The following is a 72,089-nucleotide window of genomic DNA, read 5'->3' as shown; positions in this document are numbered from 1 at the left end:
AACCGCAGTCAAGTGCGTCAGCCAGGTCGCTCCTGAATCAACATCTCAGTAGTTCAGTGACTGATCTCTAACAAGTACTGCAGAATTCAGAAGGCTGCTCTGACATACAGGTTTTCTAGTCATTAGAACATGCTCCACCATTCAAATTATTTTATTAAAATATATTACAGAAGTTATGTGTGATCGGGGTCATTGCTGGGTTACCATCTGCCAACCCTAGATATGAGGACTGGTACATAGCCTTAGAATAAAATCCGCCTGGAAGCCCAGACTCAAAATTATCATTTTTTAATACACAACATTTACAACTACATCAGCCTAAATGGGTGAAATTGGCTCAATGTAATTTAGTGGTGAAAATTCTTTTTATGTATGCTGTGAGCTCTTTGATACATAAATACATTTTTTCTTGACTTCTCAATGTAAGAGAATACCTGAGTTTTGTTTCTAATTTGTAGCTGTTGGCTAGAATGTTTTAGAAAGATTACATCCTGTTTTAGTTCTTTGTGGGATAAAAAAAATGTGACTAGAGCATACACTACATGTTAATGTTGCAAAATATGATATAATATATGAGTAATATGTATGTATTTACCTGAGGAGATTATCAAAGTTATTAAGGTAAGGGAAGAATGCCGGTTCACAGATCAGCCCTGCTTTCTGACAGGCCTGTTTACAGGAAGTGCCCACCTCTGCCGCTATGACCTGGAGCGCGCTCAGTGGGGGCCAGATCGCAGTTACGTCACAGAAATCCTGATGAGAAAATTAAAACAAGATTAAAAGAGGGAACAAGCCAAAATTCCTTTTTCTTTTAACAGATCTAATCCCTTTCCAAATCAACATTTTTCCAACCTGTTTTTCAATCAGGACGTTGACCCTCTGGAGCATCCCCTCACAGGTAAACTCATAGGGTAGGTACGGCTCAATCTGAAATGTATAGCAAAAACTACAACCGTTGATATAATAACAGAAAAAAATGCAGCTCTGTTTGCAGCTCGTTGGAATAGATTTGACACCATACTTAGAAGGTACTTACAGTCTGATTGAGGATGGCAGTGAGAGCTCTTTCTACATCTGTGGAGTTGTGCATATCTACCAACCAAACATAAGGCTCTCCAATGGCCTCTGCATAGGGATGCTGGGATGTCACCTGCAACACCAATACACATACAATGAAATAAAAAGAGACAGTATAACTCTTATATCATGGTAATGACAGGGGTCTTGATTTTGCCAATTGATCAACAGGCCCATTATTCCATTACTTGTTTATTTGATTGAGGTTTAAAAACAAGTGTGTGAGGTTCTACACATTTCATATTGTTTCAATTGATTATCAGATCCAGGCAAGTGCTTCTCTTTTGAATATGACCCCTGACCTCTCTGATGTTGGGTTTTCCACTGAAGAACTGCGAGTTCAGGCTGCTCAGCGGAGGATGTAACCTTGGATTCAAGAAAGCACAGCCATTGGCTAAGGCCTCCAACGGCGCGGGGCCTTCATACGGAAAAGACAGTCCCACGAAAACCTACAACACACACGAAACAGCACACATGAAGATATACTGAATAACCACATGCACCTCTTCCCTGTCACCACATGGTGTCAGCCAACAACAATAAACGATAAATTCAGATCTGCTCCAACAGTCTGTTATTATATCATACATGAGGAAGGATGTCATTTGAAACTTGTGTGGATGCTCACTTAAAAAAATACATCTCAAAATGACCAAACATCAACTTGAATAAAAGGGAAAAGACAAAAAAAGATCTATAATTTTCACAAACACATGTCATTTAGTGTGATGAGCATTGCACAATGTATACAGCATATACAGAATAGCTGCTATTGTTGAGGACCTTTGTTTTGTTCAGCCCTTTATGTCAGCTATAAAAAGAGCACTTAACATTATTTCATCACGTACATCAGCATCTTTACTTTGGTAAGAGGTTTTTATGAACATAACTTTGAACTGAGAATATGTTTCATAGGTTTTCCACAGAAAACAATTCTGTACTAGTACAGTACTAGTTTGAGGTGACAGAGGCCTCAGCAATCACAGCAGTTTATATGACCTAAGGTACTGCTACCCTGCAAATTTCCAGTAAGTCTATTTAGATTATTGTTCATTTATTAAGAGTCCCATCATTTGTCCCCAGTGCAAGGGCTGCTCTTCAGGCCTACAGGAGAAAGTGCTTCAGCTATACTTCATGTGATTATGTAAATCAGACAAAATTATAGAACACAAACACATTTAACTGATTGAATACATTGCAGGATCATTAAGATCATAATGAAATTGTAATTCGTAATGAATTTACATTGTAATCAAAGGTCCTCTACAAACCATTATGCATCTCCATTTCATTCACGTCATATATTCGTCACAAAATGCCTTGAATCTCTCTAAGACTAAAAAAAATCTAAATAAAACTAATCCTATTCAGGGATTTTCTCATAAAAGATACATTATAATGGATGAATGGATGCCCTGTATTGAACAGTTTCTTTAAAGCGTTTTGAAAGAGCTACATTTCCAATTGTCATTTTTATAGTTCGGTAATAGTGCTTAACCCTCGTGAAGGTTCTGCTAAATAAAAGATTATTCGGACCAGCATGCATTGCTTCAAACTCATGTCTACATGAAAGTTTAGGAACAGATATACTTTCTGAAACAGAACGTTCTGAAGTTTCTTGGGATCCTTTATTTTTACTATGCAATAAAACCAAAAAATTTACAACCTGTCTGTAACACCCTTTAACGATGGGCATCACATAACTAGTCCAGGAGAAAGTGTCAAAGACAAAGCTTACCGCTGTAATAGTTCTCTACACATTTGGTATTGATAAGGTCATGAGAAAATAAAAATAGTAGTAATAAAAAAAGAAGGAATTCAGTTTTTTTCCCCATTATAATGGGACTCTAAATCAGGATGAAAAACCAGCGTCAATTAAAGGGCGATGTGTCACCAATGTATTAGTTCTCTACACGTAAAAGAAAGATAGATACTTTATCGACCCCGACGGAATGTTAGCTATTCAGTGGCTTACACAGCATATGACATGACACATCTGTCACAACATCCGCAACAAAAGAGACTCATTTTTCTTTGTTAAATACAGCCGTGGCTGTATGGAGGTAGTGCAGATTTAACAAGATGAGCAGAGTTAGTGCAAACAGTAAGGTGCAAATATGCATATCCATCCAGCCATCCATTATCTATTCTGCTGATCCTGTTCAGGACCGCGGGGGGCTGCAGCCAATCACAGCTGCAATTCGGCGAGAGGCACAGTATACCCTGGACTGATCGCTAGTCAATCACAGGGCTATGATTGTGTTTTGTAATATGTGTAAATGTGTCAACTGTGAATTGACTGACTTTGATCCGTCACACACTCACCTTGCTCTGCCTCAGCAGGGTCTGCACCTCAGTGCCTTTGATAATGCCGTGGTTCTTCACATAGCTTGGAATCAGAGTGCTGTTATCAACCGTACCGTGGATCTCTAAATATCTGTGGATTACATCCAGATAAGCCTCTTTACCCTGCAGAGTAACAGCAGAGCAAACAATACATGACTCGCTGGAAAATCAATGAACATGACATAAATCACACATCTGTTTTGTTCTGTTCTGTTAAAGTGTGTATCTGATGGGGATGTCGACATGAAGGGGGACCAAACCACTACTAAACACTACTACAGACAATAAAAACAGTTTTCAAAAAGTTCAAAAGGAAAAAGAGGGAGCATTCACAAATGTTTTCTTTAATTTAGAGTGTCGTCCACGTTTTATACTCTTAAAGGAACCTTTTTTTCTCTATAGCTACCTTAAAAAACAAACCTGTGTACTTCTTCAATACTTTCACGAATCAATGTGCCATCAGGAAATATTTTTTTCTAACCACACTTCCAATTATTAAGGCAAACTGTTTTCTCTGGCAATTAAACTGCTTTTCCATTGTTACCTCCCAGAACGTGGCACTCTTGCCGTACACGAGCGCCTGGTTTCGTCTTGTGGTGGACTTGAGCTGCTCTGTTTCTTTAGTGCTCAGCTGGTGCTGCACCACAAAGCCCAGGAATGTGTTGTCTGGTGTGTGAGCTGTACACAAGATTAAAAAAAGCACATTCATTTAGATAAATACAAAAAAGAAGCTTGACAGTAAAGTGTATTGAAAATCTTCCAGTTATTATTTTATTTAACGAGTTTTAACGATCAACACACAGTGTTTTTTATTCAACTTTAAAAGTAGCCATTTCTGTTCTTTTAGATCAAACGTGTGCATCGCAATATTAGCTGTTACATAAGACAGAGAAAAAGAAACATACGGAACATGGTGTAGAACTGCTTTGGGATCAGGTTGAGGCTTCCAAAAGGACTCTTAAGGTTCTGCTTTTTGGCCCAGGCCGCATGATTGAAGTCTGGCTCAGTGCCAAAAGAGTCCAACACACGAATAATACACCTGATTGACAGACAGAGGTTCAAAGTTACACTCACAAACACATTCATACACATATCATACATGTATTTTTTGTGGTAAAATTTACAAATACGCATGTTTTTATAACCAAACAGGGATTTTACCCATAATAAGCTCTACCTAAGTCGGTAAAACCGCTCTGGCGTAGAGTAAGACATACACAAGAAGCCAATACCCATGTGGTCGCCTGAACATTACACCGTCTGATTGTTGGGCATATAATCGTAAATATTCAGGCTTCCCACAAGATTTTCGATGGCTTTTAGGCCACTCAAGTACTCCCACACCATAGCTGAAAACCATTTCTCTATGGATCTTCTTTGTGCCTCGAGGTGTTGTAATGTTACATCTCAAAGAGTCTTCTGCAAAAGTGTGGCCCAAAGTCAGAACTAAGAAGCCTCAAATAATGAGATGGTGCTTTTTGGTTTTATAGTGCATAATGTATCAATATGTACAACTGTCGTGATAGCATTTTCCCACACAATGTAGCTAAGGCTGACAGTTGTCATTTTAATACTGTATGTAGGGTTTCTTAAAGATTTCAGTATGTGAAACATGAGAAAGTACCATGGCAGCTATCTGTCGCTTTGACTGGGATAAAAAGTGGAGCTAAAAAACGAACGAATAAGTTCAAGTTAATGTCTTATAATATAAGATGCTGGAATGTGCCCTGAAGCAAAATCCTACACTTCATCTGCTCACATTCTCAGGGGACAAAAGGGCATTTACATTCACAAGCCCAAAAGACTTAATGTCAGCATATAGGGTGCAGCAGCATGCTGTTCCTAATCCATACATTATTCCTCTTACATGAATAAATCCAATTAAAGATTACATCTTTGTGACACATTACAAACCACACTTGATTGAAATCTGAGTTACAGCCTAACAACCAAAAGAAAATGTATCTATAATGTACTTTGTCATCTACCCTCCCTCGTGTTTTCTGCCCTCCTGTATTCGTTTGCTTAAACGTGACACAAAGAACATGATCGATGACCTTTTCCTCCTTTCAGTCTTCTCTTACCCTGTATCCTCTGATCTTTCATCACCCTCCTTTATGTCACGACCATCTTCCACCCACTCTTTCTTCTAAGGTTTCAAACATTCCTGTCTACTTGGTGAAATCACATGATTTCTTTATACGAGCAGAAGTTTTCTTTGTCAATGTAATTGCACCCAACATGTTTTGATTTAGATACACCCAATCCCCTCTTTTAGTGAATATCGTATCCAAATTGCTACACTTTCTTTTTTGTCTGTGGCAGCATAATAACCCACAGACTTTAGTTCTTTATTTCCTGGCTGTCTCTTCTGATATCTTTTCAGATCATTTTACACTGTAACTTTAAACTGTAATTTATTTTATCTTGGCTCCAAGTCTTTTTAAAACTTTTTAAACTCCCGCACACTGTCCAACTTGCAGAAAATAGATTTATTTGCTTGCAACATTTCGGTGCTCGACCTTCATCAGGCATTTTCCCGACGAAGGTCCAGCACCTTCATCAGGAGCAAGTTGGACAGTGTGCGGGAGTTCCACAAACATGTGCCATTTGCAACATATGTATTGCAGCATTTGCTTGGTATTCAAATAACGACGTAATTGCAAACGAAGGATCCAAGATTATTCAAATCACTTATCCATTTTGGCCTATGAACAGCCAGCCATACGCAGATTCTGATTTTGACAAGGTAATTAAATGTATTTTGCTGCATTTGCAACATTTCATATATATTATATATATTATTATTTCAAACACAACATTTTATATGTCTTAAAACATGACTGGAGCTGGTCTTTATACTTGCAATAAGTCATCACTGAGTCATCATTATCACTACCTTGTGCTGCATGTGTCAGCTTTTGAATGTTGAAATAACACACCATACACACATTACATGCATACAGTGCAGTATGTCCATACTCTTACAGGTCAAAAACATGCTTAAAAATAATGTTGGGGCCATGATCCTCACACTCACTTATATTTGGTCCAAGATGCCTTTAGTACTGCCTGAATCTGTATCAGGCCAATGATGTCTGTATAGATCAAACTTGGTTCCACCTTTGAATGACGAGGTGGGCAGCTGCTTTTAACCCCTAAAAAACTAGAGACAGAGAGAGAGAGGACACACAAAAATACAGATATTATAACATAAAATTTGAATGAGGGGAATTATATGGTATATTACTTAAAATTGTCTCTAGAGCATGTGGTATGATTTATATGATGCTATTCTTTAAACATAATTAATCGTATTAAAGTGTTGGATTTGTCTATTACTATTCTATTCACCTCTAGGCAACAACACCAGTCATCCTTACAGTAAGCGGTCTGCAACAAAAGATTTGTTGATTGCATACTCACTCCTTGAGGTCAAGTAGTGAAGCAGAAAGGTGAACTTGGTGACCCAGCATATAAAGGGTGGAGATGAGGTCACTCCACTGGACTAGTTCTCCAAGGGGGCCCCCACTGAACGCAGTCTCTGCTATTTTAAGATTAGATTCATCCGTCACCGCACCGGGATGCACCAGGACCTGTGAGGGAAGGGTGCGAGTCCGATGAAAAGGGGCAACCTCAAGTGTCCTCTTTCTTGTATTTCAAACTGTTTTTTTCAACCAGTACACAATAAGGTGACAGAGGACATTCTTAATGAGTTCCTTTTAGAAGAAAACAGAGCTGACAGCACATTATTTGCTAATATTTCAGCCCTTGGATCACAGATTAATTAAAAAAACGTTTTAATTTCTTAAAAAAGCAAATCTTTTTATTTCAGATGGCCATTTGGTCCTAAAGATTTTTGTACATTCAATAAAAGAGTGGTCAATGATAACTCATTTCCTACACAGACAAACCTAAGTACCATTCTAATGAAATGGAAGGCCAATGTACCCTCTTTAGTTCTTTCCGATCCCTGAGACATACTTTTAGCAGTTCTTTTCTGGGTTTAAGAAATAATTCCTTTCAGTTTTTTTTCCTGTGTTATGTATTACTGAAATCAGAACCAACTTTAAGGTGAGTGGGAGGCAGCCAGCTCTAAAAGCACTTTCTTATGAAATATTAAAATGTGTCCGTCCCATGTGCCTTTTATAAAACTGCTCATGTCACATTGAAATAGCAGTATGATACATATCAAGCTAGACTGGTAGAGTATGTATAATGATCTTTATACTCTCTCTGCTATAATCAATGTTAAATCAGTCATGGCCATGACCATCTCTGGAGTTAATTGATGTCAGAGTGGTATTTCAGAATTGAATAATCACAAAACATTCTCTATACTTCAATTTATTTGAAAACATTTTGAAAAAGCTGATTTAATTTATATAAATAAATAATAAATCTCTGACATTATATTTGTCTGAATACGGGGCAAGGTAAAACATCCGTTTTTAGTGCCGTTTGATTTTAATTTAGCCTTTTATACTGTGGCCTATGAAGTACTAACTACTACCTGGAACAATGGCTGAGATTATCTGGCACAGTGCATATCCAAGGCTATGTTGTTGCCACTTGTGACCATAAATCTGAGGGGACCTCCATAACATGTGGAGACACTCTGATTTACTTTTTTAAAAAACTTTTTAAACAAGTGACTAGGGTATGCTAGAATCACAAACAACCAAATGGAATTTAATCCCTTCAATGAAACAAAGACATAGAAATCATTTGCATTTGACAGCAAGGATCTGAGCTCCAGGGGCCACGTCAAAGAAACTACATCATTATTTTGTTTTTATCAGCACAAATCAGAGACAAGAGTCTGACAAACTCATTCATGCCTTTATTTCCAGCAGTGTTGACTACACTCCTGTCAGTGTTTTGTCTGGATTTCCCAAAGTGATTAGACATACTTCAGCTCATTCAGCACACTGCTGCCAAAGATCTAACAAGGATTACTTACAGATTAGGTTTTATAATGCTGTTACTAGTTTATAACCCACTCAGCAACCTTGTAGGAAAATATTTTTTTAATCGCCTTGAAAATATAAACCCAGTACGAACTTGGGAAATGAGTTTGCTATTGGTTATTTAAGTCAGGACCCTTTTTTATGTTAATTTAAGCTACTATGCCGCACACAAATGGAACCAATTACCTGATGATTTTAAAATGCACCAACACTTTTGCCACTTTCATTTGTCTTTGATCTATCTTAAATTATTTGTTTCTGGTTTGTATTGCTTATTAGGGTTTATACTTTGCATTGTTTTGAACACCTTTGCCTTAAATAAAGGTGCCTTGCCTTGCCTAAGCATGAATGGTACATCTTTTGAATGTACTGCTTTTGCACTGACCTTGAAAATAAAAGTGTTACAGTAACATATGGCTAAAAAGAAGTGTCTCTCTGGATATGAACACTGCGTTGAACTTCAGCTGTGGTTTAATTCAGTTAGCATCCTTTTTGTGTATGGTATGTATGAGGTTGGATGCTCTCAGCCATCTTATGCCACAGTAGTCTGCATCTAATTGCAACATTTACGTTCAATATTGTTTTTGAACTGTCGATTCTTTCAATAAAAAACATGGGAAGGGACACTACCTGCTTTACTTTCCGCTCTATGAGGTTGTATTTGGATGAAAGAGATCGTCCTGCCTCAACCCAAATCTCTTCCATACTGCGAATTCTTTGGTAAATCCAACGGTACTGGGCTCTGTTTTCCAGAGCTGGATATAAACCTGTTAGACTGTCTCGTACCACTGCAGGGTCTGACCCCATCTGGAAAAATAAAGACAACATAGAGTTTATTTGAGAACATTTATCATTTTGTGGATGTCAATATCTCTTCTTAAGTAAGTCTTAAATAAGTCTTAGCCTTTTAGCCCTGCTAAATTAAAGATTTGCTCTTTCCAACTGGGCTTATAAGGGTCATGTAAAACAACCAATGTCACTACAGACATTTATGTCACTTATGACAGTCTCCACTCCCTATCCTGACTAGCTTACACTTTAAAAATTAAACAGAGAAATTTTCCATTCAAAATATTCTGGTGTTTCTGACCTTAAAAGCCAACTCCAATATAGACATTCAAGTGATAGCATAATAAAGATCAGGTTATGTAGGAAACAAATGTAAAACTGTACTGCTATAAAGAAAAAAAAAACAGTATATTAGTGAAGCAGGATTGTGAAGGTTATACACCTCACAATACACATTATAACAACAAATAACATGCTTTCCTACATTATCTGGGATCCGTTTCAGAAAGCGGGTTTAGTGAAAACCCCAAGTTTGTTAACCCTGAAATGAGGGAAACCTCGGGTTTGCCATTTCGGAAAGAGAGGTAACTTTAACTCTGAGTTGGTTACTATGGTAACTGAGTCTGTGAACCTAACCTTGTTAGTTTCACTCTGTCTCCTCCCTCTAGAATATAAAACCCTCATTCGACTTCCTCATTCATTTAGCCCGTCTCACACGCGTGTTTGAGCGGTTACCGAATTAAAAAAAAGTTACATCTCTGTGGTGCTCTGAGCCCTTTGTAAAAGTCTTTTATGATTATAATAAAATAAAATAATCAAAAGAGAAATCTGTGTCAAAGTCATCATTTTTAGATTTTCCACCACCACTGCCGAGAGCACTTAAACAAGACGCCGTAAGTTATTGGATTTCTTTTTTTTTAAACTAACACAATTCAGTTTAATCAACACAAATTATAATGTATGTGAAGTCAGCATCATGTTAGGGATAAAGCTAATGCACATTAGCCACTGAATTATATTTAATTAGTTTAATATTTAAATTATGACTGAAGTGAGGTTCAGCCATGGGCCTGTTCTGCCTGAGCCGTACCTTTGAATGATGTTCTGGTATTTTATTTTTAACTGCTTCCATGTAAGTTTTTCCCTCTGGATTGCTCCTAAATGAATATACATTTTAGCTTCCGGTCGTGATTAAGTATTAAATAAATAGACCAGTTCAAACTTGAAAATTTACTCGAGCAGCAGTTTCTTCCCACGCCGCTTCTCTCTCTTTTGCAGCTGCAGCCGTGTTACTTTCTTTTTCTAAAAACATGCTCTTATTCGCTGAACGTCTGCGTAAGGATTTCGAGCTCCACTGGTGTGACGTAGGAGGACCTCTTTTTGTGTACCGTTGCCATGGTGAATCGTGGTATCGGGGCTCCATTAAGGCTGGCTTTTTATAGTCAGCGTGCACGCACTTAACTCTGGCCGAACCTACTCAGAGTTGATTGAACTAACTCTGATCAGCTGTTCTGGAACCGAAAACTCAGAATTTCCTATCTCAGAGTAGATCAACTCAGAGTTCAGGGTTAGACTCAGAGTTTGTTGAGCCTGCTTTGTGAAACGGACCCCAGGCCTTTACCTTTACCTCAGAGTGTTCCACTGGAGCTGTACGTTTCACTCGACCTGGAAGTAGAGGACACCAGGTCTCTATCTTAACATAACACAGAAAGGAAAAAAGGCCAGTTACAACAGTGCATTTCTTTGTGCATTTCTAAAATTGAGCAATTTTCTGTATGTTATGACATGCACTGGGCAATAACAGAGTAATATAAGAGATAGAAACCACCAACGTACCTCACTGAGGTAGGTATAGACAGAGCACAGAGACTCATTCACCCCATAGATGCTGTAACAAGAGTCAGTCTTCCACATTCCCTTCATCCACTAGATGAACGACAAAATATACATGTGCATAGTCAAAAAATCAAATCAAAAAATGCTTTACATGGTTCAAGTGACACACAAAACCTGACAATGAAGGGCTTAAAAAGTATTCACAGCAAACTTTACCTGACATGTTAATAATATTATGATATTTTATGATTTAGAAATGTCTTACCTTCAATTTCCCCTTACACTCTGGGTATCCATCCATGGGTGGGAATGGGCAATTTTGATCCTCTGTGATTTGATCATCTAAGGAACACACAAACAACAGCACTTGTACTGGAGATGCTCAGAGATGCTCTATTCCTTAAAATGTATTAACACTGATAAAATCAGAAGAAAATCATCAAGTAAATGGTAAATGGACTGTACTTATATAGCGCTTTCCTAGTCTTTGCGACCACTCAAAGCTGCTTTTTACACTATATATCACATTCACCCATTCACACACTGATGGCAGAGGCTGCTACGTAAAGTGCCCAACTGTCAATCAGATAACACATTCATACCCTTTGGCTATGCCACCGGGAGCAATTTGGGGTTCAGTGTCTTGCCCAAGGACACTTCGACATGTAGCCTGAGGGAGCTGGGGATCGAACCTCCGACCTTCCGATTGAAAGACGACCGCACACAAAGTGTAGAGATTCTTTAACTTCCAGCTGAATGGAATATAAATGAAGAAGAAGAAAACTGCCAAGATTGTAAATAGCTAATTTTAATGTGAGTAACAGCTTGGTTAGCTCATTTTAATGTGTGTAATAACAGCTAGGTTAACCGGCTCATTTTAATGTGAGTAATAACAGCTGGTTTAGCTCATTTTAATGTGAGTAATAACAGCTCGGTTAGCTCATTTTATGAAGGCTAGAGTTAACCATTGCTATGGGCGCAGCTCTCACTGTGAGTGTAAATGGCTATTTTTGAAATAGAAAAGCAGAAAGATAATATTTTTTAAATTAATAAAATAATTTCCAAATCATCATTTGTGTCAAATTGAATTAGTTATTAAATAGCTGTGTAATAAACGGGATAATGTATAGTGAGCAGGTTGTTATCGCGAAGGGTTTGACAAGTCCTGCTCACCCTATTGGGGTTCCATTCCGCAATAACAAGCTGCTCACTGTACTTTATCCCTTACATAACTCTTGATAAGCACTCAGACAACCTTCATATATTTACCAGCTGCTTAGTAAAGACGTTTCATCTTTTCCTTTTGTATAATTGATCCAGCCATCTTGACACGTATGAATAATGTCCTTTTAACGGGCTGTTAAAGCCCTTGAAAAGACGTTTGTTGAATAGTGAGCAGGTTTGTCAAGGAGCTCCTTTGTAGGATCTAGTTTCAAGAAAATGCAAGGCAGGAGCATTAAAGCTTATTCCTGCACAAAAAAAATGTAAAACCTTTGTCTAAGCAATCCCTAGTTTCACCTAGCATTAACATGTGCACTATACCTTACTTTGAGCTTTCCGCTTGTGATCAGATAACCCAGCATGCATTAGCAATGCCAGGTGTACATAAGACTTACGGTAAGTAGTGCAGTCTGTTTCTCTGAGTCTACAAAGGTTTAAAGACATAGAGATGGCTGTGCTTCAAATAACCCTGCAGAGCAAGCCTGACTGTTTTTTTGTTTTGTTTTTATTTTATTAAATATTAAAGCACCTGTTCAGTTCTCACTTTAATGCCTCGGTTGACTTTTACCTTGTCTAACAGGCTAGCGTGATACCATTGAAGAGACTGCTACAATGACCATCTATCAATGTGCTTGGTGGATGCAGTTCAGTTGTTTTATGCCACTGTCCACCCTGACAGAAAAAGAGCAGAACATATTGACATGAAATCCTCTACAAGTCTTCTTTCATCGCATAGAATGTGATATATTTTTCTTGTTGGGAATCCAATTTGTGAGAGAAGATATTTTACAGAATAATTGTGGGATTCTATACTTTTCTTATTTCTAACAAATCCCAAAAGGATGATGAATCATCCTGCTCACTCATTTTAAATAACTAGCAGGTAATACCATTGAAGTTATATACAGTACTTTAATATGACTTAATATAACCTTTCTGGGACTGGTTGGCCCAGCTGAATGAATCATTAATTGCTTTATGACTGTCACTGCTTTTTACTACAACTGTTTCTCCATGTCAAATCAGTAAAACTCTGCATACTGTAATGTTCTGCTCTGAATTAGATGAAGAGTAATTTTACCAGATTTGACCTGTTGGACTTTTTTCTCCTCCTCCTTCTGTGCCTGTAGCTTTAAGAGTTCCTCCAGATGAACCACCTGCTGCTGCAGTTGGACTTTGTCAGAACGCAGCTCCTTGATCATCTCATCCTTCATTTGTCCTTTCTCTTTCTCTGCATCCATTTTAATCTGGAGAGCAGCAAATTCTTGTTTGTAGTCCTTCAAAGGAGGAGGAGGAGAGACTGAGGGAGGACGTTTCAAATGTTAATTTGACAAATTATTCCTCTGCTTTGAACAAATTTCAAGAGGCTTGTATTTGAAAAGAGCTGTTAAGGCAATCGGCCATATTACACAATTTTTATTCATTTCACTTTTAATTAGATCTAGTGTTACTTCAATGAAAATACATGTTTGGATACAGTAATTATATGATATTTGCAGTAAGGAAAAGATCTGGAGAGTTTGCTTACAGTCAGATGGTTTTATAATATTCAGGAGATCATCCACAAACTTTGTGACTTTCTTCATTATGTCTAGGACAGAAAAGAGCAGATGAAAATGGAGTTCAGGGAGAGAAGGAAAGCAGAATAATGTTACCATTACTGCACTCCGGCAAATTCACAGAACCTTACCCACGATTACCTTAATTGCCCTCCACTTTGCACTTTAAAAGGAAGACGGTTTATTGTTTCCGTTTGAAGTAGCTCTACTGAATGGAGCCAAAAGGTTTGAGGCTCGCTGACATTATTTTTTACATTAAGCGTCAAGACTTTTACCCCCCACTTAATCCTTATCTTCTCCACCATGATCAGTGCCCTCAACTCACCTTTACCCCTGCTTGTTTCCCTCCACACTTTGCCGTCCTGCCTCGGTCTGTTCAGATCGCTATCACTGATGCCCTTGTCAAGTAAAACACAGCATTACATGACAATAAGCAGGGAACAAAAGGCTTTTTTGATCTTAAATCGCTGATGTTTTACAGTATGTGAGTAATTTGCTGTACCTGGACTAAAAAAATGTATGGATTATTTCCCAATTTATGAGAAGCTCAGGATCAGCGACGTTTTTGATCACACTGTATTTTATTAATGAAACTACATTTGATTGTACCTTAAAATTAATTAAATTAATTTCATGTCTTTTCATGTCACGATTTGCTGCCTCTGGAAAATAACTTTGCAAGAACTGCTCTATAAGTAATTAATTCAATGAGCTAAATGAATGAGCAAAGATACAGACCAGGATGAAATATGGGACAGTCAGACACCAGATGAAGCCGATTCCCAGTAACACACACAAGGTCTTCCGCAGGGTGGGTGTCAGTTTCCTCATGATTCAAACGTGATCAGCCTGATGCAATAGAGTTGGATTTTTGTGAGCATGGCTGTCACTCTTTAACTGATTAATTCAAATTTAAATGTAATGTTTCCTTAACACAAATTTAAAGTTCAGTAGTGAGACGTGTGAAGGAATGTTTCAGATGTGTCTGACAGAGAGAGATAAGGAACACTTAGGAAGGTATTGATTGATGTTGTTGATGGCTCGTTCTTGTTTAAATCCCTAAATCAGCTTAACACACAACATACGGGAAGCATAAATAACTAGGATGATGTGATAATGCACAACGCTAGAAAACTTCTTCTTGCTAACTCCCCACTTTATTTACCATAACACACAACAATAAATCCAGTTATTGTCTGCTTTTCTAATTCATTATAACACACTGACAGCTCTACCACGCAAAAATGAGGAACTCAAACACTTACCCTTAAATGAGGCAATCCTTCAACCAAATGGACACACTGGATTATTTTGTGATTTCTATGTAAATCCCATTTCCTTCAGAATAAAGCAGCTGCCTATAGACTGTTTCCAGGCATGTGCAAAGAGACCGCACAAAGTAAAACTCCTTAGATGCACTGCCATTCTCCACTTCACTGATACAACCAGTTTGCCAACCAGTTTGCCTGCATAGCTGCAGTCTCAATCACCACAGTAAGCATGTTTCTACGGCTTTCAAGACCAGCTTGTTTCCTCTGAGTCACCTCACTTCCTTTTTTCTTGTCCATGTAAATAATAATGTTTGTCCTTTCTATTCAATCTCGCCTCAGTCAGTGTATTTATGGTTCTGTCTGTGTTTTACTTTGTGTTGTTATGCTGTGTTGTCTTGACCAGGTCTCTCTTACGTTTCTAAATGACATTACCTTTCAAAATAAAGGTAAATTAAAAAAACAAAAAAGTGATGCCAGTTGATTAGAGCTGTAATCGCATGTTGCCTTGATCAGCTTGTAACATGGCTGCTTTCTCCCTCTTTTTAAAAACTAAGCAAGGGACTCTCTTTGTCGATATTTACACACAAGAAACACTAATTTATATGACATTCAATGAAATTGCCATCCCTTCTTTCTTTTCACTTTTAATAATAATAATAATAATACATTTTATTTATAAGCGCCTTTCAGGACACTCAAGGTCGCTGTACAAAAAAAACACACAAACAAGAGTAAAAACACCAACAAGGGTAAAACAAACCAGATAAAATACATTAGGAGTGGGTGAGGGACAGTGCTTAGAGTTGGGGAGAGTAGGTTGTTAGTAATTTATTGTAATATTTTTATCGGAGTGTCTATTTGCACAGCGTTGTGAAAATAGTGTCACGGCAGCTATTCGGCTATTTACACCCGGCCGTCTCAACCCCGGCCCCACAAAAAGTAAGAGACGTGTTCATGCTATGTGCCGCCCTCAACGACTAAAGGCGCCAAAGTAGGACCCAAAAGAAAAGGTAGGTAAAAGTTACATTAAACACCAAATACATATTTTTAGTATTAGTGACACACATACACACAGAGTCTGTAGCAATAAACCTGAAACTTATCGATGAATGAAGTCATACCTTGCCCAAATCAAAGCGTGTTTACCGTGTAATAGTCAAAGTAAATGGAGATGGATGCCAGTAGGGTTGGGGTGTGATTAACTTAAGTACGTATTTACACTCAGATGCAAATATACAATTCAGTTCAAGGACTTTATTATACACTTAGTGAAATATACATACAGTACACACATACAGTATCTAATGTGTGCCCGGGTGTAAACAGCATTGTTGACTATGGACACCTGGGTGTTTGTTTCTGCAATGCTTACGCTATATACCCAGTTGCAAATAGCCACATTGGCTATTCCAAGTAGCATTGTTGGCTACGGATACTGGGGTGCAAATAGCATCTGCCTATTTTTATTGATCATTTATTTTTATTTGATATTTGTCTTTTATAATTTGCTAAATTCTCTTAATTCTCATAACCTGTACTGCATTAAAAGTTTGATGACCTTTGTAATTAAGCTGATGTTACCGATCAGCCATAACATTATGACCACCATTATGACATAATATTGTGGAGGTCCCCCTTTTGCTGCCAGAACAGCCCTGAACCTTCAAGGCATGGACTCCACTAGACCTCTTAAGGTGTGCTGAGGTATCTGGCACCAATACGATCCTATAAGACCTGTAAGTTTCGAGGTGGGAGTCTCGATGGATCAGACCTGTTTGTCCAGCACATGCCACAGATGCTCGACTGGATTGACAATTGGGGAATTTGAAGGCCAAGTCAACACCTTGAACTTCTTATCGCGTTTCTCAAACCATTTCTGAACCATTACTGCAGTGTGGCAGGAAGCATTATTCTGCTGAAAAAGGCCACAGCCATTAGGGAATACTGTTTCTATGAAGGGGTGCGCTTGGTCTGCAACAATGTTTAGGTAGGTGGTACGTAGTAACCAAAGTAACCTCCATAAAAATGGCAGGGCTCAAGGTTTCCCAGCAGAACATTCCCCAAATCACACTGCCACCACCGTTCTGCCTTCTTCCCATAGTGCATCCTGGTGCCATGTCTTCCCCAGGTAAGCGACGCACACACACCCCGGCCACATGATGTTAAAGAAAACGACATTCATCAGACCAGGTCTTCTTCCATTGCTCCGTGGTCCAGTTCTGATGCTCACACTCCCATTGGAGGTGTTTTAGGCAGTGGACAGGGGTCAGCATGGGCACCCTGAACAGTCTGTGGATACGCAGCCCAACACGCAACAGACTGCGGTGTACTGTGGGCCGGCTGTGGCTCAGTGGAAGAGTTGGTCGTCTCTCAATCGGAAGGTTGGGGGTCTGATCCCTGACTGCTACAGTCACACGTCGAAGTGTCCTAGGGAAGGAAACTGAATCCCAAATTGCTCCCGGTGGCATAGCCATCGGGTATGAATGCATAGATCCTGATTGGAAATTGGCACTTAGGTCATTGCCGTCAGTGTGTGAATGTGACATGTAGGGTAAAAAGCAGCTTTGAGTGGTCGGAAGACTGGAAAATCGCTGCATAAGTACATTCCATTTACTGTTATCTGACACCTTTCTATCAGAACCAGCAATAACTTGTCAGCAATTTGAGCTACAGTAGCTCTTCTGATCGTACCACACGGGCCAGCCTTCGCTCCCAACGCACATCACCCTGTCGCTGGTTCACTAGTTTTCCTTCCTTGGACCACTTTGGGAACACCACATAAGAGCTGCAGTTTCAGAGATGCTCTGACCATGTCTTCCAGCCATCACAATTTGGCCCTTGTCAAAGTCTCTCACATCCTTACCCTTGCCCATTTTTCCAACTTCCAACACATCAACACCGAGGACAAAATGTTCACTTGCTGCCTAACATATCCCACCCACTGACAGGTGCTATTGTAACAATATAATCAATGCTATTCACTTCACCGGTCAGTAGTCATAATGTCATGGCTCGCTGTATGTTTATACAGTTTACTAATCCAAGTTTACAATTATTCATACTTAAAATATTTTGCTGAAGGTGTTTTGAACTTTCAAAATAATCAAGCAACTTTTATATTTACTGAATACCAAAGCAACTTTGTTTTCATTTGTTTTATTTAAATTCTTCAGTGTTTACTCATGTACATAGCACTGTGCTAACTTCATTGCTTTATGAAAAAGTTTGTCATTTAATAACTAACTTTCCCTGCAGTAATTTGTTATCAAAGTCTGGCTGTAACATTGCCCTTGTGATTTGTGATTGTGTAAAAGCATGTTAAAAGCCTCACATTGAGTTTGGCATGTGGCTATTATATATGGAAATAGCTATATGACTAAATGGCCTGCACTTACATAGCGCCTTTCTAGCCTTCTGACCACTCACCTCTTGAGTGGTCAGTCGCTATATAAGTGCAGTCCATTTACACGACATGTCAGCATTCATACAGCATTTCACACAATCACACACTTAAGTGCCATACATGTGCAACTGTTCAACTAATCGTTCACAAAGGCTCTGCCTCCGGGAGCCATTTAGAGTTCAATATCTTGCCCAGGAATACTTCAGCATGTAGACCGGAGGAGCTGGAAATTGAATCGACGACCTTCATATTGGAGGGCGACCCACTCTATCGCTGATCCGCAGCCGCCGCTTAACAAATAATGTGAAGATATCCTGACAATGTTGTCTTCCTTCTTTTGTTTTTAACTCCAACTTGTCCTTTTACTTTCTGTCCTTTTCAAATCCTTGGTCTGTGAGGTTAAACAAAACACAGCCAGTTATGTAAAATAAACCTATTTTTATCTAAGACAGAGGACAGAAGGCTCTGTTATATGTTTATACTCTTGTCATATTTTTTAGAATGGATAGATCAATGATCTAACCAAATGTCACTCCTGGCACACATACCAGGTATTTGAATGACTTGGGCGTTGTTCATCTCTCCGTAAAGCCAGTGGTAAGGCAGACCAGCCTGTTTTTATGGTCTGATGACAAAAGCCACCCTCTATTGTTGTGCTAAGAGGGTAAAAGCTTTTTATTATGCACAGTGGTTGCAGGTGCCTGTGGTTGCTGCTGTTCACTCTCACCCAGCCTGATATAATTGCATTGTTTGGTCTCGCAGCACACTGAATCACCATAAACAAGACGGTTGGATCAGGGCTTCAGTCATGCATACATAAGTAGAAAAAAAATCAATTAAGGACTGAGAGAGGGACATTATTCATACATGGTCAGTGGAGTCTATATTGCCAGTGTTAGAGACATAGAGATGCAGACATGGGATAGAATGAGAACGAAAAGAAGGTCAAGAATAAAGCATGGATGAAGAAGAGTACAGCTAAGTAAGCAAAAAAAGACACAAGAGTTAGACCTAAAAGGTTGAACACATAACTGCAGATTGATAAATGTTCAAGGTGAGAGTTCAGATTAGCAGAGAAAAAAGTGGAGAGGCTGGGATGATATGGAGATCTTTACTAAGTCGCTGTAACTTTCTGATCAATTATATTTGAGTTAGTTCATTTCGGGTTATTAATGCAAAGTTAACATCTTCTTCTTTCTTTAGAACTACAGATCATTTTTGTTTTTAGCATGCCTCTCAGATCACTAAGCATCAATAGTAAAGGCTGGTGATTGCAGCCAGTAGCACAGCATTCCTTGCCATTTGGTTGAATCCAGAACAGTTGTGAAATCAAAGAGCTTAACTGCTTTTAGTGTACCAATCCAACCATGCTAGTTGTACACTAGAGAAACTTGTAATACAAAGGCTATTACAAAAGTTGATGAAGACGAAAGTTTCACAAACCTTTCACTAGGATAGACGATGGGTTTGACAAATGTTGGTTTCACAGTGAACGACGATGGCTCAGAGACAATGAAAGACTAAATCAATGGGGAGGTGAGGCTTTTAAGAAACAGGTGAGACAATCAAGGTGCAGGTGAAAACAATAAGGGTTGGGCACGAGCAGGAAACACACAAAGCCAGGAAGCAGAACATGAAAGGAGACAAGGTGACAAATAAAATAGGGAAAGATCTAAACAACGAAATACATAAGATACAAAACTTAACAAGGATAACTCATGACAAGAGTAGATGCTTTTATTTATTTGGGAGAAGTACTTTGTAAAGTACAGAGGGTGCAATTTGATCCTAAGGACTCTGGTGTAACAAGAGTCAGCTACAACCCGCTGCATGCTTTGCTAAGTTCAATCTTACAGTGCTGACTTTTACAAATAAAAACAGCGATAAAAGAACCCATTTTTTAATTGCCATGTTTTTGCAGTTTGAATCGAACTAATAAATGGCATATATTAATAACATGCATGAAAATAAGGACTCAATCAGGGATTCTGTTTCAAAAAGTGTAATTTTCTCTGAGAACACCGACATGATCAAAAGCAGACATACATACATACATACATTATTTATTTAGTAGTCTTTTTTCATGTTGCTTCAGGGAGCATTTGGATAAAGCAGACATAAACAGTAAACATATTCTAAGTTAATATGGCCAACTTGTTAGCTAACATATGATTATTTACATGCAGTATGCAGTAGGCACAAAGCAACATTAGCATTCATATGAGGTCTTCTTTCTGGCATCTTAATTAATGTATAGTCTAATATTATTCTCCTTTAAGCTCTGTTGGATCTCTACCAACTCCTAAGGAAACAAAACTAGGTCAAAACCTAGTATGTGGCTGACCGCATCAGGTCAGTGTGAGGTTTTGTGGGCAATGTGTTACAAGGACTGTCCTTATGAAGCCGAAGATAACATGTTTGAAAGCAGGTGCGCGCTGCGGACGTAGGTGAGGACAGCGGACGAGCAGCCCCGCCTACTCCCCAAACAAAGTATCCAGAGTTGATAGACAGAGGGTCACGTCAGTGGAGGTCCAATATGCTTCATGATCCGCCATTGCGATGTAGCAACTCTCTCTCTCTACAGTTGTGAAAGTACCTTCACTCACTCTCTCAGCCAGTCAGTCAGTTACTCTGTCAGTCAGTCACATACAGACCCATGTGCAGGGCTGCCCCCGGCGGTCAGTTCTTGCTAAAGCTTCCAATGTGCAGAGGCTAATGGCTAACCTAGTCTGTTAATTGGGTGGTGTCACAGTTTGTTGAAGAATTACTGCATGGTGAGCTATCTTTTCATTACTGAAGCGCATGGCGCTAATGCCAACAATATCGCTATTGCCAATGAACACAACGATAATGGCCTTTCACTTAGGCTAAAAGTGTTTGTAATAATATTTTGAAGTGGAAGCAGATTCTGTGACATATAAGTTATTTAATAAGCAGATGTATTTAACCATATGCAAATGTTACGCACTTTGTGTTATTTGCATTGTTTTAAGCAAACTAAATTGTGCCCCTGTATGTTGTGAAATGTGTGCATTAATATTTTGTGCAATGAAATGGTAGGATAAAAGCATTCTAATGCATATGTAGGAATTGTATGCCTTTTTCAAATTGAATTTCCTATTGAAAGAGGGAATATTTTGTTATCCTTCACCTTGAGCCAGAGGTCACTTTTATAACAGTTCTCTGAAATGTCAGTTTACTAATTCTTGTTGGAAATAAGATTTTACAGTTACTGTTGTTTCGTCAGTTGTAGGCCTACTTGTTATACTTTAACCAATACAAAGTGCAATGAGAAAGCTTGACATTTTTTTAAATTTCTGTTTCATTCATGGTCCACAATCCCACATTAAAAGGTAGAATGTAAGTGAATGAATGTGTGAATTATGACCTTACTATTGTTGGTTAGGTTTTTGGATCCACATGGAGGTCAAGCCTGATTACTGTTTAAATGTTTGATGGCGAGCTACAAGCCAATGGAGAGGAACTAGAGACACTATCGCATGCAGAAGATTGAAATCCCCCACACCAAGGACTGTGTCTCTACACACACAACGCATCCCAAAGTCCGGTAGGATGTTTAGTTGCCACTTCCACAGTGGTGAGAACCAAACTATCACCTACCTGTTGAATTTAAGGACTGATTTCAACTGTCTGACTGACTGACCACTGTGACTGTCGTGACTTTGAGAAAGAGGCGATTAAATGAAACTGAATTTTTACTGAAAAAGCGCTTTTTATTTTAACTCTAAAGTCATCTGCAGTGAAACAAAGAAAATTACAAAAAGGTAGTGATGACCAAGATATTTTAGTTTAGTTAAAGAGTTTGGCTTCTTTTGAATGAAACAAGACACCAACCTCAAAATACTCTCAACCTGCTTGGAGCCAATCATTGCTGTTTGGGGCTTTTGTCATTTAACTAACACCAGTAAAAAGTGATGTTTGAAATAAGTCAACAACAATTTTTTCTGTCTCTCATACACTACAGAATTGATGAAATGTCAGATACCAACATGGTTTTTGTCTTTAATGTACCAGCCCACAAACCAGCTTTGGTCAATATGGTGTGTATGTAGGGCATCGTTACTCGCTCTGGCTTTACATCACATTTTAATCTAAATAGTTACATAATGTGAACATCACTGCAGATTCTCTGTGAAGACCTACACATTATGACAACAAAGAGAATCCAAAAAACTCAGATTAATGTGATGTGTGATGTGTGTCATGTGATGACACAAAAGGAAAGAGATTCAGAGTCACATCCAGAGGGGGGGGACTCGAGTTAGACTCGAGTCACAAATTTGAGGACCTGAGACTTGCTTCACTAACATTGATAAAAGACTCGACTTGACTTTGACTTGGCATTAATGACTTGAGACTTGATTAGACTTGAGACAGATGACTCACAAGGTCTTGACTTTTTATCACCTCTTATGACCTTTTTTCAATGAAATATTTGCATTTTTTACGTTGTGTTTTGAAGCATGATTCGGTGATTTTAAGTGCAGTGCGCGCAAACCTGGCAACCTACAGGACGCAACAGAGGCAACATCGGAGGCAGCAAACACGAAGGGCGCTACGCCAAAAATCATTACATTTGGATTTGAGGAGTATGTAATGGATGACTAAAGAAAAGAACGGCAGTTTGCACTTTGAAAATAAGTGACACAACGACCACAACCTCAAACTTCATACATCACTTCAAAACCCACAAAGAAAGGTACGTAATTGTGTCCGTTTAGCTCATTTATCAGCTGGTCAAGCGTGAACTAGAACGCTAACATTGCGTTTAAGCTGTGTTAGACACGCCTTAAATTAATTATGTATTTTGATGAGAAGACGAGTCATTCCATGAAAATGGTACACTTTGGATCCCCAACATTCAAAGACAAAAATTTGGCATTTTATAAACTGCCACTGGCTGAAGACATTTAATCCAAGTGTACTTATTAAAACTAGGTCAAATAAAATCAACTAATAAATAACAATTTTTTTCAGTTTTCTCTTAAACTATAGTTGTTTGCGCATGTTTGTTCTGACCATTTCTTACATTCATGTGAGGAGCACTCAGTAACACAGTTAAAATGTCCATGTATTCGACTCTCCCTCTCTCTGCATCATATAAATCAGAGGCTTTCTTTGTGTCAATGTTAGATTATGGCTCCACTAAGTGCAGCTGAGAGACAGAGGCGATGTCGTGCACGCCGTGATGCTGACCCTGAAAGGAGGCAGAAATACTTAGAGTGAGCAACAGAGATGAACAAGAGATGTAGAGCGAGGGACTAAGAAGAGGATAGATCAATTAAATGAATGAGGAAAGCGTCAGCTACGCAAAAAGTGGAAGGAGCAAAAGAGGAAAGAGAACACAGAGGCCTTAAAAAGCTTTTTCAGCCCTCCTCAGGGTCCAGATTCAGTCCCACAGGAAGAGCAGCAGTCAAGGTTTTCAAGGTCAGATTAGTGGTGATAAAGAGAACTGATTGACCCGTTTGTCATTGATGTCTTAAACAGAAATTAAAGTATAATTTATATGTATATTGTAGTGATTATATCACTGCTCTTTGAGCTTCTGATTATTCAATTAATTGTTACAGGCAAAAAGAAGCAGGGAAGAGACTGGCCAAAAAGAACAAAGACAGACCAAAAAAGATATTGAGAAACTCAAGAGACAGCTGAAAAATGAAAGAAAACGAGCTGACAAATATCGTAAAAGATATAAGCGCATAACTCTCGATCTAAAGTGCACAATTTGACCAGGACAGGCAGAGTAAATTCCAAGAAAAAAACAAACATTACTCTACCATGAAGCCTTGATTGCAGACGTAAAAAATAAATACCAAAATGCAAGTAACGAGAATGAGAAACAACCTATATCAAAAGTAACAGTAGGAAACATTGTGAAGAAGTACAGGATACAGGGATTTGCAGAAAGAGCACTGGGGTTCTCAAACAGGCGCCGTAGTCTTCCAGAGAATGAAAACCTCCTGGCAATTTGCAGACATCCTGCAAATAGATTTGAACACTCAAATCTAAAGTGAAAACCTTCTATACACGGGATGATGTTAGTCGTATTACCAAAGGGAGAAAGCAAACCGTTACCAGGAACAAAGTGAAGAAACAAAAATGGTTGCTGGTTGATACTGTGAGGGAATTTCTCCTCCTGAAGATAATTTGTGAAAAACAAGCAAACTCAATGTTATGAATCACATCTCTTTACTTACATTTTACATGCAGCATGGAGAGAAGTACCCATATAAGTTTAAATTTAGACGAGTTACCCTTTAATGATCCCCGGAAAATTCCCATAATACCATGACAAATCTTCACGGAAAGTTTCTTGCTGAGAACAGCTGTAAAGTATCATACTCCCTATTCTGTCAGCTGCGCCCATTTTAAGTTGTACATCCCAGTGTATCAGATTGCAACACTCTGCAAGATTCACGAAAACTTACAATTTATAGAAGAGAAACTTCATCATTTGAGACATCGGATCTTGAGAGCCTGACCAAAACTATTTCATTTCTCTGAGAACTATACTTGCAAATACAGCACAGCAATCCAGGCTGTTCACTTTGTCTCCTCTCACCCACAAGCTACTTTGCACACTGGTGTTTTGCACTTAGGTGGCAAGGAGGAGCCTCTTTGTTTCAGCACAGTGTCTCCCTCCAGGCACAAAAGCCCCCCTGCTATATGGGAACATTTGAATCCAGTGCTAGACTATCTCCAGGCATCTCATCCAGAAGTGTCTACCCTCCATTTTTTGAGTGATGGGCCATGCACTCAATATAAGCAGAAAGGGAAATTCTACCTGTTTAGTACAGAGTTGGCAATATGTGGACTGAAAGGAGGCACATGGAACTACTTTGAAGCTGCACATGGCAAGGGGGCCCCTGATGGTGTTGGGGCACTCTGAAGAGAATGGCAGACAACTTGGCGAGCAAAGGCTGTGATATACCTGATGCACAAGAGCTTTCAAAGCTCTGAGAGAAACTTTTAAAATTGTGAAGTTATTTTATGTAGAAAATGATGCGGTGGAGACGGCCATAGAGGATGCCCAGCCAAATTCCCCCAGTGCCATCCACAATGAAAATACACCAGGAGAGATCCTGCATTGGAAAGTTAGCAGCAGGACCTGTTGTCCTGTGACGGGGTGGAACAAACCAACTCTGATATCTGGATATCATGGGTAAAAAAATAAATAAATGAGTGCCTGAGCTTGCAATATACATTTTATTGCAGGGATAACATATTCTTCATCCAAAATTTAAAGTTTGATTTGTGATCAAATATCTTAAAAATTTCAAGGTCCAATCGGAACAGTTTCCAACAGTTTGAAAAAGACAGCTGGGGGACTGATTCGGGACTAGAGAACCAAGTAAACTAACGCTATGCAGGCATGTTGCTAGCTACAGAGCTGCATGCTCATGACTAAATGGCTACAGGTGAAATGTTAACCTGCCATTGAGCCCTTTCTCTGTCGCTTTAAGCAGCTCTTTAAAATACATTTAGCGTTCATTTTAATTTTGTCCCCGCATTGTTACAATCACTTTGCTGCCAGTGTTGATAATGTTAACGTTACTCTATCATAAACTTAACGGTACAATGCATTATGGGCATTGCATAAGTCAATGCATTTTGTCCACAGAAATAGTTAAAAAGGAAAACAGTGACAAATGAGAAGCACCTTAGATGTTTTGTTTTTAATTGTTTATTTATGAGGACTTATGTTGTAAATCAATAAAACCTTCCATTACAACTGTCTTTGAAATGATTTACATGTGGAAAGGGCAGATAATCAGAATTTCATATGACTTGACTTGTGACTTACTCCAGCTGAGTAATGACTTGACTTGAATTTTTTAACATATAGCAATGACTCGACTTGACTTGGTTGTGACTTGAAGTGTAAGACTTGAGACTTGCTTGCGACTTGCACATATGCGACTTACGACCACAGCAGCCTGTACAGCATCCTTACTGGAAGAGGAGGGAGCCACTGAATGTGCTGTGGTTATTCGAGTCGTCATATACCTTATAGCCTGACGGGAGAGTCAGGTAAATTGTATCTCCTTCCATCAGCTCCAAGATAAGAGAGTTAGTAGAGTAGTCATAATCTACGTTTGCTTTATACTCCCTATTATAAATCAGCCTTTGGTCATTCTTGTACATATGTATGCCCATATAACCTGCTTTGTAACTAAATATGGTGAACTGTAAATAGTAGACCCCTTTGACTGGTGCAGTGAAGAGACCTACAGAGTAAGAGGAGAAAATGAAATCAGCAACGATTGATTTATCTGGATTTATACGACTGCATGTGTGTATTGTTCAGTATTACCTGTAGCCGGATTGTAAGCATCGCCAATGTTGGTGAAGACCTTGCTAAATTTGAGTGTTATATCTTCAAGGTTTGGCCCAACAGCTCCTGAATCAGTCAGAGCGGTGGAAAAGGCCACCTTTGGTTTCTCTGTTAACACAACAAAAGAAATACGGAGTAACACATTTGGGCTGCACTTAATGTGTAATTCTTACTGGTTGTAACAGACAACATCACATCACCCCAGTCCTGGCCTCCCTACATTGGCTTCCTGTTCCTTTTAGAATTGATTTTAAGATGTTACTGATCACTTTTAAAGCAAGTATGGGTCTGGCTCCAAGCTATATTGCAGAATTGCACCTTACACCTTATGAGCCTGCTCACAGCATTAGATCCAGAATTGGGTCTCTTCTGCTCGTTCCTAAGTCAAAGCTTAAAACTAAAGGAGATCGTGCTTTTGCCGCCAGGGCCCCTCGACTTCGGAACGACCTGCCTTAGGATATAAGGCTTGCAGGTTTAGTGACATCTTTTAAATTTCTTCTTAAAACTCACTTTTATAGGCCTGCTTTTATGTAATGTCATGTGTGATGTGATGTGTTTATTTGTTTTGTTTTATTTCTTCCTATTTAATTTCCTTTCCTTTACTGATTTTAATTCCCTTTGCCCTTTATGCTCTGTCTCCTCTCTGCCATGTTTTAACATGTTAACATCTTTTGTCCTGTTGCTTTGCCTTCAGATGGACTAACTTTGTATTATCCTGCTATATCAGCCATGTTGTTTGGGTTCTTTTGTTACCTACTGTGTTCATGATTGCTTGTTTGTCAAAGCACTTTGTAAACTGTTGTTTTTAGAGGTGCTATATAAATAAAATCATTATTATTATTATAATTAGTGTGTGTGTGTGTGTGTGTGTGTGTGTGTGTGTGTGTGTAGCAAAATCATCACCTGCAATTTCTTTCTCCAGCTGGTCAATCCTGGCCTTAAGTTCACTCTGCAGATCTGGAGTTAATGAAATAACAGAGTCTAAGAGAACAGCCATCAAAATACAAGAAAATCTACATTCTGCAGATCTGATAGAGTGTGCGCAATTCGAGCGAGGGATGGATAGAAGGCCGAAATACGATGATCAGAGTGGAAGAGGAGTGGAATATGGGATGAGGAGAGCAGAAATGTAGCTGGGGTGAGGTCAAGCAGTGCTTTCTATGTAAGTAACAAGATCTTATAGTTTATTCAGAATTTGACAGGAAGCCTATTAGGGATGGGGACGAATACTTGAGTACTCATTGTTGACGTCATTATTCGAGTAACGTTACACTACTTGTGCATTTAAAGCTCCTGTGAGTTTTTCACTGCTTATGAAACAGACTGAAATTAATTCTTATGCCTTTATATGACCTACAAAAGAAAACCAGACCATCAGCAACAAGAAACTTTAAAGTGAGTGATACAAATAAGTTTTAAAGAAAGCAGGATGAAATCTTTTGTTAAAAACCACCACTTAAGCATGTACAGGACAAAATCTGCGAAGAGATAAGAGGTACGGCTTTGTCCACAGGGGGCGCCAAAATCAACACAAACCTAAAGTTCGTCACAGGAGCATCAAGCATTTAAAGTCAGTTAGCCTACATGCACCATGTCAGCAGAGACCGGGAAAAGTGATGTGTGGTACTTTGACAAAAAAGACGATGATGACATGCAGTGCAAGATATGTGGTGTTAAACTTATATGTCATAGAAATACTAGTTCAATGCTTCACCACATGCACTTAAAGCACAAGGAGAAGCTAGAGACACACAACAGGCGGTCTTGCATCACATCATATGCTAGCCCTGTTAGCACACGTTGTTGTGATGATACCAGAGCGGAGAAGATTAGCCTGCTAATAATGAACATGGTGACTGGAGACATGCTCCCATTAAGTGTTGTGGAAGGAGAAGGCTTAGCGGGACAACCACTACGAGAATGGAAAAAATGCATGAGCGTTAGTTTGATCAGTAAGCTTATTTTTATTATCATGTTATTCATGTATCTATTTATTTACATTTTTACAATGTAAAAGTGTTAGATACTAATGTTTTCTTACAGGAATACAGCCTACTTTTTCCTGGCCGGGAGGTTCGAGTCCGACGTATGTTTTTTTAACAGATAAGTTTATGTATAATTGTCGAGTACTCGATTAGTCGTTCATATTGAGATTACTGGAAATGCCCATTCCTAAAGCCAATGATATGGGACCAACGGCTGTAACTATGACGATGGCTGTGAAGTAATACTATAGAAAAAAACAAGTCATATAAATGATTTAATCATCAGGTTTGTCAGTGACATACCTTCCTTTTCTGTTTCCAGCTCACGTGTTCTGCTCTCTGTGGCAGTCAGTCTACTTTCCAAAGATTTCAGTTCTGTGGTTTTGACTGAAAAACAAGAGAATTTAGATTTTTAACAGTTAAAGGAATTTCTAAAGCAGTATGAATAAAACACTGACATCTGTTGTATTGTTCAATAAGGGTGGTACAGCTATCTAATGCATCAACATCAGCAGCAAGAAACATCAACAAAACCATTAACATCTACATTTAGTAGGAAAAGTGAATAGCCTTTACCAGCATTCTCTGCCTGCAGCAGCTCCACGTGCACCTTAGTGACCATCAGCTCAGCTCTCAGTTCCTCCATCTGGCTCTGGCTTTCTTTTACTATGGCCTCCACGTTCCTCCATGTCTGCTCGATCTCACCTGCCTCACCGAGACCTCCATCCTGCCCCCGAGCCCCTGACCCGCAAAGGCTGAGCAGCAACAACAGAGGACCAAGGACAACCCTCATCGTCCAGCTACAAGTTTCAAAAACTGTACGGTTGTAGAGTTGGCCTGTCCTATAAAGTCTCCAAACTACAGCTGGCTGAGTGAATGGGAAAAACAACGTGTGTTCTGTTTGATAGGTTGATTCAAGGCCTCATAAGATTTGATATGATCTCTGTGTTGGTGAGAAAACACAAGCTGAGACAGCTGCTACAAACATTCACACAAACACACTTACAGAAAATCAAACGCTGCAATCTTCTAGTCGGACCGAGGGTTAACTGATACATTCAAAAGGTGAGTAAAAGCTTTCCTCTCACTCCTGTCTCACTACTTATCTGATTCTCTTTGACATATTATGAAGTTATATAAAAGCTCTGTTAGAACATTGTGATAGTCTTTTACTAACATTTAATCTTACACATTATTTGTTAAGTCACTGAGGCGCAAAGAAAGTGAAAGGAGAGCTTCGGTATTTTTTAACCTGGGCTCTATTTTTATACATTTGTGCGTCAAATGACTCATAGGAACACTTTTGGAATCAGTCCCTAGATGTCCGCCGCCCTAGCCGCGACACGGCCGCAATAGCTGCAACATAATCCAGGGGCAATTGCACTCGATCCAAGTACGTCCACTAAAAGTGCTTGTTTTTGCCACTGACAGGCACTGACTCAGATTGTAACCCCAGTTGTCCGATAACATTATGGAAATGATCCCTACAAAAATCGTCCTTTTTTTAAAGATTAAGATCCTTTAGTAGTAGTGGTGGTTGCTGTCTGTAGTACGCTTCTGGTCTGAGTAATACTGACCAATCACGTATCAGCAGGCTGTATGCAGGAAAAATAGTCTGTGAGAAGAGCAAAAGCAGGCAGAACGTAATGCGCCATAATGACATCCTGACTCCCATCAGCGGCTCTCTGACCATGATTTAGCTTCTAATTAATCTCTTTAAACAGACATCTGCATGCAAACAGCTAACAATCTGTTCTAGATCTAAGATTCAACGTGATATCATGTCCTTGAAGCAGTGTCACGAAAGCCATTCAGCTTTCAGATTTCCCGCCTTCCTCGAATGCATCAGAAATGGTCCAATAGTCCAATCTCCGTTCAACAAACGAGCATTTAAAAGTAGTTTTCTCCTCTTGAGGACAGACCTGACAAAGCTTCATTTTTACTTTTTACTAATCTGCATCATGATGTTACAATTTCAGCAAAGGTAAGATCCGTTGATAACAAGTAAATCACAGTAACAACAGTTTATTTTTCTATAAACAATGCAGCATGTGAAAAAGGAAGTTGTTTATCGCTAACTGCCGGCTACATGCCCCGGCATGTTCACCGGTGTGCAAAGAGGCTATATTGTCGTCAAACTGTAGCCGATGGGATCCGAGATTGGTGAGAACCAAACTCTCAGCTACCTGTTGGATTTAAGGACTGATTTCAAATAGTGACTCTAGTGACTCTGAGAAAGAGGTGATTGATTGAAACTGTGACATGTACTGAAAAAGCACTGTATTTATTTTCTGAGATTACCTGGGTAAATATTGTGTTTTTTGCAATTTACTACGTACTTTCCTACTGTAACGTTCCATAAAAGGAAGCATGCAACTTGAAAAGCCGATAATGTGTTATGCCCCTTTCCCATCTAAATTTGGCGTGTTGACGCGGGTGTTTTAGACCCGGGAAGACCTGCTTATAGATGCAGATAGTCTCTGTTCCCATTGCCAGTGGAGTATACTCCTGTCGGTCTCTTTTTTCTGCTGCGTCACAGTCTGAAGTCACAAATGCGCCGGAGACAGGGTTAATAAACATGGTTAGTGAAGATGCGCCGACAAATTTGGAATGATGTTCGAGCGCTGCTTGGACGGAGACGGGTGGAATTTCTAGCTGAGATGACAAGGAGTCGCAGAAGTTACCGACGGAGCACAGCATCGCACCGGAAAGAGGGTGGAGATTAGTGTCTCGACACAGGTTTTGTGTTCCCATCAGTGCCGATCGGAGCCGAGGCGATAATTACCCGGGTCTACTGCAGAGTCATTTGACCCGGGTCTGAGTGACGATTGTAAGCTTTCCCACTAAGCAAAAAAACTGTGTGTTAGCGGGTTTTTTGACCAGTGGGAAAGCGGCTTTCCTGTCATTTCTGGTGTGCTGATTGGTTCACTAAGGCACAAAATCATATCTTGTAACTTAAAGTAAAACGGGTTACAATTGTATCTTTTTTCTTTGAGAATATGTTTTGAATTTCTCTTATTTCATCTTTTTTTTTTAAATAATCATGAATCAATAAATAACGCTTTAAATTAGGTTTTATTTTATTTCAGTTCTAGGTTTGGTCCTTGAATTTGTGTGCCTTTTTTATTTTTGTGAAATGAATAAGCATCTTCAATATAAAATGGAACCACTCTCAACACTGACCTCAAGCTACCTTGCCATCTGGCTAAACAATGTTACTTGCTTTCCTTTGTTGCAGCTCCATCTGTGTACAAAGCCGTGGCTGTCATCGGTTTTTCATGCGAGCCTGGCTGTTAGGTAAACAATTTTCCACTTAACCCACAACAAGGTGTGTGACATAGCCATTTGAAGCAGGATGGCAGCAGAGTGAATGTGTAAGAACATTAGACACGAGGTTGAACTTTTTCCAATGCTCTTACTGCATGAGGAGCTGAAATGAACTGTGTTTTTTTAAGTGGAAACAGGAAGATGTGCTGGACTATTGTGCTCCTGCTGATCCTGATGACACTCGGCTGTCTGTCTGGCGAAGATAAGACGAAGGTTACTGTTTCTTGTCTGGGACACCAGAAGGCCTTTGGCAGCTCCTGCTATGAGTTTGTGCTTCTCCAGCATACTTTTTCTAGTGCTCAGGCCTTGTGTGAGCAGCGAGGTGGACATCTTGCTTTTATCCCAGATGAAGAAACTCAGTACTTCTTTCAAAGACACGTGGACCCCAAGAAGGACATGTGGTTTGGAGTGGCGCCTTCAGCCTTTCCAATCCTGCCATTTTCTTCAACTGTTGAAGGTAGGAGGCTGAAATATAGAATAAAGAGACAAAGGTAGAGACTAACATCTTATTCCATGCTTTATTAATCTTAACTGTCAGATTTAAAAATCAACATACAACCTAGAATATATTTATGCATCACAGTGGTACTGCTCTTACCTTCCTGCATCTCTGGCAAACACTTTAGAAAATAATTATTTCACTGGAAGATATGGAACCTCAAATTAGCAGCAAAAAGAGACAGGCATTAAAAATAACTATATAGAAATAATCGATCTTGTCGCTGATGGTCGGGTTTGCTTTTGTAGGTCATATAAAGTAATCAGAATTAATGTCAGTCTGTTTCATAACAAGCAAAAAAATCCTTTCAGGAGCTTTAAAAGTCCCTTGCATATCCATCATGTATGAGTGTGTGTGAATGTAGTTAGAGCTGATTAACTGACTGAACTGAAATTGGCACAAAGGGTGAATGTGACATGTAGTTTAGAAGCGCTTTAAGCAGTCGGTAAGAAATGTGCTATATCATTTTAGTCCATTTACCATTTAATGAAAGACTGCAAAGAAACTCACGTCTATGTTATCAATGGCAATTGGACAGCGATCAAGTCTATGGCAGATCAATAAATCAGTCATCCAGGTCATGGTAATTCGAAGTTTAATCCAAAAGAAAAATGGAGGGGGTTAAAGTTTCACCTCTCAAAAGGTGACTGGTGGACGGAGCTAGAAATATGAGCCTCTGTATAATACATTTAATTTCAATTAATATATATTTAATATTACATGTCATCATGCTCTGTAGGCTGCGCGGTGGTGCAGTGGTTAGCGCTGTTGCCTCACAGCTAGAAGGTCACTGGTCCAAACCCCGGTTTGGACAAAGTTGGCCGTTCTGTGTGGAGTTTGCATGTTCTCCTCGTGCATGCGCGGGTTCTCTCCGGGGTCTCCGGCTTACTCCCACAGTCCAAAGACATGCTTGTTAGGTGCATTGGTGACTCTAAATCACCCATAGGTGTGAGCGTGAGTGCGAAAGGTTGTCTGTCTCTATGTGTCCGCCCTGTGATTGACAGGCGACCAGCCTTCCGCCCAATGGCAGCTGGGATAGGCTCCAGCCCCCGCAGCGACCCTGAACAGGATAAGTGGTATAGATAATGGACGGATGAGTGCATGAGTGTTTGTATTTAAAATGTATTTCATGTAAATAAATGTGTATATTCCCTTGGCTGGACAGGTACCAAAAGCATTTTACTACACATTGTACTAACTGTGTATGTGACCAATAACCAGTGTTGCCAGATCAGATTGACAGCTGCCAGTTCAGTTACAACCCAAAACCAACCGGATTCAATAAAAACCAGCCCAAATTATTGCCAGAAACCTGTGTAAAACTGTAAAACCATTACATACACTCTAGAAAACAGATCATAAGCATACAAAGCTTCATATCTGCATCAAATAACCAAAGATAAAATTATAGATAAATATGCTATCGCAACCCAAAAAGAGTGCAGTTAGACAACCAAATACAATTGCGAAATGCACCCCTGGCGTCATGGGGAAACCACAATAAAGTGATCATGCCATGAAATGTGAGCAACAAAATCATATGATTGAATACAAAACAACAGAATCTTTGTTTTTGACCACAAAATAACAGCTTGTCTGGTGTTAAAAAACCCACCAAATGTTGACAGAAGCAGCCCAAAATTAATCTAGCGGCCCAACACTATTTCCCCCAGCCCAAGGTCATCAAAAGAAGCCCAGTTGGGTGGAAACCCGCCCAACACTGCCAAAAACTGATATTTGTATTTTATCTCTGCACTTTTCTATGTTCGGTGATAAAAAACATTTGAGCACACAGGGTCAGACTATACAATTCATGGTACAGTCAGTGGTGAACATTAAAAATATTCCCCAGCCTTCAAACCAGTGAATGCTGTTTGATTTAAAATACTGTCCCTTATTGAAGAGTATGCATTGATGTGTCTGTAAAGGTCACTCAGAGGCCTTTTTCTTTATTACGGCAGGGAAGGTCGTTGTACATCAACAGATGTTTGTCCTATCCCCAGGTCCTCTCTCTTGGCTGGATGATTCACCTATCATTTATTCTAACTGGGTAAGCAGCCCGCAGGCAGGAGCATCTTGTGGGCACCTACTGAGAGACTCTGGCTTTCAGTGGGAGGCCACAAAAGACTGCAACAAAAAACTGCACTTCATCTGTCAATTTGGTATGTATTGTAACTCCACCTTTTAAAAGAGAAAAAAATGGAATCAGTCTGTGATAAATCACCACTTTGTACCTCATTTTGTACTTTTCCCAGAGTCTGGCAGATCCATTGTGTGTGGGGGTCGTAACACCACTCTGCAATGTGGCTCTGGGCAAGTTTTAATGCTAGATGGTGGCTTCCATGGGCGAAGGAGTATGCATTACTGTCGATCCACACTCTCCACACCAACAACTCCCACGCAGCATCAGTGCGGCTGGGTGGATGTTGGAGAAGCATTAACAGGTAAATCACGGTCAAATACTTTAACTGTGCAATAAAAAACATTCATTATTTGCATATCATTTAGTTGTAAATCTTGTTTTAATTAAAAATGTACGTTTGTGTCTTTTAATCTAGAGCTGATAACTGATATGTTCTGCATTAAAACCTCTTATAATATGTGAAACTCAATAGGAAACAATCAGAACAGGAAACAAACACTTGCGCCTCATAAAAAGGTACTGCATGGATAAAAACTGTCATGAAATCCAATCCTCTTTTGAGTAAGTGATTGCCAGATATCACAAAACACATTATGTCATTTGCAAAGACTGAATGCCCATCAGGACAGTAATGGAAGAGAAACACACAAATAATAGCTTAAAAGCTTAATAGCCTGAAAGATACATCAATGATTTCTAACCATCTGGAGTAAATATTGACTCATGCATTTCACTGATGACAAAGAAAGGCAGAATATCCAGCCGTTCTTTCTCCAAACTTGCTCATCCTGTTTTGCGTCTTTGGGCAATGCAGTCTTTCCCAGCATGCATTGGGTAAGAAGTCTATTAGAGTGCTAACACACAACAAACAAAGTCAAATATTTAAACAATTTATTTATGTCTTGTGTTAAATTATACACTGGCTCATGAACGATGCAACACAACGTTTCATCCACACACTTAACTCTGCTTGCACTCTGACTGTGACTACAGGCTGAAACCCCTTGTCATAACCCGGCTCACAAGACATGACAAACGAGGGAAATACACGGCTTAAACTGTTTAAAAGTAAATATTTATTACAAATAATCGTAACTAAATGTATAAAGAGCATGAGGTGGTGCGTGTTGTAGGGTGTGAAACCTAAACAAAATACGGCCGAAGCCAACAAAACAAAGTCATTCCGTCACGCGGTGTGGACTGGTGTGTAGCAGAGCAGGGACAAGCAGATAGCAAGAGGAGAGACTGTACAGGTTGACGGGCAGCTCTTAAATGCACCTGGGCCTCACAGGCACTCACAGATACAGTGAAACCCCGCCCAGAAGTAACCTGCAACAAAAACGAAAACCAGGACAAGAAAACAACCAGCAGAACACAGCTTGCATTTGGCATCTAGGCTACAACCTCATCACAACTCGCAGATTTATTTGACATGCAGAAATGAAAGGACTGATGAGATAATATCTTAAACCCCTCTAGCTGGAGCCTGCAGGTGGATGCCGGGGTGGTGCTGGGGCTGACAGTATGAGCACAGTACTTGTGCAGGGCAGCGGTGGCAATGACAGAGCAGAGAGAGAGACAGAGAATCTTGCAGCTTAAATAGACGTCAAACTGGGAGGACGGGTTCAATTCAATTCATTCAAATCCTGTTTGTCAGGTGATTGTGGAGAATGACACATGAGAATGACAAGTATGAAATCGGTGCAGTTCAAATTGCCTGCCTCAGCTAGCTCGCAGGCAATGCTCCATTTCTTGCACTAACATAGTTGGCACATATGAGGTGTCGGGTATTTTGTGAGGGAAGATCGGGATTTGTAAACAAGCCAAATGTTACAAGTAAAGTATGTGCGAGATATAGGCCTATCTGTGCTTCTCTCAGCCAACATTTCATGTGAACATTATTACTTTAAAATGAATCTTTTAAGAATAATGATAAATGTTGATGCTTCTTTGAGTTATTTGTTTATATGTTTAAGTGAGAGACATGTTGTCCTGAGAGCTTAAACCTTTTTTCACAGGAACACATGAAGTGTCAAATATGAACTTGTGATTTGTAAAGTGTTCCATTATTTCATTATCATTGCTGTGCAGAACCGTTGCATGGGCTGTGTGTACCGCACAGGGCCTCGTGCCTCTAAAGGGCCTTGCACACTTCAAAAGTAGCCCAATTCCACAGGAAAACCGCGGACCTGGCAACCCAAGCTTCACATCCCATGACGTGATATAAAACTTTGTTTGATCATGAAGCCTGATTCTGCTCTACAGCTCTGTGTTTATCAGTGAACGGAAAGGAAATACGGGACCCTGTTGAGTCAGGGGCAGAGTATGAGAAACACACAGATCAATGCCATCACTGCGCTGCATGATTATAAACTGCTCACTGCTGGATCACATTATTGTAAATTCTGATAAACTGCACATATCACACTCTGGATCATCTCTCTCCCTCTTGTCGGATCATCCTGTATTAAAAACGTAGTTTTAATTTACTGAATAAATACAGATGCGTCCTGTCTGTATTTCCGTGCGTGTGACCATGATCAAGTTCGCACCCCCCATGCGGCAGCTCTGGCTGTGTGTTATCAGTAGCTGATTATGATCTCATTGTGTTTTTTCCAGCTCACTGCCAGGGACGTCAGGTTTGCCACATCACTGAACTTGTAAAGTCCTTTGGTGAGCCCTGTCCTGAGATTGGGAGCTACCTGTCTGTGGACTACCACTGCAAAGAAGGTAGTATTTCTTATCCCAGCAAAATAATGAATGTTTGAGGGTCTGGCTTGCTTCATCCAGTAGAGGTCATGCAGTTATTGAAGCTTCCCATCCAACTCTATTTTCTGGTGGATGTTTCCATGCAAGTTCAAAAGCCAGAATCAATATATTGACCAAAAAAAAGGTCCCTGATGATAACTATGGAGTAGATGTTGGCTTCAAAAACCTGCTTCAGTTTAATGATTGTGGTTTTATGCATGCTGAGCACTTGAAGAAAACAGAACAGTTTTTGATGTCATTGCTACCACCTGTTCTGTCCCCACTGAGACTCATCATATTGACTGCTGTGAAAAGTGACAATTTTTCTTAAATTAGTAATTTCTGGCCCCAGTAACTGATAAAAAAACCCCACAAAATATCCTGTGACAAAAGCGTGTGACTTTTTTTTTTTTTTTAATTGTTCTCTGAAAAGAAAAGGAAAAACATGCTGAATTATTCGTACCTGTTAAGGGGATTTGTGTTCTTTTCTTCCTCTATCTCATTTACTGAAAATGAGACTGGCTGAGAAACACAGATCTATCATATTCATGCCGTCACTGTACTGCTGAAGCTAGGTCAGATATGTGTGTAAACTTTAGTTATATGCCTGTATGAAGTTTGCAGAGATGTTGAGGATGTTTTGAAGGGGTGGTTTTGCTTATTAGCACTTTGACACAATTGCGCTCATTTCCCCTCCCTAGGACTCGCACTGTCAGTGAGCACTGTGTCTGCTGTTTATGATGATGTCACCATCATGGTGAAGTGGCTCTTAGATTTGCCCCGGGGAAACCTCGGCTGCAAGCTGAGTACCGGAGACGGGCATGTTATTCATCTGCACGTTTTAGAGGGGTGAGTAGTAACTTTTGCAAAGGTTGGAATGATTTTTAAAAAATGATAATAATTTAAAGCTGCAATCCACTCAAGTCTCACATGAAGGTTTGTTTACTCGTCCTGGGGAGCAGTACCAGCATGTGAAAACTGTTCGATAATGTCCTTGCGTTGCTGCAGGTGTAACATTAAAAGTTAGAAGACATGGGCATTTAACAGTCAAGGAAGGCTTTAAAAAATACTGTGTTGAATTAAGTTTCATCTCAAAGTCCCCAAACTTCCTGAAGGTGCAAACTCGCAGAGGTCAGAGAGACACATGAATGCGTCTGTGCAGAGTAAAAGATCGAAATGTTCTACGACAGCAGCGTGATTCATCTCAACAACAGGAAGAAAATGACTGTTTTGACTTTAACAGGGTGACTGGTTTGTGTGTGACATTACTTCTCCAGAATCCATTAGGAACATGCTGTGCCCACTGCCTACTTTTTCTGTATGTGCTTTTTTCTACAGGTTGGAGAGCACAGCAGTTTACAAATATACGCATCCAAATACATTTATTGTGTCAGTTGAATGCACCAGCAGTAGAACACGCACCACAGCTCAGAAAATAATTACAATTCAAGAGCCCATCACAGAGTTTGGTCACATCAGGTGCTTTGCTGGGAAACTGTCTTTTCATGCGACCGACTGCAAAGCCCTGGAAGGAGAGCCATTTCAAATTCAAATGGAAGTAAAAGCAGGCAGGTGCCCCGATGACCATAATGCACCATAATGCATCCTGTCCAATTTGATACCACTGCTTAAGAGCATCAGGATTTTGTGTTAGTTTGTCTTTTTTTCTGCAGGTGCAAATGTGACATACAGAATCCACAAAGATAAAATGCTGTTGTCCGGTTTATCCGTGGTCAGAGGAACTGCTTCCCACAACATCACCGTGACTCCAGAAAAGGCGCAGCAGCTCGGGCCCGGCTGCCATCAGCTGACCCTTCAAGCATCTAACATGGTCACGTTTCCTGAAGCGTCTGCGGACCTGCAGGTAAATCAGTATTTATCAAGTAGACACGTCATGTTTTATTCACAAAGCAGTCACAAGCAACATGATTCTGTTGGTGGTGTATGAAATGTAGGATTTAAGAGTTAACATTTTCATCATTTGAAGAAGGAGTTGATTAAAGACTCTCTTAACCGCAAATTAAATTCAACCTTTAATTATAAACTCTCACAACATAATTCATTGCATATCTTAATACCAGAACACATTGGATGCATCACTCTTCCACACCAAATCAACATCCTGTGATATTAACTCTGAGTTTAAAACTTCGATCTCCATCAGACTAATTTGTGTTTTAAATGTATAATCAATCAAACATTCATCAGTTTGCTGTTTCATTTTAAACACGATACACAACCCTATTTTAACTTTTACTAAACTGTTCAGTTACATTTTATATAAAACACAGCGACTCAGCTCTCTGCACCACAGCAGTCACTGTAACACTGCTGTGATGAAAAGTGTGGAGATTGTAAAAAATAAAGAGCATCTTCTTACAAATGAAACTGTCTATAAATCAATACTAAAGTTAGGATAAAATTAAGAAAATATTCTTTCAGTTTTTCTTGATTGCTTTGATGCAGCAGTCAACTCAAACTCCACATTTTCAAAACAGTTAACACACAGGCCGAAACAGTGGCACTCATGGTCGAAATTACTCATTTTGTTTGCAAAAGGCTCTAACCGTGCCAAAACATTTAAAATATGCAACAAAAGCAAATTTTGCCTTCAAACAACACAACTTGCAAACAAGTGTATGAGCTCTTCCAATCAACCATTACACAGTGGACAACAAAATACAAAATACAGCACTCAGTGCGAATCAGGTCACCATTGCTTGTCATTGTAGCCTATTACTGTACGTAGCTGTCATGCCAGTGCCATTTGTTGTCAAATTTGCCTTCTTGCAAAGAATTGGATCCAGAATCAGAAATGCTTTGATGCAAATTTTATTGATTCCATTGATTCTTTTTTTCAAACTGTGGCTGAAAACTGAAACACTGTAAATATTACACAAAATACATGTAAACCAAAATAAAATCTATTAGAGTATAAGAAATTAAGAAAATAAAAATAAAATCTATTACAGTAAAGTATAAAAATCTATTACTGTAGAGTATAAGAAAAATTCTGACAATGGATGCGACAGTGTTTCTGTTTAGAACAGGTTGGACTCTTTGTCCAGCCTCTCTAAGTGAAAGGCCATGATTGATAACGTGATCAATACCAGTTGCCCGAATTTCATCAGAAACCTGAGCCCTTCCAACTATACCTCCACCTCTTCCTCGGACACCTCTTCCTCGGACCCCTCTACCTCTTACTCTCACTCTCATCTGCCTTAGACCTCTTCCATCCATGTTGGCAAAGTACAACACAGACGCTGCACCTTTGAAGGCCTGCAGACTGATTGCTAATTGAAGATTTGTGTGAAGGAGTGTCAAACAGGTGCTTCAGTGAATTCATACTGATGTAGGTAGTTTCTAATAGTTAGGAACAGATGGTTTCTATGTGGTTACCATAGCTAAAACAATGGAGTTTGGACTGCTTGACATCCGTGTTAACTGTTCTGCAAAAGGGTGGGGAAAATGTGTCAATCAAATGAGAAAGGGTTAACACATTTGCAAGAGGTGTCTTGTGCTCTGCTGAGACAGTGATGATGAAAATCGAGTGGATCCCAGTTTCTTTAAGCAGGTCAAAGCAATCAAGAAAAACTGTAATACAGCGTAATATGGTGTCACCATGCTTGCCTCTCTCCCAATCTGGGAACGTGTTGACCTGAAACCATATGATCAATTGCCTAACCAATCTCTCTTAACCTTTTAAATGTTTACCCCACTCCATTCCTAAAATGTTTTTATAATGTGTTTAATAATGACAAAATGATGAAAGGCAGAAATTTGTGTGACAAGAATATTGTCATCTGTAAGTTGCAATGTGTTCCCTGATTTTGTTGCTGCTTTGCTACATTTCTTGACACATTACACACCCCTGACAATAACAGAGTGACTGGTACACGTACATCATTAAGCACATGCCTAGAACAGACAAAACAACTTTACAAAAATACTTAATATTTAGATACTTTTTTGTAGTTTTTTTTTTTTTTTGTTGAAAGGTTTGCTACATTGCACACATGTGTTGTTCAGTGAAACATACTTAAGAAATTAAGTCTTAATAAACCGTTAAGTCTTAATTTATATTCATTAATTAATTATCGGGTATCTAGCTTAGAAACAGATATATTTCCGGTTGCCAGGTTGTGAGCTCTCCTTCTTCATCACACTGCAGCTATTTATATTAGACTTAATACGTTTTGTAACCAACACCATGCCTCTTTATTGTAAAGAACAACTCAATAAAATTATTACAGACCTGTAAACAACCACTGTGGACCTGATATACATGGCAGACGTTGCACGGCCTAAGTAAAGTTATTTACAGACTGCGCTACAGACTTTAGATTTTAGACCAGGTCTATTGCACAATCACTTCCTCCGTCCTCAACATATATAACATTTGCCTGACCACATTTCATTTTAAGATCAACACGCCCATGTGCGCTAAAGTGGGCACGAGATCACTTGCTATCTACACAACGTGGGCACTGGGTGTGAAAATGACAACCGCTTCTGACGGAAAATAGCAATGACACTTGCACTGTGCGCTGTGGCACTTTGCCTCATGTGTACCATAGGGCCCTGTATCTTCAGAGGAGACCTAGCTTGAGCAGCATGATACAGAGAAACAGCTTTAGTGCTCTGTGTGTCTATGCAGGATGCTTTCAGACGCAGTATTGAAGTGCAGGTCATAGACATACTTGCAGTGCTTGTCCCAATATATAATCACTGTAGTTGCATTATGTAAAATAGAAGAAAATGAACTAAAATATGTTTCAGCTGCATAAAGAGCCTGTAGCAGCCTGTAAAAAAGAGAGCCTTTACACTGCCTGAGCAGACAGCTCTATGAAAAATCAAAGTGTTCCTGTCAATCAGTAGCTGCTTTTGAGAAGTTGTCCAGACAAGCCAAATTAAAAGTTGATGTGTTTCTCATTTGTAATTCTCCGTATACTGCAGATGTGTGTGCTGGAGAAAGTAGCCGGGCTCCAGGCCTCTGTGTTGACTGAGCAGCCTGACTGTCAAGACTCTGCAAGTATTACCATTGATGTTTCCCTCGAACGTGGAACTCCTGTGCTGCTCCTCTTCTCTCTGAAAGGAGACCACAGGTCATTCTCTGAGACAAGACAAATGAATACAAGGAAGAAAACTTTTCATATTGTAAATCCAATTGAAGGTATGAATGAAGTATCAAAGATTCAGGCTCACGTCTGAGGCAAAACCCCACAGAAATGGAAGAATTTGAATTCATGTTTTTCTACAGGATCTGTACGAGTCAAACTCAGAGCTTGGAATATTTTCTCCTCTTTGGAAGTGGATGTGGAGATGTTTACTTCCTGTGGCAAGGATTCACTCGTTGAACTAAACGGCCGTAATTTCCTAAGATTTTATGAGAGACCGGTAAACTGCTTTGGCTGATTCTTCTCATCTTACATCTTCTGTAAACTAAATTATCCATAAATTCTGTTGTCAATTTTCATTTTCAGAGAAATGAACACATTCGAGTTGTCAGATCTCCACAAAAAGCGATTGTAACAACATCAGGATCGATGTCCAGCAAAACTCTACAGTTCAAACTCTCAATAAAGGATGAACACAAATTACATACACACGACAGAAGATATGAGTGGGCATGCAGTAAGAATTGTGTTTTTCTACTTTTTAAAATGTTCTTTCTTTAAATTTTTCTACACATTAATTTTGTGAGATTTGTTTTAGTGATGTCTGAGCCTAAGATGAGCTCATGCATGCAAAAGGTTTCTCTAAATCTGCTTTACCTTTATTTTTACCTGTCAAGCTTGCAGTCCAGAGAATGTTCTAGTTGTAAATGTTAAATGTGACTTATACAATACAATGTGCTCCTGGTTAACACTCGTCGTTTGTTGCAAGTAAGCTGGATAGCTGGACATGCCACGGATTGTAGTTTAAGTTTAAAAAGTTTAAACAGAGCTTAGAAATAAGCACACAGAACTAACTAATGAACATAATACCCTGTCTGATCCCGACTGCGTGTCTGGATGCATCTCTTTTAATAATCATGGGACTGTTTCTATGGTTTTAACATCAATCCGTACATCAACATATATTGTACAGTGACCTGTGTGTGTTCTGCGTTTTCAGGCGCACAATGGAGGAAAGAAGTAAAATATGCTGGCCCGAGCCCGGTTTATGTAAGAATAAAGGCTGAAATCAGCCGTGTAAATAGCAACACGCTGACCTGCAGGCACACCTGGCTCTTAAAGGGAATGAGAGCTTACACTCTGATTGGTTTAATTTATGTTATGCCCAAAACACAGATGAATTATCAAGGGAACCTCTTTGCACCTTGCACCTCACTTTGCGCCCAGATTGTGCACCGCTTGACTACCAAAAGTGGGTCGGACACACCCTAAATCTCTTAGTGCCATTCGCTTTAGACCGTGCGCCATGCGCCGTGTAAATAGGGCCCTACGGCTTTGTCAGGGTGTTGGGGTCTAACAAAAAAGGAGGGATGTGAATCTAGCCTTCTCAGATGAAACACTACAGAGCATATTTAGATTACATGGTCTGATTTAAATATCATTAATACTTGAACTTTCATAACTTTCAGGATTAAATGTAAATTTTTTTGTATCATCATGTCATTTTTTGTTGCTGAAGTACAATGACTTTCCCTGTTGATTCACAGCACAGCCCTGTAAATGCCAAGGACAATACAAAGAACGTGTACACATTGTTAAAGGACATTGCATACCAGAGCCATTTAAATATAATAAGTATCATTTTAATGAGATACACACTAAAAATGGCCATGTGAAGGAAATTGCATCGGTATGCATCACCTTTACCCCTCAGGCAGAGGCACCAAGTTGGCTAAGGTACCTGATGTTTTTGAAACTGTTTGAAACTGAACCTGAAATTATTCTTGACACTGAATCGGAGTATCTCATGTGTAACTGTAACTGTTTTCTGACAATAGAAACCTGAATTGACATTCTCTATTTTATTAACCTAAGAGAATCATCGGGGAGAACCGAGGAAAATACAAAGACACCAAAACAGAAAACCCGAACCACTCACTTTAGATCAAAACATTTTTTATTGCAATGTTGAAACACATTAACATAAATACTCAGATTTAGCAGTGAAATAAAATTGTTTTAAAGTCATGGGGTACAGTTTATCTTTAATACATTATCTCACATTCAATTACATAAAGTTTTATCAGGAAACTTTTTAAAATGTCCATTCCAGTTGTTTGTTAATCAACATGTATTCTGTTGTACCACAGCCTCACTTGCACTCAAGGCTGTGACCCCGTAGAGGACAACACTGATGCAAAAATTAAAATGGCTTGTGAAGGAAAAGCACAGTGTCCACAAGTCGTGTGGCACATCGAGGACCCAAGAAAAAAACAGGACTGGCCAGTAAGTCTCAACACTGTTAGTATGGTTACATTAATTGCCATTGACTGAATTAAATTGCTGGGTTATTTATTTACAGAAGGAGACAGAGAGCTGTTACAAACACGCAAAGACAAGGCCACTTATTCAGACGCGCCATAGTGGGACTGAATACACTGTGAGTCATTCCAATCTCAAAAAGGCCGAGAAACATGATCTCACTGTGGTGGTGACTTATGGTACGCATACATTAGTCTCTAAAAACATGTGAAAGCTGTTTTGGGGATTATTTAGCTTTAAGTCAGTTTTGATTTCCAGATTAATTTAAAATTTGTGTCAAGGTTGCTGAAATACAGGAAATAAACGGTCAATGCTAGGAGCAGAGTTTTGTCATGTTTAGCCTTGCTTGACTGAAGGATAAAGTTTAATGTATGCAAGGGATCAACTGACCAAAACAATCGGTGCTACGTCAGAACTACTTTATGATATTTGTCCTTTTTTTGTTGCGTTTGACGAGGTGGTCAAGATTAAGATACCCACCTTTGCAAACTAACTTAATAGCTTTATGTCTTGGAAATACACATTTGATATTGTCCTTTTCTTTTCATTCTAAAGAGGAAGGAGAATATTTTTACAAAAAATACATCATAAAGACAAAATCGTCGGAGGGGGGTGCCTCTCCTTCTTCTTCTTCTCCTTCCTCTTCGTCGACTTCTTCTACTGATTCAAATGCAGACAATGGAAGCAGTGAAGTAAAGACAACTACTTCTGGCCCTGCCATTACAACACCTCGCCCTATTATTCCCCCTGCTAAAACCACGACAGCTGCCGCCTCCGCAAAACCGCCTACCCCTGCTTTGACCACTAAGACCACTACCCTGAAGACGACCACCAACTCCGCCATCACAACTAAAGCTGCTAATCCAGCTACCACCACTAGGACCACTAAGACTGCCACCCCGAAGACGACCACCAACTCCGCCATCACAACTAAAGCTACTAATCCAGCTACCACCACTAGGACCACTAAGACTGCCACCCCGAAGATGACCACCAACTCCGCCATCACAACTAAAGCTACTAATCCAGCTACCACCACGAGGACCACTAAGACTGCCACCCCGAAGACGACCACCAACTCCGCCATCACAACTAAAGCTACTAATCCAGGGACCACCACCTCCAAGTCGACTACCAACTCCGCCATCACAACTAAAGCTACTAATACAGCTATCAGCACCAAGACCACCAAAACAGCTATCACAACAAACAATGCCCCCACTACGGTTGCCTCTATGTCCTCTAACACTCCTACCATGTCGCCAACTACCAACAGCGCTAGCTCAAAAAACCCGGCTAATACTGCAATCACAACTTTGACTACCAACACCGCTACCACTACGCCGATGACAAACTCTGCTATCACAACAAACTCTGCCACCCCGTCTGTTCCCATAACGACCTCTGACACCGCTACCACTGCTATGACCACAATGACCAGTAACACCGCTACCACTGGTGATACATCTTCACCAGTGACCAACAGTTTGCATAGCCTTCAGTGTAGCATATCGCCACGTAGTGGTACAATCCTTGATGCATTCACAATAACTTGTAACACTGAAATACCTTGCGCTAACTGCAGGTACTGCTTTAAAACTCAAGAGGGTAAGTCACCAAACATGATTTAAGCACATGATAATTGTTAGAACATTCTCCAATGAATCTATTAATCTAAGTAATTTTCTTGTTTGAATAATGTCAGGGAAGCATCTGCAATGCACCGAGGACAATGAAGTGAAGTCTATCTTTCTTCCTCTTGGAGACAGCGAATCAAATTACAACGTTGTTATCAAAGCAACTGCAAAAAATGTCAGCTTTGTAGCTAGCACCACTATAAAAACACAGGTATGACTATAACATGACGACAACATAAATGGTGCATTCACATGGATTCAGGCAGACGATAGACGTAAAAAGGAGATAGACAACACCTTCTGAACGGCATGAGAAAAACACTAAACATAATGATGTTATATTTTTAATAATGAATGGAATAAAATTATATCATGTCTAATTATTCAGGTAATTATGTCAGTATCAACTTTAGCTATTTAAAAAATCTTCACGTTCATACCCGTTGGCTATGCCCCCGGGAGCAATTTGGGGTTCAGTGTTGTGCTCAAGGACACTGACATGTAGACGGAACTCCCGATTGAAAGACGACCGACTCTACCACTGAGCCACAGCCGTCCCTCAGTGTGTTGTGGTACAAAAATCATTAGCTTCTTGTTGCCCAGATTGCTGTATATACTTTGTGAGCTCTAAGCTCCTGTGAGGACAAGATTGATTTTATCTTTCTAGTTATTTTCAATTCCTGTAGCCACTGACTGGGGGCTAGGTGTCAGACAAGGTGGTTAACATTGCTTTTTTTCTATAGTTTCCACGGCATTCAGATTCACAAGTTTGAAAGTAAAAAAAAATGGCAGGATGAGATTTTTTTTTTTGTCGAAAAGTACTTCTTACACATGTACTGGACAAGATCAGCAAAGAGATAAGTGGTACCACTTAGTCCACAGAGAGTCCTGAGAGTTCCTCATAGGAGCTTTAACATCTCTTAGCCTCAGCTGAGATGCTGTTTGCAATCTGTCTGCCTGAATCTATGTGAATACAACATAAAAATAGGGGAAATGCATTAATTCTCCTTTGAATGATAAGACACGAGAATGTCCCTTTCTCCTTAGGTGGTTGATTACACAGCCCCTTCGGGCTCTTCAGGAGATGCTCTTTCGGCTACGGTGGAGAATGTTGTGGCACAGCTAAAGAAACAAGGTCTTCTGTCAGGAGAAACTGTGGGACAAATCTTTGATTCTGTATCCAACAAACTGAACAGTCAGTCGGATGAATTGAAGAAAGCTGAGAGGCAGAAGGTAAATGTGCTTTAGGACTGTAGATATAGAGTACTACTAAGATTTATTAGACTATGTCTTGTAAGGACAAATGTCTGTGCATCATAAGAAGAAGGAGATGCAGCGGCTCAGTGGGTAAGACTGACCAAATTGGAGGGAATTTATATCTCTAAGATAATGACAAGAGAGTACTAAAGACAAATGGCTGAATGTTCTACATCATTAAGCTTAAACCAGACCTAACACCACATATGCACAAGGGGGGAGGATTATTATTAGGATTATTATGTGTTTTTGCACTAGTTGGAGGTGTGGGCAGTGTTAGACTAAGATAGGAAAATTAGGCCTTCCATGAACACAAAGTGGTTTATTTACATGCTGGAGATCGTAGCTGGTTAGCTAATGTCAGCCAACTTTGTGCTTCCAGAAGGGCTAAGCTTGTAGTGAGTGCTCATTAAACCATTACTTACATGATTAATCAACCAAACAAGTTACAAATGCATGCATATTTCTGTCCCTTAAAGCTTCGGGAGCAGATGTTGGCCATAATGACCGACACAGTAAAAGAAGCTCCATCAAACAATCCACAAGAGGTTCAGGTGATGGCCAGAGGGCTTACTGCTCTCAGTAAGAACGGCACCGAACTCAGCTCCTCTGCTCAGGTACTGCACAGGGAACCCCACTCAGTAAAGAACGGCACTTTAGAAGAAAGGAAGTTAATTAAATCAAGACATGTTGATATCATTAAGTTTGACTGCTTTATGTTAGTTGGTAGCCTCTGCATGGACCAGGCTCCGAAGGCTCAGCTATATAACTTGAGGCAGGACATAAGTGGAGAGAGGAACAAGTCAGAAAGAACAAAAACTGCTGATATAACACGTTCCAAAAATCTCTCTGTAATTTGATTCTCACCTCCAGGAAGAGGCTTCACAGTTGTTTGCTCATCTCAGCTCATCTCTTCTGCACATGGATATGAGCAAAACTGAAGAAAACAAGGAGGAAATACACACTGCAGCCAGCACCATTGTGGAGGGAGCAGGCAATATCCTGCACTTCTCTATTAATGTGAGTGTTTAACCTTTAGGTCAACGCTGAGTTGACGTACTCAAGGGGATGATTGGATGATTAAATGTTACACGTGCTGATCAGTGTCATTAACCGTTGAAGTGTTATCATCTGCAGAAAAACACATCTGATACCCTTCTTGTTACTCTGGACAATACACTGAGTGCACTGTTAGCATTAAAAGATGCTAATGAGGGGCCAACTATCATCACACAAGCTCATATTAGTGTGTTTGCTAACAGGTAAGTTTATTCCTCAACACACTGTCTAGACTTAAAGTAATAGTTGAGAATTTGGCAAAGTTAGATGAGAATATTGACGTAATTTGTATGTTTGTATGGTAAATATGAAGCTACAGCAGCTGGTTAGCCACACAGTGTTTAAAGACAGGATCAGGCCGAGTTTGGCAAGCTGTTTCCAAACAGTATCTGTCTATATTTAATTCTTTATTCCTAAAAACTGGGGTTAATATGCTTCTTCCACAACTTAAGTATTTATTGCATAAGCCTGGCAAACAGGGACATCTTTAGAAGTAACCTGTTAGTTGGTGCTTCAGATGTGTTGCTCGGCAGTTTTTTGTCACCTCTTGACATACAGGCTCAACTCAACTTTTTTTATATAGCACCTTACACGGGCAAGACCATTCAACTCCTTGAAGACAAACAGGAGGATTTTAAACTAAATTCTGTAAGTCACAGGCAGCCAGTGAAGGGAGGCAAGGACAGGAGTGATGTGCTCTCTCTTCTTTCTTCTAGTTAGAACTCTGGCTGGTACATTCTGTACTAGCTGGAGGCGGGACAAACTGGACTGAGGGAAACCAAAATAAAGAGAGTTACAGTAATCGAAACGGGAGGATATGAAGGCATGAATAACTTTCTCCAGGTCGGAAGTACAGAGAAAAGATCGAGCTGCAATGAAACTAAATTTTATTATCAGGCTGGCTGTTTTCCCCTGTTTCCTGTCTTTATGCTAATGTATGCCAACAACAGGTGTGCAGTGTTGATTTTCTCATCTTCTTCCTGGACAGAAATTTAATTCTGATTATATTTCTTTGTACTAGCATTTTTTTTAAATTTGAGAATTGTGCAGTGCTTCTGTTTAAATGTGGCTACCAGTTTATTCGCAAAACAGTTACTAAAGTGTCTTTAATTTTGTGTCTGTGTAGCCTCTTGTCATATTTTAGTACTTTCTCGAAGTCAGTCATAGTTAATCAATCTGCTTTTTAATCCTCTTAATCTAGTTTGAATAACTCCATGATATCACAAACAACAGCCTAAAGCAGGGGTTTAAAGCAGTATGGGAAAGTAAACCCCCACCACCACCACCACCACACACACACACACACACACACACACACATAACTGTTTATCTACTTATTTTGGTGTTGGATCACATGGCTGTATTCTCCACTGCGTGCGTAGGCTAATTGACACTGTTTTAATATCTGTGGGCAGGATTGTCAGTGCCACAGGTTTACATCCGCGGTTTATAATACATTTACCTCTTAGTTCCATGTGTGTGAGCGTGTGTCTGTTTCTGCGTGTTAGAGAGAGCACGCATCAGAATGAACGCGCATGACGGAGAGCTTGGCGTTGGTCTCGGGCCCGTGCGGGCCTCGCTTTTTGTTGGTCTACGGCCCAGTCGCTTTCTGCGTCCTCCAAATCATTGCGCGCGTTTGCCTGACCACACCTCATTTAAGACCAAAAAATGGCAACTGCGTCGGGTGGAAAAGCAATGACTGCACTGTAGAAAGGAATACACGCATGCCTTGATGGTACTTGCTTTTGTCACTGTCAGTGTGGAAAACCGATATGTGTCTTCTCTCTCTATCTGAAGTTACAAACATTTTTTATCCATTTTGCCCCACACATCACAGAAGGTAGCTAACCAGATTTTTACAGTTCCTCTGGCACCCCCCAGGGGAGGCGTGGCTCACACTTTGAAAACCGCTGCCCTAAAGCAATGGGACACATTCAAACTGTATGGTTATACTTCTGGCCTTCACAACTAAAATTGAATGTCCTCTATGCTCAAATCATTTACAGACAAGATGTGTATCTATTAATTAGAGCAGACCAGCAGTCCTAGTGTCGAACACTACAGCTGACCAAATGCTTAAATGCATAAAGCATATGTGATTAATAACTAAGTTACTGATAAGAGTTATCTTTCCTCTCAGGGTGACACCGTCAAGTTTGCACACAGAGACCATGAATATTCCCAACTGTTCCTGCACCTCATTTTCCCTCCCGGTTCTACCCTCTGATATATTTCCCTCAGATGAACCAGTGGACGTACGGGTAGGTCATTGCGAGTACGAATGTGTATTTGTGTGCTGTAGCTAGTTCTGCATCAGCATAACCATTATCGCCAAAAACTCAAGACTTAAGAGCAAGCAGGCCTTTGTACTACATTAAAGTATGAGAAATATAGTCTTTGCTACCCTGCACATGTCAGCTACATTAATCTCATGTTTTTGTATGAGTCACACGCAGCATCCATTTTTCAAGCCCTTTGTTCAGTCTATGATTTGAAAACATCAGATTTCCTCACAGTCAGAAGAAGTAAACGTGTTTCAGAGTCAAAAAAAGGCTGCAGCATGCTGTTTTAATGTCCTGGGAATCCACAGGGCACAATTGTTGAGTTTGAAAGTACTCATCCATTCACTCAGCATCTCTCCTGTGTGGCGGCTGTGATCCCAGTCAGCAAAGGAGTAAATTACACTGGACGACAGCAGGAGAGGCTTAGCCAATTTTCCTTACTATTCAGCAAAGGAGCTTAGAAAGTCAGAGCTGCAAAACACAGTTAGCTTTGTGATTTGGTCATTGAGAGTGTCTTTGTAACGTGTACAGCCTGCCTGCCTTTACTCTGCATCACTTTGTATACAGTGCCACAGCTCAAAACAAAATGCACTGTTTCAAGTAAAAAAGGTACAAATAGACTCAGGGTTCCTCTCGCTTTATGACTCAGCCATTTGATTAGTTTGTCTGAGGATATTGTGCATGTATTTTCCAGTGTCTGATTTGCTAATGAGGTTTACCTCCCTTTTGCTCTTTTTGCAGATGCTGAGTTTAGATAAAAACCCATTTTCCTGGAATGAGAAGGGGAACATCAGTGGGTTGATAGGTTCTCTATCCCTCACAACAATAGATGGCTCCAAAATCCCCGTGGAGGACTTGAGTGACAATGTTGAGGTCAGGGCACCTTCTGAGAAAATGCTGCGCTCTCCTGTTGAGAGGATGTTCACTGTGGGGAAACATTTGTTCAGGAGAAGCAGTTATAAGCTAAGGGAGCTTGTACTAGACAGAGCACTGTATTAAATGACAAAAAATGAATTGCGTGAATACTTCAGTTTCTGTATGTTGAAATAAGCCCCTTAACTGTTTTTCATGTTAAACGTTTATAAAGGTGAAACTAATTTGTTAAAGGTGTCATTAATGTTAGAGGAACATGAAATGCAGCTTGCACTGGTAATAGTACATGTGCTCAACCTGCTGTTTCTAATTGGAGTAGAGTCACGTTGTAGAATGATGATTGAACACAAAAACTGCTCTTGTGCATATCAAAAAGGCTAGAATTAAAAGGTCTGTACAAATAATTCGATGATTGAAAGATCTTTGATTATTTAATTACCACCTAATTCATGTCGAAGTCCCTGGTTCCATGGAAACAACAGTTTCCTTCATGCAAGAAGAAGCATCACATTTTACTTAATAAGAGGTGACTTGAGACTACAGCTGGAGGGGTTTGAAGGAAATACTTTGTGTCCTCCGCTGTCCTCCATTCATAAGAAAATAGCTGAGGTGTTTCTTGATCGGAGCCTTTGAGTCACTGAAACACACAAGACTCTCACAAGATTTAGCCCAAAAGAAAATTATTAATACACGACAGACAAGAAGTAAACAGTTTGTTCATGTTAACCTCAAACATTTATACCCCACAATGAATTAGGAAAAAAAATCCTTTAATATAATATAATTATTATAACAAAATGACTCATTATTAAATACAACTACACCACTTTTTTTGGCTTCAACTTTTTATTCTGGATTTGATTTGTAGATGAGAAAATAATGAAAAGAAAACTCTTTAGGGGAACACCAAATCATTTTTAAGAGTCTAAACTGCAATTAAATGATTAATTTGAATAATCAAACCCCTTCAACAATTTATATCTCACTGGCTGTTATAACTTGTAGGATTATGAGGAAAAAGTTAAAGCTCCTGTGAGGAACAGATTGAAATTAATTCGGATGACTCTATATGAGCTACAAAAGCAAACCAGACCATCAGCAATGAGATTGGTTATTTTTATATGGTTATTTTTAATGCCTGAAACCGCTGGTGGGGGGTAGGTGTCAGACGCAGCGATTAACTTTATTCTGCCTTTCCAGGGCAAATATTTAAAGTGAGTGATACATACAACTGTTAAAGAAAGCAGGATGAGACTTTTTGCTAATAACCACCACTTAGGCTTGTACAGGACAAAATCAGCAAATAGATAAGAGGTACAGCTTTGTCCACAGGGGGCACCAAAATCAACACAAGTAAGTTCCTCACAGGAGCTTTAACAATTATTATTTAACTATTATTTTATTAGTACATAATTGGAAATGAGGTTAAAAAATGTTTTTATACTCCCTTCTCTAGAATGTTTTACTGTATTTCAAACTATTGATGGCAAGGAGAATTGCTTTACATTAATACAAATGTAATAATTTGATTAATTTTCAGTAATTTTCCCACAGATTTTTTTGCCCAGGCCGGTCGGAGAGCAGGTGAACACGTCTGTTCTGGATCTTGGGAACTACAGCACAACGGTCATAGATGTTCCTTCAGCTGACACCACGCTGGTGTTAAAGGTCCAGTGATACCCCTTTTCCCACCAAAATTACAAGTTGACGCAGGTTTTTCAGACCCGGGAAGACCCGCTAATAAATGCAGATTGTCTCTTCTCCCATTGCCAGTGAAGTATACTCCTTTCGGTCTGTTTTCTGCTGCGTCATCGTCTGACGTCACAGTGGCATTTTATTGTGGCCAGTCTAAGGCACACCTTTGCATTAATCACGCTGTCTAATCAGCTACTTGATATGCCACACCTGTGAGGTGGATGGATTATCTCAGCAAAGGAGAAGTGCTCACTAACACAGATTTAGACAAATTTGTGAACAATATTTGAGAGAAATAGGCCTTTTGTGTTCATAGAAAAAGTCTTAGATCTTTGAGTTCAGCTCATGAAAAATGGGAGCAAAAACAAAAGTGTTGCGTTTATATTTTTATTCAGTGTATATTTAGAAGATTAGTGCGAATATAACTAGAATATAAAATGTATTCAGCTGTTTAAACTATGATTGTTGTCTTTTTTTGATGTACCAAGTTGTGTAACAAAAGTTTTGTTGCATCTCTTGTGTGTCAATATACCCTTTAAAGATGGTGCCTTCAAAGGATCCTTTACCCTTCAAAGTGTTCCTTGGTTATATGGACTACCCCACTGATACAAATCATGTAGCCATGACAGAGATGCCCCACCAAGGAACAACAAAAGGTAACAAAATCACGTAGTAGTAAATGGAGAATATTTTTAACTCTAATGCCTTTTAAATTGGATTTTTGGAACATTAATAAGATTGTGTTTGTGTCTCATACAGAAGAGAGATACACCTGGCTACTTGACCCGGATACTTTAAAAGGAAACACCGGAGTGCACTATCTTGTAGTGAGGCCCATAGTCGGTCCAGGTATAAAATCCATCAATGCCACTTTATCAATCACCTCCATCACTAGTGAATGTAAATTTTGGGATGAATCTAAATTGGACTGGAGCAATTATGGATGCAAGGTAGGTACAGTAATGAAGTCAGCCTGTCACGTGTTGCCTAAACTTTACTGACAGTACATCTTGTCTTTAAAGGTTGGTGTTCAGACCACACATTTAGTCACCCAGTGCCTCTGCAACCACCTCTCCTTCTTTGGGAGCTCCTTCTTCGTCACTCCCAACCTTGTTGACCCGTCACGCACTGCTGAGCTGTTTGCCACTTTTGCAGAGAATCCCGTAGTAGTCTGCTTCATAGGAGCGCTCTTTGTGGTCTATTTCTTAGCTGTTATATGGGCAAGACGAAAAGACATTCAGGACACGGCGAAGGTATTGTATACCTCCTGCACTTCAGTGTAATCAGAAATTAATTTTACCCATGTTATAATCAGTGCCTTGTGTTGGCAGGTAAAGGTGACTGTGCTGGAGGACAACGACCCATTGGATGAGTACCGTTACCTGTTGAGTGTCTGCACTGGGCATCGGAGAGGAGCCTCCACTTCCTCTCAGGTAAATGAACTCACATGAACACAAATCTAAAGTAAATCAGCAGATCAAATCAACAATCAAATTAAAAAACACAGGGGGGAATTCACTTAGAATGAATTTCAGCAGCTGATAGTTCCATAAACTGCGCATCATTTGCCTCCAAGGTCGGATTCACAAAGCAAACTGCACTGATGATATTCAAGTGCAAACACGCCCATAGTTTTGTAGATCCGAACACTTTGCTCTTGTTTTGCGTCTGATGGTGAAGAGGAGCTGTGTGCACCTCTACTCTGCTCCACACTGACGGATCTTAACTCCATGCACAGATCTATGATGAGCAGGGAGAGGAGGGGGCAGCTCAGTTTATTGTAAAGTCCAGGCTCGACAGGTTTTTAGTAGTTTAACTCTCTGTAAAGCAGCTTCATGTTTTTTTAAAGGAGGGCACAACAGCTTGCCAAAATAATAATCCCCGTCATTTGTAACAGCCCCAGACCGTCTGCCCGCGTCTGTGCCTGTGTGCTGGGGTTGAACCTTCCCAGTCCCAGACTGATAGGTCTCCCGATTATAATAATAATGACAATTATGGGAAGGTGGAATTGCCGTCATGATCAATGTTAACTCAGAGCGTGACAGCCCTTATAATACTGCCCCTCAGTTACCACCAGCTCTCTGTAGGCTGTAACATTTTCACTCTAACTGCACAGTACTGTTAGCGCTGGCTTTTGTGAACTAGCTGCTTTTTACCACATTTGCATAGAAAGGAGCCAAATTTGCCCCGAATGTTTCCATAATGATTCATTTAAATACACAGAGACACTGTTTGCTCTGCACTTTTTGATGCATTCAACCCTCTGCATGTGCTTTGAGAATGAGGCAGGAGTGTTTTGTATCATTTGTTTAGCGGGTGCAAAAGCTGTGCAAACCTTAAGTGAATTCTCCCCATAATTAGAAGGTCAGGGTGCTGGATGGGGCTGCAATCTGCCCAATATACATGTGTTCATTGACTTGTCTTGTCTGAAATAATAGCTCAAATGTTGTTGACTAAATGTTGAGAAAATCTAGGTTAATCGTTTTTGGCATTTTTACAATTTCCGTGCAATTACTGATGGACCTATTGAAGTCCATCACACGCTTTCCCTTTAATTATCCAGATGACATTTTGCGACTGAAAAAGTCATTATAATTCAGCAATTCTGCCATTTCTAATTTAAATGCACTAAATAGCCAAATGTGTCTGTTACAATATTCAAGTCTTCTTTTTGTTTATAGGTCAGTTGAGGTCTTATGAACTGCTTTGCTCACACCCCAACCCTCAATTATCCTGTATACATGTGTGGTTGGGACTTTAACTCACTGAGTACTGAACTGTTTTAGGTGGCAATAACTCTCATGGGTGCAGAGGGTAACAGCGAACCGTACCACCTGACGGATCCAAAGAAATGTGTGTTTGAGAGAGGTGCTGTGGACATGTTTCTTCTAACTACACCCTTCTCACTGGGAGACCTGCAGGGCATCAGACTGTGGCACAACAACTCAGGGAGCCATCCTGATTGGTAGGCGAATACAGAAGAGAATGTCAGAGCCAATCAATAACACATCCTGAAACTCTATGCACTGTCTATCAGGTTAGAAACTACATAGATTACAGATAGATACAGTAAGTCATGGCATTTCTTCTAATGAAGTTGTTCTGACCTAGAACACAGTGAACATTGAACGTGATGTGAGCACAGTGTGTCTTGGCTTATGATTACCCCGACCTTAAAGATGATTACTTGCTGCTCTTTTCAGACGAATATGTGATATAATAGAAAATGATTCAGTTGTGATTATAGTGTTCGTACAGGGTAACAAAAGACTATGTCCTTATTAAGGTTCGTTCAGCAAATAAATACAGGTCTTTTGTAAATTATTAGTTGCACAATCTTTACAGTTTACCTTATTTTGTCAGGTATGTATGCAATGTCATGGTGCAGGACTTACAGACGGAGCAGAAATGGCATTTTCTATGCAACTCCTGGCTGGCCATAGACATGGGTGATTGTTCCCTGGATAAAGTTTTCCCTGTTTCAACAGAGATGGAATTGAAAAGGTTCAGGTAAGGTAAAAACAGTGAGGCAACCTAGTGGCAAAATTATATACACAAGCACAGTGCTGGAGTGAAAAGGCAGAGCGTGAACCTGTGTCTCTTGATTTGAATTTGAATGATGAAAGCACAGATCAAATGCAAATGAAACGCAATAGCTGGTTTGGATTTTTACCTTGTTTACTGCGAGCGCAGTTTTTGAAATACGTGACATATGAAAACCAGCAGGCAGGATGTGGATTTCAATCGGGCTCCCAATTTCATGCACATGAGGCAAGAATCATCAGAAAAATCTCCAAACACATTCATGACAGCAGAGATGAGAATCAAATGGAGACAGATCAAAGTTAGGTCAGAACAAGCAACTCTTACCCAGGTTGCCTCTAAAAAAAGATCAAAAGGTAAACATGGTTTTATTTCACAGTGTTAGCCCTTGTTTCTCTTATTTTCTAGTAATTTGTTCTTCATGAAGACAACAAAGGACTTCAGTGACGGACACCTCTGGTACTCTGTGATCAGTCGACCACCAAGCAGCACCTTCACCTGTGTTCAGAGAGTTTCCTGCTGTTTCTCCCTGCTGCTCTGTACCATGCTGACCAGCGTCATGTTTTATGGCATCCCAACAGATCCCTCTGAGCAGACCATGGACCTGGGTACAAAACAGCTCCAATACAGTTTAATTGAGGAGAACAAAAATCTGTTATTGATCTTAAGTTGTCTCTGTTATATGTATGTGTAGTTGTGTTTAGCTTTGTGTGATTGTATCACAACAGCATTTCGGTTTTGTGGTGAAGGAAATTGTTAAGGCATTAGGCTGCAAAAAATATTGTGTAGCTCTTTTTATTATATATGTATATATGTCAGCTAGAATACAATGTGCCCAGTATGCTCGGTATTCCTCTTCTTATATTCCAGCATCAAAAGGCGTGCCACAGGGTTCCATATTTGGAACACTGCTCTTCACCATGTATGTTAATAACTTTCTGACAATTTATCAGATGCTGCACTCTGCCTCTATGCAGATGATACAGTTGTCTATTGTTCATAGTATTCAGTAGAATCATCAGTCGAACTCCTACTGTCTAAATTTGATGATGTTCAGTCCAATTTAAATCCACTTGAATTGGAATAAAATGCAGACAAATTCAAACTAACGCTATTTTTAAATGGCAAAGATGTAACATCAAATCTTCCCAAGATCTCAGCTGACCAATGGGGTTAAAATTGAAATAGACCGGTATTAGATATTAGGTTTTAGTTTTTAGGGATTGTTTGTTAAGTTCATTCAGATCACACACGGAAAACCTTGTTTCCATGCTTAAACTTAAATTAAGTAAATACTTAATATCTGCGACTTTTTTTTCTTTATTGGACTATGGCGATTTGCTGTTAATGAATGCACCTGCCCAGTGCTGTAATAAGGTGGACACTGTATTACATTGTGTTTTACGTTTTATAACTGGCAGTGGCATCTCTTTCACATTTCTACTCTTTACACCACTGTTCAATTGCTCCTCAGTAAGCCTGCAGACTTTCACATTGGCTGATTCTTATATATACAGTAAATGCTTGCATGTATAAGAAACAAAATCAGGTGACCTGCGCTCTCACAAGGTGTTGGTTTCTGATGGCTTGAAAGCCTTTAAATATTCTACCCCCTCTCCCCAAAATAATGTACAAAGGACCTGAAACTGTCAGAGATTATTACAATGGGAGAATTGAAATCAATACATTTCAAATTCTTTTGTGCACATCCTGTTCAACCTGCTTGTGTTCTCTCATGCGCTCTCTTTTTCAGGTCAATTTGAGTTTACCTGGCAGCAGTTCATGATTGGAGTGCAGAGTTCCCTTATAATGTTCCCAGTCAATATCCTTATTGTTACTATCTTCAGAATCACCCATCCCCGGAAAACATCTTGTTGCAAGCGTAAAGCGGTGAAACCAGTTGAACAGCTTTCTTTCTCACAGGATGCCAATACCAACATGAATGTCACGTTAGACACTGTAATCAAGGTAAGTACTTCATGTCTTCCATGTGCTATGTAGCTATTTAAAATACATTTGACACAACTATGACACTCCATGTACATGTTCAAAATACTTAAATTATAATGTCAAACTCAGGTATGTTATTCTAGTTTCATATCTTGCATATTGTATGTTATTTTATGTAAAAAAAAAAAACACTTGCTTTTTCTTTTTCTTTCAGGATATCACAAGAATTGCCCTTTCACTGTCTAAGACCGCTAAAAGCAACATACCTTGCAAAGAGTCTGAGTTTGGGCCCGGAGAAGTTGATATAAATGCAGTCCTTTCTGTGGTGGACGACTTCATCAAACAGAACAACAAAACCAGTGACATCCCCCAGTCCAAAACTCAGAGCTCTCACAATCTCATTCAGCCTCAGCAAACAGGTGTGTACGTGCTCTGGAGAGAAACACTGACATTTCATAGAATTGTGTGTTCATGCGATTAAGTGCTCCTATGGGGTGAAGTGGATGTAATAGCGAGCTGAAGCCTTGTGACCTTTTCAAGTAAACTACTGCTGATCATCCTTCATAGATGTATTTGGATAGTCCTAGCATGGTTCAGCTTCATGCTGAGGGTTTCTGTCCACACTTCATGGTAAAAATTCACTTGCTTTCTATTCAGTCGACTGTTTTAGAAATTTTAGAACATATTTAGAAAGAGTGTTCTTGAATAGTAAGGTTAATTCTAACATAAGGAAGCGAGATTTCTGACTTTTTGTTTTATAGGTTTTCTTTTTGAGACAGGTTTGAATGTTGTTATACAATAAACATCTTAATCTGAAGTCTAAATATCATAGGTCATGTTAAACTGTACGCTAACATAGCATACTAAGTAGCTAGCTGAGGGTGGACGTTTAAAGGGCCGTTAGGTGAGTTTGCAGCTGTTGCTAGACACATGTAGATGAAAGTAAAATGTCTTTCGCCCGGGTTCCAATTGAGCTTTTTTATCTGAATCAAATAACGGCATGCTTCGTTATAATACTCAAAGTTCTAATTTGACATGTTCCTCCTATCTATTTAAAGCACAAGCTGAAATGTAGCATAGCTAACATAAGTCACTTAGCATGCCATACAGTGCCTGTGAGGCTTTGACTCTGAACTTTGAAGTTCCAGTACATATTTCAATTCTGTGATTTTTGGCTTAATACAAAATTGCTAAATTGTTCTCAATTTCTTCTTCTGTTGAATGTTATTTTATATGTAAGACAACTAAAAAGTCTGCATGTTTGGCTTAGACTGACACAGAAATTCATACTGTGTTTTAGCTTTTCAAAATAAGAAATGAAAAACTGTATTTGAAATCCATTGTCCAAGATGACTTGTTATTGCTTATCAAGTTGGTGGAAAATTGAGTGCTCAAAAAATCTGTATCAGTATATCAAGTTAAAATATGGCTGAAACTTTTTTTGGAAGAACCCCAGGGGGTCTAATAGTCAAGCAGTCAAATTTGCATAAGTGATGCAATGTGAAAATTCGTCTCACTTCTGAACAGAGAGAACCATTATGCATGCAGCATGTGCCTGGACTCTTTGAAATTGCCAACAATAACAAAGAACACCCAGTCAGAAATTTTGTTCATTTTCAGAGGGCAGTGCTAGTCTGCATCGTGGGCCATCAGAGAAGGGGATTCAAAAGAAGAGCAACAAAACCCAGTATCTATACCGACAGCTGTGTCACATAGACAAAGCGTTGACTCTGCTGGGACCATCTGGCTTCCCCAACCCACACAGCTACAGCCAGGCTCTGCAGCAGGTCCAGGGCATGAAGGCCTCTCTTGAAGATCAGCTCTTAGAATCCAGCTGTGTCGACCGAGATGAACCCACTCAGAAGAAGTACAAAAGTCACTCATTAAAAAGACCACACTAGTGGATTTGGATTTGCATGTGTTGGTGTTAATCTACAGACTGTGTATTTACATTTACTTTAGAGACTATGCCAGAGCCTTGAGAGTCTCTTTATAGTTTTAAAGAGAAGACATAATCCTGCTGATTACTATTCATTGTTGTTTTCATTTATGTCAGTGTTTATTTGTAGTTCTTCTTCGATCATTGTTATTTTTCACAGGAAGAAAAAGCAGTTGGTGATTACTTTGTTAAGAGTTGTTGGTAGTTCAAATAAGGACGCCTCGTCTTATAAGAAAAGAAATAAGCTGCTGATTGGCATTGAGTTTAAAAGGGTCTCTGCTCTTAACTGTTATATAAGTTGACATTAACATAACTTTGTCAGGGCTTGATAAATTGCTATCGATTTATTGCATTACACATGTCAAGTCTCTGCAAATTGGTTTTCTTTGTGATTTAAAATAAATCAAACTCAACTGCTGTTCTGGAAGTAGGTTTGGGAAATGGCTGGCTACAGTTTTAGCAGTCCAACAATTGTGAAAGAGGATTATTTAGCATCTTACAAACAATTAAAAGTTAATTACCAATCTGGTGTCTTTATGCCACATGTAAAGCTAGATTCAGGAAATGTTTAGCCAAGCTTAGCGTTTATAAAACATGCCACAGTCTCTAATTTTACTAGATGTCCCAACTTGTTTGTTCAAGCAGTACACAAAGACAATAACAGGTGCTTTTCGACAGCAGGAACTTTCCCCAGGAACTAGGAACCTTTTCAGGAACTCTGTGGGTTTCGACAGCAGGAACCAGGGTCTAAATTTAGCTCCAGGGTAGTTGACTTGCCCCCTGAAAAGTCCCTGCTCAGGGGGTAGTACTTTCCAAAGGTCCAGGAACTTTCAGGGCAGGGCCTACAGTGCTGATTGGTCAAGACTAACAGTTTTATTTCACCCACTAGGGCTGCATGATATTGGAAAAAAAAATACATAGTAGCAATATCTTCTTGTTTGTTTCGCGATATTTATTGCGATATTAGAAAATACAGGAAATTATACCAGCTTAATGCAGTGTGTTTTCATGTCCATACAAACAATTAACAATCATATTTCTTATTATTTGTGACTTTGAAGTCTATTTTCCTTTAACATAACAAATCCTCAGCCACTCATACCACTCTTGGTTCAGACACACTTGTGAAAAAGTAGGGATAGTTCAGTTGGAGCGACACGTTTCTTTATAAATACAAGTAGACCTGTGGGCTGCAAATCGTATGTTTAATCAGCGTGATCTGCACCATGACTTTAACTTTATGAAAAGAAAGCTCACGTCTCCTACTTCCTGTCGGCACAAACAACCTCACGGCATGCATGTGCTGCGGACGCAACTGTAAACACTCGCTGGCACGTCTGCTCCGTAAGCTGTTCGTTTATGTAGCCAGAGCATTAACCAGCACCGGGACGATGTGCCGCTGTTACAGGGAACATAAATAGACGGTTCACGGTGCGGTTTACCGTTAGTGGTTACACTGGCAACACACGCACGCTGTGAGGTTGTGTGTGCCAACAGGAAGTAGGAGAGGCGAGCTTTCCTGCTCGATGAATCCATTTGCAATGCAATAAAGCACGATGAAAAACAGCACACGTTAATTCTCCTCCATGCTGACAGGCTAACGGTAGTGTCGCACAAAGGATGATACCTTCTTCTTTGAGTTTTAATGGCGGTTGGCAAACCAGCTTAAAGGTGCATTACCGCCGCCTCCTGGACTGGTGGTGTAGTGCAGTTACTGTTACTGCTTCTTCATACATCGTTGGCCTGATTTGCATAATCTTCCCAGGAATTAAGGCAACTGTGGAAACGCAGACAACAATGGGCCACAGGAGACATTTAGTTCCTTGTAGAGAAGTTCCTGGAAATTTTGGTTGAAAAGCACCTAATGATGGTTTCTTGTTTTTCTTGGGGAATGTGGTGTAACTAGTTATTGACAAGGTCTCGGTGGAACGTCAGTACACCCGGCAGTTCTCCAAGAAACTGTTACATTGTCCAGTCTGCCTGCCTTTTTATATTTTGTTTTGTTACAATTAAACCAAAAACAATTTACATTGTGAAATTTAGAATAGCTAAAAGGCAGACTTTGCTACTTTTGGAAAGATCCAGGTTAGCTTTTTCCCCTTTTCTGGCATTCTTCGAGTTAAACTAACCAGCTGCAGCTTAATATTAAACATACATTATACATTCCCCTTCAGATGAGTCTGTTTTAAATAAAATATTATTTTTTCACTTCTTTCTCTTGCAGGATGAGCCCGCCCGACAGCACCGATGATGATGATAGTAAGAAAAAGAAAAGGGTGTGCTGTCATGGAGGTCTGCCCTGGTGGTTTATTTTTGTTGGCTGGCTGCTCGTGATAGCAACCAGTGTTGTAGCAGGATACTTCACTATGCTTTATGGCTTGAAATTTGGGAAGGAACGCTCTGTGAGCTGGCTGGTGTCTATGATTGTCTCCTTTTTTCAGAGTATCCTCGTCATTCAGCCATTGAAGGTGAGAAAAGATTGTGGCTCAGTATTTCCAATATCATTTAATGTGTTTAGGAAAGCTTAAGTTTTCTCAGACTTTTCAACAGAGATCATTCAAAAACACATGCTCTACATATTCATGATTTTACTTATGTTCATGTCTCTTCCCACAGGTGATATGTATTGCAGTTTTCTTTGCACTAGTAATAAAGAAAGTCGATGAAGATGATTTTCAAAATCTGGCATTTGAAGGAAATGACAAAAATCTAGGTAATTGTTAATAACTTCCAAAATACTCTCCCTTGATCTCAAATTTGGACTTAAACGTTAAGGTTTTTGAACAAACACACACATGCCTCTTCCCCCACAGGTGATTGTAAGGACCAACAAGCAGTCAGACGGGATGGCGGTCTCTATGCGCCTCCTCCCCCTGCTGACATTGAGAAGATGAAAAGGAACAAGATTATGGAACAGAAAGCCTTTGCCCTTATCAAGGAGATTTTGAGTGCGTAAAAACAGATTATATTTTACAGGAGGTACTTCAGAGAGAAAGATCATGATGTTCACCAGATCTATCACAATTGAAGGAGGGGGTCCATTGGAAAGATTCTGCTCTAGTTACCTGAACACAATGTCACATGTCCAAATTGCCAGATCTTGAGACCCCTGGTCAAAATCCTGTTTTATGCTTTACTTTTATTTTACCTGACCCAGACCTGGAGTTCTGCTGTTGCATGGTGAATATGGAGAAGTGTAATGTCCCCCTTTGTTTCAGCCTACATGGGGTTCATGTGGATGTTGCTGTTGGTGGCGTACGGTCAAAGGGATGCCAATGCCTTTTTCCTGAATCGACACATCCGGCATAGCTTCAGTAAAGGGATCTCAACCAGCATGAGTCTTGGTGAAGTCTTCGCTTGGGCCAACACATCTCTACTAAATAACCTTTTTGGAGTTTATCCAGGTAATAATATATCCCTCATGAGGAGGAAAAAGAAGTAATCAGTCAGTGTCATTGTCATTTTCCAAATGTTTTTCTGGATTCTTATTTCACACAAAACAAGTTATTTTCAAATGTCCTATATAGAACTTAATATATAGCATTGGTACAAGAATATGTCTTGTTCGTCTCTAAGATAAAACAGGGAATCATCAGCATAAACTGCTTACTAAAATACACTCTTCAACTGATGTTTTAGAGAAATGGCTAAACAAAAGCCATGCATGTGAACAACTAACAGTACATTTGTGACTGTTTTAAGGTCAAACTTTATCTAAATAAACCAACAGCAATATAGGAATACAACTAACAATGGGTCTAAACATTGGTCAACCCATTGGTTTTGGATAAAGCTAGCCAAGTATTGAGCTAGTGCTGTATTGACTTGGGATGGGTTAATTAGCTAGAGCTGGTAATATGCAAATAGGTTCAGAAGAATTGTAAGAGCGAAACAACCCTGGAAAAATCTTTGGTTCGGACTGAACTTATTTGCAAAGTTGTTTAAATGTGTGACGTACAAAGACCTCAATTCCTCAACCTCAACTTTCAGCAATGCAGGAAAAAAGACAAACCTTTAAAATGCTGTCTTCCAGGATTCATAACTGATGGAAACTCCAAACTAGTGGGCAATGCTCGTCTTCGTCAATTGAGAGTGCAGACGAACTCCTGCCAGATTGCTGACTCCATGCAACGGTTGGTATCTGACTGTCTCGCTCCATATTCGTGGGAGGTGGAGGATATGGGCTCCTATGACCCTGGCTGGAACCACTCAGCAGGGGATAATATCTCTGACAGCATCTCCAGCCCATGGAAATATCAGACGCAGGCTCAGCTTAGAGCTTATCCTTTCTGGGGGAAAATGGTGCTTTACAGGGGAGGTGGCTTTGTTGCAGAGCTCGGCCCAGATTTACAAAATGCCAGCAGGTATGTACATCAGCAAACTGGAATCAACCAAATCTATAAAAACACATTCAGATTTATTTTGTTGTCAAATAAAGCTGGTGTGAAATCCAAGTTGAAGTCACCATGGAGAAAATAGAACGGAGGCCTGTAGTAAAGACATTGTTGTGTGCTCCATCCACAGCACTCTTGAGTATCTGTTCAGAAACAAATGGCTGGACATGTTCACCCGGGTAATCTTTGTGGAGTTCACCGTCTATAATGCTAATGTGAACCTCTTCTGTATCGTCACACTCCTTTTTGAGACCACAGCTATAGGTAAGAGTGTTTCCTCTTAAAATTACTTTTATAATACAACAAGAGTTTAGCAAAACAAACGTGAATGCAGCTTTGTTTAAAGAGGATTTTCATGATGTTGTATAATGTTATCTTGACAACAAAGTGCAATACATTCTTCCTTCGTACAGTTCAGCTGAACTTTCAGTCTGTAATTTTACTCCCCTTTCCTACTTTCAGAACAATACACAGTGTGAATGACACCATGCTAGCTGGCAAGTGTTCATAAAAGTCTCCCTGTTTGGTTTCTTTATAGGAGCATTTCAGTTCTACAGTGAGCTGCAGAGTGTTCGTCTTTACCAATCCACTGGTAGTCTTCACATCTTCGTTATGGCTGCTGAGATCATATACTTGCTTTTCATCCTCTATTATATGTTCCTGCAGGTAACATGAGTAACACAGAAGGTGGTTTCAGTCTTACATGTTGCTCAGTTCTTTGTATCGCATGCAATTTGAATTTGGTTATTGAAGGAGGCTGGCAGGAGTTTATAATTACTGGGATTTTGACGATTTCAAACTGACCTCACAATATGCTCACAGGGCTTATTAGTCTGTCCAAATGAACCCTCTCACCCTAGCTTTGAAAGAGCATGGTACTTATACATGCTTTTTAGTTTCTGACTATAATTTCCAGAATGTTCTGCCTTTGTTTGCTAATGCAACCAGCAGGAATCTAGTTAAAAAGCTCCTCAAACTCATCAAAGCAAAAACAATTAAAAGCTGGTTCAGAGCACCTTATCACGCAGCGTTCATTTAGAAAGTCAAGCAAATATATGCACTGTGTTACTCTCATAACTTTGATCACAGCATCAGCTGCCTTTATGAAGCTAACACACGACCTGCAAATATTAACCCTTCATGTCAATTATTGCTTTGTCAGGTCCCTCCGCAAGGCAAGAAGCAAACAGCTTTTAAATTACTTGTTTTATCAATAGGACACGGCACGACCGAAGAAAATCTCATCTCTGATTGCCTTTCCCAGCTGTTTCACATGAATTTGTCCCTTTATGTTCAGTTGTATGTAAATACATTCCATGAAAACTTTGAGCTTTGTCTGAACTCACGGTTGGCTGGTATCAGACTAGTCTTGCTCCATGTTCATAGCAGATGGAGGTGGACTCCTATGACCCTGGCTGGAACCACTCAGCGGGGAAAATGTAAATGCGTTCACCTTTAGACTCCAGAGTTAATGTTTGCTTCAATCTTTCACCATCGTAAATTAATCAGGACATTGAATTGGATGTAATCGCTGGGATTGTTTTTATGTCATCTGTGACTTTCTTTCATGTAGCAGCTCCTAGTCAGGTTATAATCACCGCTCCTTCGTCTTTCTTCCTCACATTTTTTTGTAGCACAGCACTTAATAGTATTTTAAATGTGGTTTTTCACTTTCTTCATGGTCATTTTAGTTTATGTCCCTGTGTGTTCACCATTAACTATCATTTCTTTGACAGTAGGGTCCAATTATGTATCCTTCCCTGCAGCCCATTGAGACATAATGTGATACAAAAATAAAACTGTCCTATGTGCGTTTTGGTTTGAGTTACACATGCACTGAAATTACGTGTTTTTTACAACACATAATAAGATTGTGAGGTAATAGAGGAGTGGGTTTTTTATGCTTAATGGACTGTGCTTATATAACGCTTTTCTAGTCTTTGCGACCACTCAAAGCTGCTTTTACACTACATGTCACATTCACCCATTCACAAGCACATTCACACACTGATGGCAGAGGGTGCTACGTAAAGTGCCCAACTGTCAATCAGTTCAATCACATTCATACCTGCTGGCTATGCCACTGGGAGCAATTAGGGGTTCAGTGTCTTGCCCACTTCGACATGTAGCCTGAGGGAGCTGGGAATCGAACCTCTGACCTTCCGATTGAAAGCCGACCGACTCTACCACTGAGCCCTTATGTTTCCTCACATCTTGGAAAGTCATCTAAGGTGGCGGTTTAGCTCAGCGATTAAATCAGTGACCATAAACGGAGGCTACTACTCAATGTGGTGGCCTCTGTCTCGACTCCCACCCTGGGCCTTTTGCCGCGTGTCATCCCAACTCTCTCTTCCCCTGTTTCAGGGGAAATCACCAAAAGAAATCATCTTTAAGGAAAGTCATCTGAAAGTTTTAGATATGAAAAAGCTTTGAGATCAAAGTCTCATAAGGAGTCACTCCTTAAATGTCAACCTTCTTCAACCAACCAGTGTAAACTGACTTAAGGACTTATGAACAATGAGAATATATCTCTACATTAATGTTATTTATAATTATATATCTTTAAACTTGTCCACATAATAAGATTGAATCCTGAAACTAAATACGTTTCAATAAAAACACATACTTTAGAATACAATGCTATTGCTTATATAAAAACAGTGAGACATTATTCGGAGCTGTAAAACTTGCACTGTATCAAAATCAAATATGGACATGGCTTTTGTTTTTGCTTGTTGTGTTACGTGTATTAATGACCCTTGTTTTTTCCTGAAAGGGTAAATTAATAAAGCAGCAGAGGTGGACCTACTTCAGGAGCAAGTGGAACATTGTTGAGCTGACAATCATCTTACTCAGCTGGAGCGCCGTGGCTATTTTTATCAAGAGGACCCTGCTGGGAAACCGCGACATGACATACTACCAAAACCACAAAGACCAGTGAGAACAGCACACACAATTTATGACTTGTAGCTTGCAGGGCATGAAAAACAAAGCAAGCAAGCACCCTCACATGTTAAGAAGTTGTGTAGCAGGCTTTATGGTATTGATACCTGTCTGCTCTCTGTTGCCTTTGAGCCATGGTGGGCAGAGTATGGTTCACTTCTAGACTGAAATATCTATCAGATGAATTTCCATGGCCATGGTCCCCAGAGGATGAATTGTAATTTATACTTTGGTGATTACCACACTTTCTTTATTTTTGTTTTATACACATATTCATGTTCCTCTGAGGATGTTTGGTTGTCCCTTTAGTGAATATGTAGTGCCATCATCGGGTTTCGCCAATCAAGTTTTAAATTGTCAATCAACAAAGCTCCTTTTAATTCCAATCAGACCCAGCTGTATTTGTCCTAAGTACTAATTAGAAAATGTCTTCATGCTAACAGGCACATATAAACAACATTATTCATAAGCATGACCAGCATTAGCATGCTAATGTTTGCTTTTAGCTCAAAGCCTAGTCTTCTGCCTATTTGTTTGTTCTTAACTTGCCCTGTGTAATTTGCATTATTCCACAGTGTTCTTTGATTCATCTCTTTACACTTAATCTGCGACAGCTCACATATTTATTGTGTATCTAGATTTGCCAGTTTTTATGAGACTGCCACAGCAGACTCAGTGCTCCAGTATCTGATCGCATTCCTGGTGCTGCTCTCCACCATCAAACTGTGGCACCTGCTCAGACTGAACCCCAAGATGAACCTGATCTCTGCTACACTGGAGAGGGCTTGGGGTGATATTTTAGGTTTCCTTGTGGTCATTATGGTCATGTTCTTGGCGTATTCCATTGCAGTGAGTATCATGCCCCTTTACCAAGACTTTTGCCTTTTACCAGGTCCAGCGTCTTTCTAATTCTTATAACACAGCATAATATTAAGTCACTGCAATTTCAGTTCAGTCAGTGGGCTGCAGATGAATCGCAATTTCATCGTTGCACTATAAGCATGTGCAATAAAAACATTGCAAAGACTGCATTTAAGGCAATAAATAAGAAAAACGATTTAATGTTCAGGCACTGTGCATTTACACCCACATGCTAACATTTGATCTATCAGAGGGAGGCCTTGATCCATAGACCATGCATTCACACGATTGTAGCATCAGCTAGCACTGGCACTGTGTTACAACATGCTAAAAGCAGGGCTGGATTGTCACATATACACTGCTCAATAAGAAGACTTTAAATATTAAATTAAGTTTGCATTGAAATGATAATGAAATTATTAATGTATAACACAAAAAGTAGAGTTGCAGAATTTCAAAACACAATTTAAGATTGTAATTTAAAAAAGTGATAAAAAACATAATGAAGGTAAATCCAAGAATCAAAACTGTTCCAGCTGTCAGTGCAGAACGTCACATGGCTACAGAATAAATCAGTCCCATGTTTGTGTGTTCGGGTCATCATGAAATGATGTTGCTGGCACTTTGGGAGGTTATGTTTCATATATTCTGTATATATGCTGTACTTATTCCACATGGTTGAAATTGAAAAATGAATGAAGTGTAGCATGCATAATGACCAAACCTCAGTCAATTATCTGCTAAATTAACTGTTTAATCCACTCTTTGTAGAGCAATGTGATTTATGGCTGGAAGCTGTCACATTACAGAACTCTGATGGATGCTCTCATAAGAATCATCAGTTTACAGATAGGTATCTTCAACTACAAGGAGGTATGTGAGACTTTCCCCTACTTACAGATTTACTATGTAAAATGCTTCAAAATGAGGTTTTCTTGAGTAGTAAAAAGGGCAGAATTTCTAAACAGTATCCTTTGCACATGTTCAGTGTCAGCTCAAACTGATGTGGATGTCTCACTGATGCACTTTCCCAGGTCTTGAACAGCAGCCCCTGGCTTGGTGGGTTACTCTTTGGCTCCTGTACTGTGTTGCTGTCCTATATGGTGCTGAATCTGCTGGTCTCAGTCATCCTTGTGGCATTCCATCAGGAGCAAATATATCACAAGGTAATCTCATGTCACTATTCTTAGCAACTACCCAATGTTTATATTCAGTAAATAAAACTCTTTATACTATATTTCTCTGATTTTTTGACAAAATGCCACAAGAAGCCTACTGTATATCTGCCATCATTTCAGTGTTGATCTAATCATTTGAATTTTAGTTACACTTCATTTATATTCTATAAAGCCATAGCTCTTAGTTTTCTTTGTTTCTTGATGTTTTTGTTGTTGTTGTTGTTTTGAACCATACTTGTACAGAGAATAATGACACTTGTGTTCTGAAAAAAAAAAAACATAATAAAAAAAGAGAAAAAGAAACAGCTTATAATAATATATAATAAATCATAAAATTGCTAAATAGTCAGAATCACAGTTGCTGAAGCGGACCGTATTTGTAGGACAAGCATTGCAATGATGAAAGCCTACTGTATGCTGAGAAAAGAAAAAGTGTGCAAACCATGCTGTGAAACCTGGCAACTTGGACCTGCTGCTGATATCACTCTGGAACAGAACTTTGACTCTGTCTTTCTTCCCACTGTGAAAACAATAACATTTTTAGAAAAAGCCATGGTACACTTACAAAATGTCAGAACTGCAGAAACACATTTGTGTCATTGTTCGTCTCTGTGGGATTGTTGTTTCCCCCTGTCAATATGCAGAAACTGAATAGTGCTCCTGCTTTGAGATGACTTTATTTCACACTGCCTCAAAGACAACAAATTGATACAAATTATGATGATGGCTCAAAAAGCTCCTGTGGATACTTCCACAGCTATTTGTAGCAGCTCTTGTCGCTCTTATAATGATTTTGTCATCTCTCCTTTGTTACCCAGCCTTCAGACGAGGAGGAGATTGTCGACCTGATGCTGAAGAAAATCTGCAGTCTTTTTGGGATCAAATTGAAAAATACAAACAACACCACAGGCCCCGGTGTGAATGGAGACATGGACTTGACTCTTAATAACAGCAGAAATATCCTTAACAACTCTGCAACTGATGTAAACATTTTTCAGACACCTGACCAATCAGTAACCCCCCGAGATACATAGCTTAATTACATTTTGTGTGAAGGGAAGTTTTGCTATTAATGCACCAATATTTACATGCTGATGCATTCATGCCTGTTGTTCTTTGCTCATTACGTTCTGGGAGTTCAGAGCATGCTGTGCAGCTTTGCGAGTATGCTGTGATGTATAATTAACACACACTGCTTATTGTTTGTTTGGATGATGGAGGGAATACTCAAGATGCAAACAGAGAAAGTTGCATGCTTTTACATCTAATTAATGCCATTGTGGATTCTTTTTCATTTCATTTCACTTAACATCAACTTATATATTTATTGCATGTCCAAGAGTAGAAGAAATTAAGCCCTGAAAGGTAATTGTTCAAATACAATTTTTAAATCAAACACAAAAATAATAATAACCAGATGTGGCAAATTGTAAAATGTAAAAAATGATTATTTTAATAATTCAAACTTGAAACCTTTTAAAACAAACACACATTTTATCACATCATCCT

The 72,089-nt window shown here is 39.5% G+C and overlaps 1 protein-coding gene and 1 pseudogene across 1 annotated transcript; one reads left to right on the top strand and one right to left on the bottom strand.

The window, feature by feature from the left end:
• Nucleotides 1-14,629, bottom strand: part of LOC138592507 (alpha-1,6-mannosylglycoprotein 6-beta-N-acetylglucosaminyltransferase A-like) — a 15,423-nt pseudogene extending 794 nt beyond the window's left edge.
• A 17,652-nt stretch (nucleotides 14,630-32,281) lies between these two features.
• LOC138592660 (polycystin-1-like protein 2) lies at nucleotides 32,282-71,614 on the top strand. The gene is made up of 41 exons (XM_069663502.1): nucleotides 32,282-32,597; nucleotides 34,643-34,801; nucleotides 34,895-35,083; nucleotides 37,402-37,512; nucleotides 38,232-38,336; nucleotides 39,204-39,394; nucleotides 42,487-42,635; nucleotides 44,798-44,933; nucleotides 45,010-45,148; nucleotides 45,525-46,427; nucleotides 46,675-46,817; nucleotides 47,654-47,839; nucleotides 48,343-48,480; nucleotides 48,737-48,883; nucleotides 49,001-49,125; nucleotides 51,063-51,183; nucleotides 51,946-52,077; nucleotides 53,632-53,745; nucleotides 54,314-54,428; nucleotides 54,532-54,722; nucleotides 54,795-55,025; nucleotides 55,104-55,205; nucleotides 56,559-56,737; nucleotides 57,136-57,282; nucleotides 57,724-57,923; nucleotides 59,069-59,283; nucleotides 59,480-59,684; nucleotides 60,886-61,103; nucleotides 63,140-63,150; nucleotides 63,429-63,672; nucleotides 63,821-63,917; nucleotides 64,018-64,152; nucleotides 64,423-64,608; nucleotides 65,238-65,568; nucleotides 65,729-65,862; nucleotides 66,137-66,264; nucleotides 68,375-68,535; nucleotides 69,180-69,390; nucleotides 70,174-70,275; nucleotides 70,437-70,568; nucleotides 71,399-71,614. The coding sequence occupies exons 1-41, from the start codon at nucleotides 32,282-32,284 to the stop codon at nucleotides 71,612-71,614; spliced, it is 7,395 nt and encodes a 2,464-aa protein (XP_069519603.1).
• Nucleotides 71,615-72,089: the final 475 nt, after the last annotated feature.

Source organism: Semicossyphus pulcher, unplaced genomic scaffold, assembly GCF_022749685.1.
Source record: "Semicossyphus pulcher isolate SPU_LCO1_2020_fin unplaced genomic scaffold, fSemPul1.0.p SCAF_15, whole genome shotgun sequence".
Classification (NCBI taxonomy): domain Eukaryota; kingdom Metazoa; phylum Chordata; class Actinopteri; order Labriformes; family Labridae; genus Semicossyphus; species Semicossyphus pulcher.
The sequence above is the reverse complement of the archived record's forward strand: the minus strand, read 5'-3'. Positions and strand labels throughout refer to the sequence as shown.

Excerpts from the sequence above, each read along its gene's own strand:
- LOC138592660 (XM_069663502.1), top strand. The coding sequence starts at position 32,282 with ATGTGCTGGACTATTGTGCTCCTGCTGATCCTGATGACACTCGGCTGT. Across the intron at positions 51,184-51,945 it reads ATGAACCAGTGGACGTACGG|ATGCTGAGTTTAGATAAAAA; the intron begins GTAGGTCATTGC and ends CTCTTTTTGCAG. Across the intron at positions 59,284-59,479 it reads CGTTAGACACTGTAATCAAG|GATATCACAAGAATTGCCCT; the intron begins GTAAGTACTTCA and ends TTTTTCTTTCAG.